The 72,089-nt window shown below is 32.3% G+C and overlaps 3 protein-coding genes and 1 long non-coding RNA gene across 6 annotated transcripts; 3 read left to right on the top strand and 1 right to left on the bottom strand.

Moving 5' to 3' along the window:
* Positions 1–9,274: 9,274 nt before the first annotated feature.
* Positions 9,275–19,159, top strand: LOC125051823. 2 transcript variants are annotated; one of them, XM_047652395.1, is made up of 5 exons: positions 9,275–9,430; positions 13,727–13,825; positions 13,905–14,151; positions 17,907–18,260; positions 19,022–19,159. In XM_047652395.1, exons 1-4 carry the CDS (start codon positions 9,305–9,307, stop codon positions 18,236–18,238), a joined length of 804 nt encoding a protein of 267 aa, XP_047508351.1. In that variant the 5' UTR covers positions 9,275–9,304; the 3' UTR covers positions 18,239–18,260; positions 19,022–19,159. The 2 variants fall into 2 exon arrangements, with proteins under 2 accessions (XP_047508351.1, XP_047508353.1); XM_047652397.1 differs by lacking the exons at positions 17,907–18,260; positions 19,022–19,159 and having other exon boundaries at positions 13,905–14,554.
* A 1,295-nt stretch (positions 19,160–20,454) lies between these two features.
* Positions 20,455–30,384, top strand: LOC125051718 (REPTOR-binding partner). 2 transcript variants are annotated; one of them, XM_047652239.1, is made up of 5 exons: positions 20,455–20,625; positions 23,416–23,514; positions 27,518–27,647; positions 28,584–28,705; positions 28,862–30,384. In XM_047652239.1, the coding sequence occupies exons 1-5, from the start codon at positions 20,575–20,577 to the stop codon at positions 28,967–28,969; spliced, it is 510 nt and encodes a 169-aa protein (XP_047508195.1). In that variant the 5' UTR covers positions 20,455–20,574; the 3' UTR covers positions 28,970–30,384. The 2 variants fall into 2 exon arrangements, with proteins under 2 accessions (XP_047508195.1, XP_047508196.1); XM_047652240.1 differs by lacking the exon at positions 23,416–23,514 and having other exon boundaries at positions 20,457–20,625.
* Positions 30,385–37,984: 7,600 nt separating this feature from the next.
* Positions 37,985–71,867, top strand: LOC125052026 (neuropeptides capa receptor-like). The gene is made up of 7 exons (XM_047652666.1): positions 37,985–38,559; positions 54,380–54,470; positions 58,872–59,071; positions 61,940–62,081; positions 63,699–63,799; positions 67,988–68,171; positions 70,560–71,867. The coding sequence occupies exons 1-7, from the start codon at positions 38,262–38,264 to the stop codon at positions 70,834–70,836; spliced, it is 1,293 nt and encodes a 430-aa protein (XP_047508622.1). The 5' UTR covers positions 37,985–38,261; the 3' UTR covers positions 70,837–71,867.
* On the bottom strand, positions 64,827–65,355 carry LOC125052028. The gene is made up of 2 exons (XR_007117392.1): positions 65,137–65,355; positions 64,827–65,056 (listed from the first exon to the last, which is right to left on the bottom strand). It is a non-coding gene; the product is annotated as an uncharacterized LOC125052028 (long non-coding RNA).
* Positions 71,868–72,089: the final 222 nt, after the last annotated feature.

Below are 72,089 nucleotides of genomic sequence, written 5' to 3'. Positions count from 1 at the left end.
AAGAAAAATTTGGTGCACAGCCGGGGATTGAACCTACGACCTCAGGTATGAGAGTCACACGCTGAAGCCACTAGGCCAACACTGCTAATGCTGATCCCTAACTACTTTATCTTATAATAAAGGTTGTGGTAATAGAATAACATACAGGAGTAAATAGTGAAAAGGTGAGAGACAATATATTACACATAAAATTGAATATATGACGCTGTTCATACATTAAATATTTAAGGAACTTGCTAACTAAACTAAATGCTCTCATGGCATTATTACGATTAAATATCTCAACCATATTCAACCAAGGTACCATGGGGCAATCATGAGCAAGATCTTCGAAGGATGTTTACTCCAAGAAAGTAGGATACGTCGCAATGCAAAGATAAACAATGGTCATTTTAGTTTGAACTTCCTCTCCAAAAATATTGCAATACCTCACAACTTATCTAATACAGGTTTTGAATATGTCTCCTATATTTAATAATTGATAAGCGAAAATATTAAACATACAACAAAATTGAGATAAAATCTCGGCCAATATAGTAATTTAATTATACCGTAAAAGTCACTTTGTATGATAACATTTTTAACTACCATTTCCAGCACTTAAGACAATGGTTTGGTCAAAGCACCAAGTCATTGTTTAGAAGCGCGGCATCCAAAATTAAAATAGCCATGATGATCGCCAACCTTCGCAAGGAGATGGCACATCTTAGCAAAGTTCACTAAGAATCAAAGTTCCCGATTTTCTGCGATAGTCGTCTAATAAAGTTTAGTTACCTATGGAATATTTTATTAACATATGAACATACATAAATCAGTACATATCTATGTAAGTATATGTAAGAGTGGCGGAGAGTTTATTGCCAGTTCTTCTCTTCCGTTCTGCGCCCTTGATTTGAGAACTGGCAGTAAATGTAAATTTAGAAGCATATATATATTTTTTGACGTTCATAAGTGTACATTGTATTCACACAAAGAGGCTGTTTCAAGATATAAAAACTTTTTTATGTGTAGTGGAACAGCCTGCTCGTGCCTTAATATTAAAAAAGCTTAATTGGGTTTTACTGTATTTATTAGATATGGAAATAAAAAATATTATTTCTTAATAACTATTACTTTACTCAATAGTGGACGAGACAGCGATCAGATTATGCAACTCGTGCGATGGAGACTAGAGTAACTTCCTTTAATGCAGATTTATTGAAAGGTCGGAGTTATACAACAACTTAGCTCTGAACTGTCTAGTGAGAGGTGTACCATTATAACAATAAGTAACTGTCTCATTAATTTTTTTTTCTCAATTTACTCTGCTGCCATTGAGTCCAGCCCTGCGATTCTGTAACTCACTTTTCGAACACACAGCGGTTTTCGCATCGGCGGTCGCTCTCAAATCAGTCGTGAAGCAGTCATTTTATGATTTGGCGTTCTGAAAAGGTGGGAGCTTGTAGTTTATTGTTTATTAGGAACTGTTTTCCATCTCTGATTCGTGTTACGCATCGCTCGAGATACATCGGTAATATTCTTGGGCCGGGGCGCAATTGCTTGTGAGACCCGTTCTTTTGTTTTTTTCCTCCTTCAAATATTTAATAATTTTTCGCAGAACCGTTCCAGGCAGTTACCTAATATTGGTCTTGCTTAGTTTAGTAATATATTTTTACAAAAAATGTCTTCAAACTTTGATTCCTCTTCTCTCAACGATCACCAGCAGCTGTACATTTTTGTAGAATTTTACAGTTTTTTTAATGTTATCTAAATCACCATATATAGGAAGTCATTATATAGGAAGAAATGATAAATTAACCTACGCGGAACCTTTGTCCAACTACATATATAAGTCATAACTACATACTTCAACCACACTGAATTAAAAAAGTTTTCCAAATCGGCCTATAAATTAGCGAGATTGAGATCATTCGAATTTAAAGGTAACAAAAAAACAACCACTAGCGCTGCAACCTTATAGATCTGTTTTGTCATGAATATGCTGTCTTTTCTATTAGGCAAGTTGATCAGCCTAACACATGCCTTCGATTCTAAGGCATCCCGGATTCCGGACGATGTTTTTCTTCACCCTACGAGTGGGTGTAAAATTCACACAAAGATTAAGACCATTGGTGCACAGCCGGAAATTGAATCTACGACCTCAGGCTACTAACTAAGCTAACTCTTCTCGGTGATGGTAATATATAATATTCAAAATTTCTTCAAAATTCAATGGAGAATCTGCAATCGAAAGATAGTAAACGCTAAAATTAATATCGTAAGATATGAATGCATGAACACAGTGAATGGTCGTAAACAGACGGCTACCAGGAAATACGTCATGGAAAAATATTCGTATTGGGGTTTTTATAACGCATTACTGCTTGTGAAATATACTATAAATACCCAGTAAGTACCGCCTTCGTGGTTCAATCGGTCAAGGGTTTGGTTTATTAACTACATTTAACTTGTGTTTCTCAGTTAAATTTCAAATACTTGTCACAGGTTTTTTTTTAATAATACTCTCTACTGCCATTGTGTCCAGGGACTTTTTTCCATCTCTTACAGTTTTACTATAAACATACATAAATAAAAATCACACTCATTCGTGTTACGAGTCTCGCGAGATACGCCCGACTACATCGGTAATATTATTATTCACAATATTCATCGGCGAGTAGAGGTGCAATTGCTTGCGAGACCCGTTCTTTCATTTTTGTATGTATCATTTTTTCGCAGAACCGACGCCCTGTGACAAGGCATAACCTATAATATTACATTTAGAAAAATAAGAAACATAAAGATATATATTTTATAGCAAATTAACAAGCAAGTGATTTTATCCCATATGAAAAAAGTTCTTGGGTGTGCCGCTACACCCACCGCGTTGTAATTTAGCTACTTTAACAAGAAACTATTAAATGCTTTACGACTTGGCCTGTGTACCTATTGTGTACCTCTATGCGGTTACAAAGAAACAGCATTTACACATTTTGCTAATTACTTAGATGTACTTAGATTAGAATAGTGTATGAATAAAATGATTTGTATTTATGATTGGAAATTATTTATAAATAAAATGTGACCATAATTAATAATAATATTTTTACGGGTTTAAGTAGGTAGAGGTAGGTATAATAGAAATAAATAATGGGTATATAATGTCAATAAATTTTGTCTAGTTGTTCTAGTTACGTAACTAATTAAAATATAAGTGGAATTTTTCATATTTTGGGAAACTGAAATTACTGCATACAATTCATATTGAACAGTATAGTGTTTTCATATATAAGACTTCAACGCGCGCCTAAAGTTTTTTTCACAGTTGTGAATAACATAATATTAATGAATAAGACAAGAATTTTTTCGTAATTTCGTATGTAGAAACTAACAGTGCGAAATGTATTTGAACTTGTACAGAATGTAAATGTATAATTGCAAAACACAGTTTTTAGCGTAACGATAAATATCATTTGTAATAAAAATATGCATGAATTAATATAAGTGTGAATAACCTTGTGCTGCTAAAACTGTCCGGGATAAAATTTAACCTTTGACTTGCTAATTACACTCGCATTCAATTTAAATAACTTGTCAAAGTTCTCCTGTCTAATGAAACATTTGCCAATAAGTATGAGCTAAGAGTTATTCGACATCTTCGTGGTTTCGTCATAAAGCCGACATAGATTTTAAAACCACAGATATTTTATTTTTGACAATTCTCTCAAAACATTTTATCTACAGATTAAATAAATTTAATATATTTGTTGTAACGTGTAGGTTAGCCATAACAGTTTATAGCGTAGAAGGTTGCAAAAACTTAGCAAACGTTAATCAATTATGTAATTTACTCTTATATACCACCAAAACCTTTCATTCACATACGTCATGCCAAGCGAGCGTAAGTTCAGTTTAAGAGTACTTAATATTACAACAGAGCTTTAGTATAGTATAAATTGTTTTTTCATTAACAAAGAATAAATTTAAAATAAATACTCCACTTCGCAAGCCAAATTAATAAACGAACTTCATGAGTTTTTGGTTCTAAGACGTGCCTTGCCGCACGCCTTTATGTACTGTAAGAATAGATTGTGCACTTATGATTTTTTTTTAATACTGAAGGAGGTTATATACCTATATATTATATATAGAGAATATCACAGAGAGAGTTATGACAGGGACAAAATATATAAAATCTGAGACTAAACCTCATATTAGGTTGGACCATTGAATTTTTAATAGTACCTACTTGAAATTGATTGGTAAAAAAAGTCATAACATGTTTTAAAGTTTTTGCGGTTCATGTCTGTTAATCTGATTGACATATCCGCCCATTTAGATTTTACAGATAGGATTTCACCCCATATTATATCATATATATTATCAGATTTTTTACAACATATGAAAGAAAAACATTGTAATTTGTCTTCGATTTTCACGGTTATATTTATAGAGCACTTCTGTTTTCGTAATATCGAGTATACAATAATAAATCGTCTTTTGAAATCTCAAATTGATATTAGTAATCATAACAATCAAATATACAGTATTTACAATTTTCTTAACCTACATAGTAATAATAATTAAAAATGAATAAAAAGAAAATTAAAACAAATTTAAAAAGTTTTGTCCCTGTGTACCTTTAACGCCGGCAGCTCATTTCGCAGTAGCGCATTTCCTCGCTATATTGCGATACTTATTGAGCGAAGAAAGCACAGATCTGGGGTCACCGGTACTATCTACCAGGCGCCAACAAAAATCTTTAATTAGCGCCTGTGCATTTGCACCCCACGGCCCAAGAGACTCTACTCCAAATGGAACAAAATCGAAGTTGGAGAAAAGACTTATATTTGAGCCATTTATTATTTTCAGCCTGCTCTGCGGCCGCCCCAGCTTTTTTGCTTTGGTTTGTAATTGATATTTATTTCCAGCACACACATATACAGTATTTGCATTCTTCTTAACCTATATAGCAATAATACTAAAATCCATTTATATAATCCTTCAAAAAGCTATATTAAATACGGCAATAATAACCCGCAAATTTCTCCAAGAAAATTACCCATTCAAAACTGTGTTCACGTGACTTAGGCCCGAGTGCGACAGTGTCCCAGGATTGATTTATTCAATCCTTATCTAAAATAAACAGTTACCAAACATAATAATATTTTAAAATTACTAAATAAAAACTTAAAACAAATTTTAAAAGTTTGATCCTTGTGGCAATGTACCTTTAACGCTGGCAGCATTTCATCACTGTAGAGTGAGTCTCAATTAGTATATGCGTAATTTTAAAGTCATAATCTCTTAGATGGTTTGCATCATACTTAAATAAAATCATTACTAAATATTTATTAATGTGGTATCATCAATAATATCCACGTTTTGGGTATTAGTGTATTAATTCGCGTAATGCAACGTTATGCTAATTGATTACATGTTACTCAAACAGAAAGTTTACACTCGTTTTTTCACTCGACTAGACACGGATTTTTTATCGTGTTCGCTAAAAATATTATTGAAAATCTCATACAAAAATTGAATACTTATAATAAGTGGTATAAATGGGAGGATTTGTGATATGCCTTCGAGATATTTCAATACTAATCCGTGAAATTGTATGTTGCACAGAGAGAGTGTATATTGTTTAATATATTATCAAGACACTAAAAATAGTTATGAAAGAACAATAGAGCAAAAACTAAACAATGATAGGTCAACGACCGACACCCGATGCTGCTGATTTTCTACGCATAATTATGTGCTATCTCTATGAATTAGTAGGTTTGACATAGGTGTTCATAATGTTCAGATCCTCATTTGCCGGTGAAACAATATCAGGGTGGCACATGAGGTTGGGAAACAGACGCTGCTGCTAAAATGTTTCTTCACATACATTCCTATTACTTAAATAATTATTTGTTTAAAGTCTGTTAATTTTATAAACAAATGGACTATGGGAAGAACACTCATTTAAAACATGTTAGTGATCTCCGAGTCTACCAAACATTGATAGTCGCCGACAATCAAGCCCAAATAATGCCAGGCTCCATGTGGCTAAATTAAGCAATAAAGGTGGCTTGCACACATTTTCTTTAATAATTCAAGAATTTTGCTCATTATAAATTCTGAGTATGTGTATTGCTGAGAGGAAACACGTGCTAAAGGATGTTTGTGTAACATCGCCTGACCTTACGTTAATACTTTAGTAAAACCCTAAGATTTCTTCACTTTTGAAATGCTCCACATAAGTGATACTGCAAGGTATATAATATAATGTAATCTAATATATAAAATTCTCGTGTCACGATGTTCGTTCCTATACTCCTCCGAAACGGCTCGACCGATTCTTATGAAATTTTTTATGCATATTCAGTAAGTCTGAGAATCGGACAATATCTATTTTCACCCCCCTTAATGTTAAGGGTGGTCCCACCCCAAAATTTTGATTTTTTAGACAAAACTTTCATTTTATTTTTTTATGATACAACATACAAAAATACGTACGTAAAAATAGGGGTTCTATTTTTATTATTGTAGCAAATGAAACGTTTGCCGGGTCAGCTAATATAATATAAGATTAAGGTATATAAAATAATATAATACAACACTATAGATATAATGCGTCAAAATAATATAAATATCTTTCTTTATTACATTATACGTATAATTTGTATTTACAATTTTCTTAACCTACAAAGTAATAAAAAATATTAAAAAGAAAATTAAAACAAATTTAAAAAGTTTGGTACCTGTGACAGTGTACCTTTAACGCTAGCTGCATTTCCTCGCTGTATTGCGATACTTATTCGTTGAGCCAGGAAAGCACCAGCTCTGGGGTCACCGGTACTATCTACCAGGAGCCAACCATTATCTTTAATAAGCGCCTGTGCACTTGAACCCACGAGTCTTTACTCCAAAGGGAACAAAATCGAAGTTGGAGGGAAGACTCTTTTTTATTTCTTTTTTTTTAATAGCTCTGGCACGATTTGTGCATTAGCCAGCGTCAAGTGGAAAGACTCTTATATTTGAATAATATTATTATTATGTTTTAATTGTTTATATCTTCATAGTATCAGAACACGAAACCGTTTAATAAAATAAAAGATATGAAAATCATACTTAAAGGGAAATAAAATTAGTGATATTATTATTTACCATTTTTATATCTACTCTAGATGTGTATCCATATCTAAAAAAAACTGAACCGATTTTGAGAAAACTTGGACGTGATACGTGATTAAAACAAAAATCTCGTTATTACTAGTTTCCGAGAATATTGTGATACATTTACGAAATTTGGCACACGTGCTTGGCTTTTATAGCTCCTTTTTTAAATGTTGAATAAATTAATTGAAGCACACTACGAAGGGCATTCATATTTAGTACTATATAACACGGATTGACAGAAAAATGCAATTTAATCGTATTGTCGACCACAATATGTCTCTAATATTGTTAGAATATATTCATATTATGCAGTCAAAAGTGTATCAAGGCGAGCAGCGTCCCAGTCTCCGATTACGAGTACTAATACCGATTCTAGACTAGTAATTATTCAATATTATATATTTAAAAATTGAGGTCTTAGTATCCGACTACCATTAGACGGTATTATCATTAACCTTTATAATAAAGGCATATTAAATGAAATTGCTGAGGCGTGTAAATTATAATATTCGACGATTGATGAAGATATAAGTTTAAAACGATTTAAAATAAATACAAAATAAATTTAGAAAAATAGCACATTATTAGTTAAATTTATTTATTTGACATCACGATCAATTTTTATTATTTGTCTCTGCTTAAAGAAATCATTTATCATTACGATCTAGTCTAGCTATAATAAGCAATTTAAAACTAACCTAATTTACTCAAAAGGCTACTAAACATAAGAAAGTATCCAATAACACTACTTACTGTCTCTATTAAGAGGAAATACACTCAGTTCTTGTGTACTATTTATATCGCCATTTAAATTATATAATTATTTTTAACGCCGATTAGAACGTGACATCAGAATTAGTTATAAATTAATTTCCGGCTCTCATATTAAATTTTTCAAGCAGGTTGTTTTCACCTACTGAACTGTATAATCAATCCAAGCTGTCTATTTGTAAATTACAATGTGACATTTCCTCCTAGTAGAGGAGATCTATCCGGTGCACTAGTTACCAAAATAACCTTTGTGGAAAATTCTATCTTCTTATCTTACTCTCGTAAGTAAAGTAGAGATGACTCCTTCTGTCAAATTGTTTCCGTTGTACTAAAAAGAGATAGACTTTAGTTAAAACGAAGATAATAAGACTGAATTAGTTTTTATAAATAAGGGGTTTTTGTACATATCGTACAATTGGAAGTTACTAGTATAATTATCAACTTTTCACTGTATTTCAATTAATATAAAAAAATATTGTTTAAAAACACATAATGATTTCTATAGTGTCTGCAGCATATAGAAGGAACGAGAAGAAGATAAATATTTACTTGTTTAAAGTTTCTAAAACAAAAAATATATAAAATACACCCTTACATAAACACCCTTGTTTCTGTCATCAGCAACACTGATTTTCAGTAGGGCCGATACTGTCATGTAGTGATAGATACAATCTTACAATACACACTAAACGTAAACAATTGAAGTAATGTTAAATAACATGTTCCACGTACTACTTAAAATTATCAAATAGCACAGTGCAGACAGAAATGGCGAGATTTGGATGTAGCGTTTGCCAAAACAGATATCTTAAAAGAATGATATGATAGAAATATGTATAAAGATGTTTGAAATAAAGGGTATTATTATTTGTACTTAAAATTATCAACTACGCTGAACATTCTGTTTTATATATGAAAATTAAAGCTTTATATACATTGGTTACGATTTTTTTAAATAAAACTAGTATTACAAGTACGCCAGGTTTTTTTTTCAACTATGTCACTTAATTTTTTTTAACAAATAAAGGCCGCGTATGCCGACAACATATAAATACAATGAATAATTAAAATAAGATATTATTTATATATTAAATAAATTTATTTAACCTTAACACAATGGGTTTATACGTATTATCACTGTTGATAGGATTAACTACTCAAAGTCACTTTACATAAACAAATGAATATTTTCCTTAGACTGATTCGCCTTTGAAGTCAGTCTCCTTAATCCCAAGTGCCCCAAAAACAGAGGCGGTGGTGTGTTGGAATGACCTTGCGTAGTCCGGGGTCTTCACCTTGCGGTCACCACCGCCCTACCGCCGCCCCACTGCTGAGCGTGGCTACGGCCGCTGAATCGGTGAGTGGCAGTCCCGTGTCCGCCGCCATGCTCGCCTGTCGTCTCCGCACCTGCTTATTCGCCGCGCTGCTCGTCGCGTTGCTCGCCGAAGCGGCAGCCGCCCCACGTTCGCGCCGACAGCTCGCGGATGACAACACGCTACAGCCAATTGATGTAAGTCCATCTTCAGATCCATTGATGCTTAAGAAAGGCCCAATTTTTAAATAGCTTTCATAATTTATATTCATCGTGACCTCGTCACCACATTAAGCCATGTAGTATTTATGTAAATCAAATGAGTACTGGTATTTCTAGTGATAGTTTAATTTCGTAATAACGACGTAACGCCGTGTCGCAATACGAAAAGTCAATGTTATATAGTGCCACAAGGTGTAGATGTGCATATCCCATTAGGACGGGTGATACATTTATATTTAGTTAAAATGAGGCATTTGTATTCTTCGCTCAGTTTAGTACCAAAAGTTGAATACTAATGAAGGATACTTATGCTGAATTATATGTAAATCAGAAGATGTGTGAAGTCATGTGAAACTAGGGAAGGGGAAGGATCATAAATCCCTTAAACCCCCTCTCCCCTCCCTCCAATATGGGTCTGTTTCATTAATCATTTTAAGACGTGATCAGCCTACTGTGTCTACAAACTCGAAACAATTATTGTTTTTGCGGTAATCGAATCTAGGACTCAGATTACGAGATTGTATCTGGTCATTGATTGATTAACTTAATCCATTGGTGCTCAGCCGGGTTCGAATGCACGATCTTAGGGTTGATAGCTGGTTACTATTAAGTAATACTTTATGGAATGATTCATGATACCTTGATTTCGTAAACATCTCTATATCGATGAATGTCACTCGTTGACATTAAACCGTAGTAGGTTCGATAAACCGACTTACATATAGCAATTTAAACCCGCACCAGCTACTTCACTGACACATTGACCACATGGTGATTGGTGACTCTGGCTTCACAAACATTAAGCATTCTTTTCCAAAATATATTATTGAATTGGCAGAGGTACCCTATATTATTTCACCGTCTCCATTATTCATTGATCAAGCACTTGGAATTCAAAATCAGTCGTTTCGATCCTCAGCTGATTACAAGCCACCGATCATATTCTTGCCTCATACTTCATTGAGGATTTATAGTACTCATATTATTAAAAAAAAAATCCTAGCACTGATTGTAGTTCTGAATGTTCGATGACTTTGCTGATGCTGTAGACAGGTTTGTCAAATATCCACTCTCCCAGTTTTAGAATAAATATTAAGAACTTATTTCCAAATACACCTAAAGATATAATATTATTCTAAATTATTCCGGCTGTTACTACAATAATTCTTATCTAAGACAATAATCACTGCATATTTCTTAATTGTCTTTTAAATTGACCAACTACACTTTATCTGATTTGTTATCTGTTTGTTTATCTTATTTTTATAGTTAACCTTCATAACTTTTACAAACCTAACTTTTACGGAATACTAAAGTATCAATAATCATTACCACAATGGAATATATTAACGAATGACTAATGGTAAGAAGAATATTAAAATATAGAAATGCAATCTAATTTCGTAGGGTCTCAGCCAAAATACATAATTTGCGGGAATGCATTTGGAAAGGTAGCTGTATTAACGGTTGTTTCACTATAAATTTAATTAAAGATGTTCACATCTTATTGTGAGAGAAATGAGAGCCAAACGTATTGCCCATTATCGACTTATAATAACAAAATAAAAACTATAAAACTGTGTTGAAAATATTAAAATAAAACATTGAACCGACTAGGAAGTGAAATGTAATGTTTTCACCGACAAGTTCCTACTCTATATTACGTTCAAGTTCATTATTGATTTTTAACATACGTAATTGGAAACATTAATTAGCCTTCAACTCCTAATATTATAAATGTACGTAGGAACTAAGCCACGTTTTAATATTTTAGTTCCAATGTTTCGCCTGCTTCATGCATCCCATGAACCAAGTTTGCTGTAAAACCTTGCGAAACTTTGGAATAAAAGCATCTTAAAGTTTATTGTATATAAATCCAATGTTTGCAAACTATAACAATCAAAACATAACCCAACAAAATATACTTTAATGATTTTTCGGTACATTTTCATAATTTTAATGCTTAGACCATGTTTTTTTCCGGGTCCCCTATAATTGGTCACAACACGACAAGCAATTAAATTGTTGTTAGCCAATAACCCTAGTATTGGCTAGAGTCAAATTCAATTATAACAAGGTTTTTTTTTTAATTTAAACGACTACAATGACCTCGGATATAAAATGCATTAACCATGCAAGCTTACGTACGTATAGTAGAGTTACTTCTAGGAGAACTATATTCGCAAGCTCCAGTTTCTATATCCAAGATCTATGCATGCGCTGTGTGACTTCTGACCTGTGCTCATGCACGCTTGGTGCATTACACAACTCTATAGACTGAGCATAGAGTTTCCCGCGTTCTTACGTAACAGACCCACAGATCAATGCAATTGAGCATCTATTCCACAGTTAACAATACACTCGATTGTATTAATTACTTATAGACTTTAACATACATGTGAAAATCTAATTTAATTAGGGCTTGTTGATTTTGTGTCGTGCGAATGTGCTATGGCTTCATGACGGTATAAAAATTTAATAGGCATTCATGGCATATACCCATACACAACGAATTCTGAACTAACATAAAATAATGACGTTAAGTATAATTCGGTAATTGGCATTGTGGTACTTCCGATAGCCAGACAAAAATTCATACAGGGTTGTATTTGAAGGCCAATAATTACCCACCCGTCTTCGTGATTACTATAACAACTGCGACCTTTAGCTGTCTCTCAATTAGATTGCCTACAGGCCTCGTACCTTCTAATGATGGTCGTGAATTATCTAGAGTCTATTCTCGTATAGATATTCAGATATTGTAACAAATTTAAACTGTTTTAACTTGTTATAATTATCTTTTTCTTTATATTATAAAGGCTGTGTTATACGCGTCAATCTCAGGAACGTCTGTAATTAAATACTTTTGTGTTGGATAGTCTATTTTTAAAGAAAGGCGAATACGAAACCGCACACCTAATCTTACAATTTAGTAATCCGGCGTGAATGTAAGAGAATTTCACAATTATTATACTAGTATTTAGTTCATAAATGAAGCAAAACAATATCTAGGATACGAGTTATTGTTCTCATTACCTACTTCTGGAACCAGTAATCTTACTACTTACTTATGTAATCCGACGTTCGACGTCTATACTTGCTTACTTTAGTCTATGAATATTACATTTGTAAAGAGACTAGTATCTACATTAATTCTTATTATTATATATAACAAACTAGCTGTCCCCTCGAACTTCGTTTCTTCTTAATGTGATTTCACTTAGCGGCTAAGTTAACGATAATGAACGAGCTAACGATAGGCTAAGTCTTAGCCTATAGTTTTAATACATACCAACATGGAACATTTTGCTATGCACCCCAGAGACTGTTCGGTATTCTGGAATGAAAACTTTTTAGGTTTTTCTGTGAATTTTTCTCTATATAAACCTCAGCGTCCGAGTCATAAGATTTTAATTAACCCCTTAGAGATACAACCCTTATCACTTAGGGGCTTGAAAGATAGTAGACTCAGCCTTACTGAATATGCATAAAAAAATTCATAAGAGGCGGTCAAGTCGTTTTGGAGGAGTATGGGAACGAACATTGTGACACGAGAATTTTATATATTAGATATTAAGCTCAAAGTTTTTACTACCCGTACAAACATAAAATAGTCGAGTTACTGTTAATAACTATTAGGAGATATCTTTTACACCTGGGACTACTAAATTCAAAATAGTTTAAATCTTTGAATTAATTAAAATTATTTTATGTATGAGTTATATCCCGCCGATGGTAGCAACAAAACATAAAATAATTGCGCGTAATATGAAGTGTTAATATTAACAATCATAGTTGATATTTTGAAGCCCAGATCTTATAGTTAAGTTTAACGTACGGTTTACCTAATCGAGTGTGTGTCATTTCGGTCGCAGCAACACGCATTAACATTTACGTTGACATTGACACGACAGCTGCGCTTGCACAACGCAACGCGCCCTCGCGCGTAGTCAGCCGCCGGCCAACGCCAGAATATATACAAGGGTTTTATTTTCCATAAATTTGTTAACTGATTCACTGTAATGCTAGCCCGTATTACCCACTTTAGATGTACTAAGTTTTGATTAATTCACGTTACACATAGCCTTCACATATTATATATTAAGTAGCTATTTATTTTTCACATTTTGTATGTGCACTTATCATTTAAGTAACACAGTATGTATTTTTAATTTCTGTCTATAAAATTTGACTACGATAAGACAGTGGTGGTGGTTAGTGTTAGTGGTGTGGTATAGTGTAGTGTAGTGTAGTGTGTATATGTGTGTGCAGGAGGAGAATGAGGAGCTGGAGCGAGAGAAGAGGAAGCTGGAGGGTGTCACACAGGCAAAATATACTGTCAAGAATGCAGTCCTCGGCTTTGTGTTTGGTGTAAGTATACTCTTATGACCGTCCTACACTATGGCTAACGTACGTATTCCATTGTCGCTAACCACCCCCTCTCTTGTAGAAACTGAACTCGTTCATCGACGCAAAGACGCGACTAGTGGAATCACTGGACAAGAAGAATATCGAGCTCAACAAACAATACGGTATCGAGCCGCCACAGAACGGACTAGCGTCACTAACAGGCGTGGTGTCGCAGGTCGTTGGGCCTAAGCTACAGTACCTGGCACCTAAGCTGCAGGCGGCTTCAGGTCTCTTGGGAGGGCTATCATCGGGCTCTAGTGGCTCCGGAAGCTCCGGCGGCGGCTCAGGTCTGGGCTCCATCCTTTCCCTGGTCACGTCACTATCAGGCTCTTCATCAGGCGGCGCTGCGACTGGTACTGTTGAAACAGTTGACTCCGACGAGGACGACTCTTGATCTTTCTTCCCCCATTTCCCATAACCCTTACCTTATCTCAGTACCGGGAGACTTTACTCATTTGAAAAAGTTTTAGGCTCTCTGCCAGTTCCTGAGCTATTGAAAAATTAATAAGTATTACAGCAACTCTGAACTTTAAAAGTTTTGAGCGTTTCCTAAAATAGACTGAGTCTCTCTTTCCTTCATCCGCCCAGTTTCCACGCCCTGTACAGTGTACAACAGATCTGTATTTATATTGTAAATAGTATTAGGTGAGTTTGGTGATATTATAATTAAATATGTTTATTTTTGTATAACTGTTTGTTTTTGTGCACCGCATGTTTATTACCACTAGATGTTTAACACATGCCAACATTAATGAAGTACTTGTCATGTATATTAACTGAAGTAACCGGCGGCTGGCGTTCGGCGATGTTCAGTAACATCTTACAACGAGGTGAAGTGAGAAAACTTAAAGGTATTTTTCCATGAACAATATTTTTTAGAAGATTTTAAACAAATTTTTACATTTGGAACATCTTTCGAGATCAATTTGTTTAGCAGTACGTGTTTGGGTTATCAATTTTGATCTTAAACTATTGACTGTTAAGGATGTCCCATTTCTGTTCTCTATAGTTATGGGCTGAATATATATGTATGTAAATTTATTTATTGTAGTAATGTAAATATCCTTGAAGGCTTTATGAGTCTGTATGGACGGTTTAGTAGCTGATAAGACTTAACCATCCATTTTGAGGAAGGTAAACCTAACGATAGGGTTCTTCTTTAATTTATTCACTTTCTATGACGTATATTAAAACCAATGACGTATATAAACCGTGGGCTGTAAAATGAGATATTTGTGATAACTTTAGGTAGAATATTTTGTGTTCGTCACCTCAGCATTATTTTGTTGACTGGCCGTGATTGTAAGTACGTGTAATTACTTGTAGTTAGAAATAATGTTTACTTCAATAGCTAACCCATGTATATTAAACCAGCAGGTTATGTCAATGTTAATATATAATTTAGGCGATAATTTTCAGAAACATTCTCTTTGGTTCTTTTTATTTATTTATGAAGAAGTTCTGTTATACGCTTTAATACCGGCGGTTGAGTTACAACATCAATCGTCAAGGCAGAATGCAAAATTGCATTCGCATCACCTCGATGTCCATCGTTCCACAATAGGCTATTTGACAGTAGGAAAAGTAAAGTGTTATTGAAAGTAATCCGTATAAAACATGACCTTCAAAAGCGTACATAACTTCAACTCTAATCAAATCTACAATTAATATATAGTTTCTATATTTACTCAAAATTAATCTGAAATGGTATTTAAAATCTTGTCAAATAGCCTACTAGTGTTTTTAAGGCACTTCAAGAACAGAGTGTAATTCTCATGGGGGTGGCGTTACTAAACATCAGACCTAAATCTCCAATCTATAAAAAAAGTTCGCAACAAATGTTACCACATACAACCTACTGACCCTCACTATACATAAAAGGAACGAAAACCATATAAAGCCTATAAAATATCTATTACAATAATTCTGAGTCACCATACAAGTTATTTACCAAATAAAACTTCAAATATTCGTTCACCTCCGATTGACACAGGTCACCTAGTTTTTCGTGAAAGTCAACATGAATATAACGTATATATGTTTTGTAACAAACTACACATATGTAATTCAAATTGTATTAATCTTATTAGTAACATAATTAACACTTTATGCTCGTAATGATTTACAAAGAGAAGGATTAAAATGAATGTATAGTTTAGGAATAATAGCCAAATTATCCATCTGGCAACATAGGAATTAATTTTTGGGCAAAATGTGTTTTAGAACTAAATAAGATTTCTCAGGTCGAATGTGAATTCTATTGAAGAGAGGTGCGTAGAGGTACTAAATAGCGCGTTATGATAAAAACTAAAAAAAGTATATTGGATGTACATTAAAATTATTTTTGTATATAAAAGTCCAAATAATATGATTTCAATAATTTGATGAGGTTAGATTTTGGAGTGTAAAAAAGCCTTTATAATTTATTTTTATAACCAACATTAAAAACTCAAATTGTTTTTAGTTCAAATTTGTCTATTAGGTATAAAAATGAACACACTATGTATTCAAAAGTTTTATTACAATAACACGAAGATACTGTAGGTTTTTTATTGAATATTGTTTGATTAAAACTCAAACAAAACCCGTCAAACTGTGTAAAATAGTGAGCTAAACCGAGTACTTTTTGTACCTCAAGTTTTTTAAGCTGTACAGCTAATAGAACATTAATTGCTAATGATAACCACTAACGCTTTAATATGCAATTCCTCCCCATTGATCCTGTCATTTAACTTTACCAGTGAGTCGATTGTGATGAAATTCCGTTCAATAATTGGGACAACACCAATTGTTTATTATTATTACCACTCGTTAGTTTTTTCTGTTCCTATATTATAACAGAGCAGTGTTGGCCTAGTGGCTTCAGCGTGCGACTCTATTCCCTGAGGTCGTAGGTTCGAACCCCGGCTGTGCACCAATAGACATTCTTTCATAACACACACACGTCGTTGACTTTTTGTCAACGGCGTGCGTCAGGCACAGGCTGATCACCTACTTGATTAGATTACCAAATGATCATGAAACAGATACATAAATCTGAGGCCCAGAATTAAAAAGGTTGTAGCGCCATTGATTATTTATTATTATATTAAAACAGTAGATGTAACCACGGGACACACCGCATTTATTAACGTTAATTCGGTCATATGTTGATGGTATATCGCCTTCTCGATAAATAGACTATCCAATCCAATATTCCAATTCGAACCGGTCGTTTCTCTTTAGTGATTTCCACACAGTTAACTAACTCTTCAGGTTTATAATATTAGTTTTGATAGTATAATATTCATAAAAATTTAGCATAGGTACATTACTAGTCAACAACAACTATTCAATATTTTTGTTACTTACTTTCTACATACCAACTGTTTAAAAACCTGAGCCGAATATATACACAATTTTTCTAAAATATAGAATTAACAATATGTTCCAGCACGATTTGAATCACGATTTTTGCATAATATCTTCAACACGTAATAAAAGTTGCAGCATATAAACTCTTGAGTCATCTCGTTATGTCAGTTGCGTTACTGCTTATATTTACAGAATATGTGAGAACAAATTCAAATTCAAAAATCATTTATTCACGTAGGTAACACAATGTACACTTGTGATTCGTCATTAAAGAAATAAATATTAATGCTTCTAATTTTACATTTACTGCCAGTTCTCAAATCAAGGGCGTAGAACGGAAGAGAAGAACTGGCAATAAACTCTCCGCCACTCTTTTTAATCGCCATGTTTTTATTTTTTTACACAACCTTTGTAACGAGCTGCAACCATTACACCATGTTCCACATGACATTTTAAGTAATTAATAATAATAACATAAATAAAAACAAAGACTTGTCCCCTATCAGCAGGAGGCATGGTGAAATAGGAGCACGCACTTACATTCTCTCAACAATAGTTGGGTATCGTGGATAATTTAATAAATTGTGTTAAAAGTATATTAATTTCAAAGTTACAAAAAGGTTGGAAGGTAAGTCATCTCGATATCATAACAAAAGTAAGGTTTTGTTTTAATACGATCATATTATAGGTTGGCGGTACGTCGCACCTCCCGCCCCCATCGAACACAGAAAAACTCACTACGGAGAGAACAGGGCTCACATCGAAGACACCAGAGCCCATTTTGAGGATGGGAGAGCCCATTTCGCGCATGGAAGAGGTCAGTTTGACTCAAGGACACCCCGCGTTGAGGCAGCGGACGTTCGTCACGAGGCCGGGTGGTGGCACAGCGGCAGTCAGACTACAGAGGCAGGCCACGAAGAGTTCCGGGGATATCCCAGTGTTCGACCGGAACAAGGTCAGCCTGGATCTACCGGGGAGCCTGTTTGGGCCTTCCGTCTCACTCCTCATCAACACCACTAAGACCATTGGGAGCGTAATACAGGTCGGTATACGAACACGTGTTGTATTTTGAAGTCAACAAATTTTATTCCTGACTATAGAATTGTTTAAAAATATTATTCTTTATTTTTGTTAAAAGTCAGTTTAAAATTACTTTGGAAAACCTTTGAAATGTTATATAGGTTAATATTTATCTTAATGAAATATACTTAAACATATTATATAATATACATACACATACCCTTTGCACTCGAATGGCGTTAATGCGACGGCACATTAAAGCGTCATTCTTTTAAAATAGTCATATAATAACGAACATTTGTTTAAGCCCTAAAGTATGGATAAGGGGCCTCACAGCCTAGCGGTCTTATTAAGTGGCAGCTAGGTGAGGGGTACCGGGTTCGATTCCCGGTTCGAGGGCAAGTTTTAATTTAATTTAAATTTGTTCTCGGCCTTTGGGAGGTTTGTGCGGTACGGGACGAGTGCCTAAACCGTACATGGAGGACATGGTCGAATTTCTAATGCAAAAAGCACGAATTATAAAAATCTTATACTAGACGCTGGCTAATGCACAAACCGTGCCAGAGCCATAAAAAAAAGTATGGATAAGGAAGGAAGAAGGTGAATCTGTGGAAGGTGCAACCAATTCGCATGGGTACTTGGTTTTTAAAGAAACTGTAAGATGCTTACCTACCTAATTTGGCCAAAATCGTCTCAAGTGCAAAGGATTAATAAAGTTTTACCAAACGGCAACAGAACCATGGCGTATATGTATTTGTATTAACACAGTTGTTTGTATTGCAGAACTCAGCGGTTCGCTATCAGACTTTTCTACGCCTGTTTCGACCGCTGTTTCGCGGGCCATTCGAAATCAAAGGCCTTGATCCTCCCGCACCCACCACTACCACAACTACCACCACAACTCTTCCCCCACAACGGGACAACGAGGTGCGTCGGTGACCTCTTCAAAATAAATAAAAACTCGTCTTTAGATCTTAAGTGTCACCGATTAGTGAAATAAGTCAGATCATTAGCTAATTGTTCATCATAATAATATGAAATTTACACAACAGTTATCTCATCATAGGTATATAATTATTTCCTCAAATATCATTACCTACTAGATTTTTAAATATATATTATACCAAATTTAGTGGATTTAGATAATGGATGAGGACATAGAGTGGATGTTATGTGGCTACTTTACTATGGGTGGTGTGTTGTTATGTTAATAAATAAATATTTAAGTTATATGTGTCTTTTTTTATACACCATACTTACATACTAAAGCTTTTACTTCACACTTAGAAGTATCCCTGTCTACCTACTTATATAACGAATTGAAATGGCTAACTGAATGACATTTACGAAAATGAAAGTAATAGCACCTTAATATTTATTTGAAAGTAATCCTGCATAATAAATCTTTAATATTGATAATGATATAGTTGATTTATAAAAAAAAACAAATTCCTAGAATACGCCTACTAAAATTAATATAGCAAATTCTACGTGCAATGTACGAGATGTTAGTAATAAAATGTGATAATTAAAAACGGTAATTATATATTACTTTGATAGTGTTTTATTTTAGTAATAATTTCCATTCTAAAAAACGTTCGATACAAATGAAAAATTCACATCAAACCTATAAGTAATTAAATTTAAATACGACTACTAAGCAATAATTTTAGAGGCACCTTAGTTGTATTCATTTACAGATAATGAGTAGGTACATTTTTATTAATTTAATTATCACGTGCTAGTACAGCATGTAAAAAATAACGGCGATTAAAAAAATCATGTACGATCTTTTAGACTGAAATTAAAAAGCACAGGAAATCACAAAATGTATTTTTAAGTTTTAGGTTTAGTGTTTAGATCAATTAACTGAAGTTGACTGTCGAAGCCAAAATTTAAGTACTTGGTAATAATGTGTGGCTTCAGGATGAATTTCATGTACTAAAGCATTATTTGATTCAAGGCTTAATATTTTACGTTTCAGCGTGAATGTACCACAGATTATTATCTGACACTATTGTGTCTGTAATAGTTATTCTGGTAGAACAATAAAAATGTAAATTTCTTTTATTTTAATTTTAGTCCTAATACCAATTAAAGTTGAAGTACCAAATAGTGATTAGATAACATTCATAAAATAAACCAAAGACGTTCTTAGTAAATAAACGTTAGTCTGTGGTCAAATGTCAAATCACAAATGTTAAATGACCTTGCGAAACATAAGTTTGTAAACAATACGTCCTAGAGAAAAATAATAAATTATTTTATTTTAGTCACTTCCTACTCTTGGCTTTCATTTATTTTGTTTGTAAAACGTAAATGAACAAATATTAAACATGAACATTGACTTTGAAACGATGGCTGTATTGGAAGAGGAGTCACAAAATGTAAGTCACCCATTTTAGATTTTGTTGATTTTAGTTTCTATTTTGGTTAAATTACGATAAACATGCTGTTAAGTACTTAGGTGTTTTGAGGTATTCTAATAATGTGTTATGTGATTGAAGCAAAGTTTACATTTGATAGAGAAATATTGTACATTTCAGATTATAGTGTAATAATTCTACAATTTAGTTGACACCAACAACTTATTATGTTAAGTAGCATTTTATTGCACAACAGTTTCGTCATTTTTGTATTTGTAAAATTGTAAAGGTTATCTTTTCTATCCAATAGTAAATAAATTATGGTCAACAAACCTTTTTTTCATTTATCTATAAATTGATTTTTAGTGCTACACTACTTGAGTTTTTCAATTACTTAATAATTTTCAAGATTATTCAAATTTGTAATATATAATAATTTATGTAGAATATAGATGATTCCTTCAAATTATGATTTTGGCAATAAACATAGATATATTGATGTTGCTTTAATTTATCTTTGTCATTAAGATTATCAAATAAGTGAGCACAGTAGATAAGCTTGCTATAAGATTTCCAAAGGAAATAAAACATTAGTATTTTGTTATTAAATCATAGACAAGAACTTGAATCAAATTACTCTAATAATTTTTTTAGTATTCTCTTACCTGATATAGAGTTCCACAATCTCACCATTAAGTAGTCATAGTCTATTACTAAATAATTATTGACATCTGGAAAGCGCTTTCTCAAGAAAATCCATGATTTGAAAAGGAGGAAAGTTCTGTTTTATAATTCATTTGTCTTTGAATTGGCCATTACCTATTAATGTAAAATACTTTGGATAGGAGCAATTATTTTATATGACATAGTTTTACAAGGTTTTCTGTACAATACCAGATAATACTTGAAACTCTGCTTATCACATATCATACACATTACACTGTACGGCTTAGCTTTGTAAAAATATGTTTTGTATCAACTTGATCAGCTGTTGAATCTGTTTTAATAATATGTATATTTATCTTAGTATTCTTCTATATTTATTTAATATTGCTATTAATCAGTTAAGCCATTTCATACAAAAAAAAAACAGTAAGTATTTCAATTGCACACTAGATGGCGTTTTGGACAATGATGTATTGAAAGAAAGATTTTAACCTTAACTATTAAATCCTTGCAATTTTAGCAGAGCAATTCCTAACACTAATTTACTTATTCAGAAAATTTACTACACAACACAAGGCAGTGGTTTTTGTATTACTAATGATTTCTTAATTATGTGACTAGTGACATTAATTTTGTGGATGTTCTATCTTTGTTTTATATTTATTTTCAAACTTATAAAATGGTTCAACAGGAACTGCATATTTTCAGGAATAAAAGCTATTAGCATATTTGTTATTGTCTATAGTTATCTGCTCCATTCATGTATCTGTTAAGCCATGCTGATGTTATTGAACATTTTTTTTTTACTTTTCATTAAAGAACATTACGATAACATTAATTTCTTTATGGTATAAAATAAAAAAAGTCATGATTAGTTTAGTGGTTCCAGAGATTAACCTAAACTAACTCACACTTGAAAAAACCTTATAAAAATATGGATAGATTGGAAATCTATCTTTACCCAACCATATTAAACAATTTTATTTAAATAAAGATAGCTGTAGTGTGTTATATTATAATGTTGTAATAATTAATAACATTTTATTGTGTAGTGCAAAATTGACGAATTAGTTGTATGGCGAGCTAAAATGATGTTACTGTTAAATTATTAAGATGTCTTAAATATTGAAATGTCTACGCTTTTAAATATTATATAAATACATATAAGTTATGTATGATTACTATAGGTTGTATTTGGCATAGATTTGTTATTTGTTACAGTAAATATAGACAAGATTTTTTTTTTGTTACTTCCAAAATTTCTTTCTATAAATTTAGCCTGGCGGCAGCACATGTTATGGGTACAAAGACTTGAAGTGATACAAATGTCATTATTATTTGTTGATTCTTTAAGTAACATAAAACTGGACTTAATTAAAAAAAATTGGACATACAGTGTAAACTCCATGTAATGTGCCTTGCCATGTGCAATGAAACACGCAACATAGCATTACACCCACAATCAATGACGACAATTAAATAATAAAAGGTACTTTTTAAGTTGCCGAAATTGGTTAAAACTGCGGAGCTATACGTACGTTTTTTTGTCGCTTTATTTTCCTAGCCCGTAATAAACTCGACTGTCGGCATAATATGTACCGAACTTTCTAAGAAATCCGTTCTTTGGTTTACAAATTGGGATTGCTTTTGCTTTATCACGAAGATGACTCAATATCGCAAGATATTAATAAAATAAGTAAAAAGTACAACATATTTGCTGGTGCAGCAAAAGCTTTAACGTAGCGTTCAAATAACAATTGTTTTTTTGTATATTTACTAACACTAGTCTGAAATCAACTTTTTCTTTTTCTAATACAGATTTTTCTTCTTTCCATTCAGCGACAACCCTTTGTAACATCAAAATATACACAGTCCCTTGAGTGTCGTTATATATTGAGTTTTTTATGTAGTTAATTATGATGTTAAATCACTACTACAAGTAATGCATCTTATAACTGTAACATGAAAACTGCTTCGTCGCTATGCAGTTACTGAGTGCAGCCAAACGATAAGGTCAGTCTAATACAAAGTGGGGAGAGTACAATACTCCGCAACTACGTTTTAATTTTGTATTTGAAGTCTTGAACCTTTTTACATTGTACTACGACGTCGTGTCTTGAAAAGTTGTTTGTTGTTTCAAAAAAGAAAACGAATGCGCGCTCGTTCCCACTGCGCAACGAGTTGTTCATTCAGTCATCAGTGTGTGTTCAGACTATCTCCCAGGCGGACACGCGGTGTCAGATCGTAAGTACAATTATAAATTTATAACGATTCTTGTGAGAAATACTATATAGAATTGGGTAAATAAGAAGCGGGTTATTGTAACTTCATTGTTAGCGGCGTAAATGGTGTCAAGATTATTTAGGGTGAAACATCAGTTACTACGCCGTAAATGATAGGTCGACATGTACGACGCAGTTTGGTTGCGAGTTTCGACCGACCGGTGTTTTGTTGCTAAGTGAGTTACTGCGTATTTAATGCAGCGGTAATTTAATGGAAATGCATTTTATTTTATATATATTTTAATTGTTATTGTGAATTATACTGTTTATCTGTTGTGATTATCTTTATCGGTTGTGACGTGAAATTTTATATTTGTTTACTGCGTAGCTATAATTTTTTCGAATGTTTTTGAATTGGCGGTTTTAGATTGTAATTATAGAGATAGATTGTAAAAATGTATCAGTTTGATAGTTTGATTTCTGAATGCGTAGAATGAATTTTTGATACTTAATAAGTAATTTCATATCTAGTAGGTTATTTACTTTGACACCACATTATTTTTACTATAAATTTTATGTACCTACTATTAAGATTGAAACAAGTTGCGCGCGCCGATGTTCTCCAGAAATAATAATGCATTACGCATTGATATGCAATCAGGGTGGGTCTTATGTTACCAAAGGGATAGTCAATATCCTTTGTATAAAAGTATAGTACTTATATAACTCGTCTTATGATTAACCTACTCATTCATACTCGCTGCAACGCAGATTGCAAAAAAGAAAACGAATTGCCTACACACTTTCATTCGCTTTTATACTTGACGTTATACTTTCACATAATAACAACAAATTTTAGAGTCGTAAAAAAGATTTGTAGTTTTAAAATTATATATAGATTACAAATATTATATATATATATATATATATATATATATATATATATATATATATATATATATATATATGTAGTTACAAATTCTCAGGTAAATAACCGAAAATGCGATATTCTTATCTTCAATATAACGTAATGCTAAAGAGTTGACATTTTGTGTACTTGATGCATTTTATCGTGCCAACGGCCTATTTTTGTAACAGTTTTTTACGTTTGTATAAAATGAAAATGTATCGTATTAAAACTACTATCGTATTAAACGATATATATATATATATATATATATATATATATGTATATATTCGATGCTTGTGTTAAAACATCTTGCGCAAAATCGTTGATATTTTTTTTAATGTGCGAATTCGGTGGATTACACTACGTGTTATCTTTTATTTGTAACTGGTTAGCCATTTGGTGTGTAGATAAAGCATTGGAAATATATATAACTCCTTAAACTATACTCCACAAATAGTAGAAGCCGTTAACGCTTGTGTCATGAATAAAAAAACGTGTGTGTACACGCATTAGAAGTTATACTTCTTTGTCACAAGATAAAAATCTTTTCAAAAAAAATATTCTGCGTTTGTAGATAAAACGACGCTAACAATAGAAAAAAAGGTATTTAATACTCTATTATCTTGTTTATTTAAATATCACAAAAAAAAATGTTGACTATAGCTAACTTCATGGTGTCGGTTTTTTGTGCGCGCGCATCGTAAAAATTTACTCTCATCATTTTTCCCTGACGCGCCAAAAGAAGGATTACTTCATAAATATTGTCTTTGAATTAAAACTAAAATTGTAAAAACTATTTGTGTGAAGCGTTCAATAGATAGAACCTGATATGAGTAATAATCATCAATAATGGTACATGAAAATATATTTGCAAAGTGTACCTACGTAATGCTTTGTCAAGTTACAGATGCTATTCGAGTACTTCCTAGATTTACTACAAATGTGTTTTAGTGGAGTTGTTATATATAGTAATACGTGTTGCGTCGCTCTTATAAGTTCATTGTTCGGGGCCTTCTCATTTCTCGATATCAAGGATTGCTATGTAAAGGATATATTACGACTTGCACATGTGCGATAAATTATGTTCATCAAGCACATTAAATGTTTTGACGTGCTTTGCTTGGATATTTTTGATGTTGTATTTTGTTATTGTTGTGTGGCTAAATTTTTTAATTTTATTAACTTGAATCTAGTTTAAAATAAATGGATTACTTTTTATAAAACTAATACTTGCCGCCCGTTGTCTTATTGTGTACATCTTTTATTTTAAATTCAGAAAATGTTTCATTATATAATTTCAATTTTTAGATTAACATATATACATACATTATTTAGAGTAATTACAAGTTCAATTGATTAAGCTAATTAAACTGTATATTTCCTTAGCTAGTTAAGTTATGTTTTCTAATTATGAAGAAAACCACAAAGCTTTGTTTACTTTAGTTGATACAATGTTTTCCTTTTGAGTCACACTGGTTAAAGCTCATAATATTTATGTCGGAACAATGACAGCTGACACTAACACCATTGCTCCTACATTAATAATAAAGATTATGCTATTACTATTTGATGGTCTGTTAATTTGTAGATCTATTAATATTGGCAAATCAAATAAACCATAGAACAGTTTTGAACTAATTCTTTTTGATGTTATTAAATTATAATGACAATGGCAGCTAATACCAAGGCCATTGCTCCAACATATATAATATTGTTTATATAGTTTCAAATAATCGTAAAGTTACAACGACATTTAATGATATTTTTTACATTTAGTATGTAGACATTCTATAAATGTAATATAAAAAAAACAAACGACAATACGTATATAAAGATTAATTTTATTGTGATGAAAAAAACGTATGATAAATGAAACTCCAATGTTTTACTGAAATAATTATAGGTTTGTTCTAAACTTAGTTTTTAAACAACAAATCTTAAAAACTAATAATTAACTAACTAAACTAAACTTAAACAACTAAATATACGTAAAAACGTAAGTAAGGTAATTCATAATTAATCAATTACCTGAAATATTTATAGAAAAAACATTGAGTTTGTTATTTCATAAAAGTCCTTCAGAACAAAAATTTTTGTAAATTGAATTCCTAATTAAAATCTGAAAATATTCTAACAAATGTCCATGTAAAAATTTAAGTGACAACCCAAAACTCGCTTCTTTTTTCACAGACTAACAATCGCTCAATTTTATTATTAAATAAAACGTCAGTTTTGAGAACAGATAATTAACAAACTAATTGAAATATGTATAACATAACATATTCCTCCTCCGCGATTTGACTCCCTTTATTTGTGCAAATAAAAAAAATACAAAACGCAGTATGTGATAGGCCTTAGGGTAATGAAAATTATACCGAAATCTAATATAATTTATGATTTAAATAATGGAATAGAAATTTCTTCTTGTAATATAAAGTAGACCATTTCACCTAGAAACTCAAACTCAAACTATCTTTATTCAAGTGGGTAACCAAGTACACTTTTGAATCGTCAAGTTAAATTAATCGTAAATTTACATTTACTACCAGTTCGCAAGTCAAGGGCGTAGAGCGGGTAAGAAGAACTGGCAAGAAACTTTCCGCCACTCTTTTTAATCGCCAAGTATTGTCATACAAATTGTTTGAACTGGAGCAATTCAATCTCAAGGATTAGGATCATTTAAGTAGTCCTCAAATTTATAAAAAGCTTTGTTGATTAATTTTCGTTTAACGAGGGCTTTGAATTTATTTAGTGATAATTCTCTAATTTCGCTTGGGAGTTTGTTGTAAAAACGAATACAATTTCCATATAAGGAGTGGTTTATCTTTTGGAGCCTGGTTGGTCGTACACTCAAATTAGTTCTATTTCGCGTATTATACTGGTGAAAGTCACCATTTGTTTTAAAATCGTTTATATTTTTTTGGACATACAACAAGGCTTCAAGAATATATTGACCAGATAGTGTCATAATATTTAATTCCTTAAACTTATTCCGTACCGACTCCCTCGGAGATACACAACAAATACCCCGAACAGCCCGCTTCTGCAGCACAATAGAGATAATGGTTTGATGGTTTTTAATGAAATGGCTTAAATATTAATTTAATATTTTCAGGAGTTGAGTGGTACTTACGGCTCAACGGGTGGGTCGGCGCCAGAAGGGGGTGAGAGACGCGAGGGGGGCAAGCGCGGCCGTAGACCCGGCAGAAAGGCGCAGGACAAGCAGGATATGAAGGCCAAACTTGGTAAGACGGATCTTGCTCGCCTCGATACTATAACTTAATAATTACAAGCCAGTGGCTAAAAGCCTTTATGGAGCTTCAGATTGCATTTGTTTTTCATATTTTTTTTTATTATAGGCAAGTAGGTAACACATTTTTTTTTTTTTTTTTTCACACCACACCAATTGACCGAGTCCCATGCTAAGCTGGTGAAGCTTGTGTTATGGGTACTAGGCAACGGATATACATACATATTATAGATAGATAGACATATAAATACATATTTAAACACCCAAGACCTAAACAACACAAAATGCTCATCACATCGATGTTCGTCTCAGCCGGGGATCGAACCCGGGACCCATGGATTCGCAGTCAGAGGTACTAACCACTAGACTAATGAGTCGTCAAATAATACATATAGTAGGATCATCACTGGTACAAGAGCCTGACTCTTGACCTGATTGATGAGGGCTCACGATGTCTTTTGTCGTCAAGGGAAAATTGCGTAGGAGTCGGAACTTGAACGCATGGCAACGCTCCTTGTAGAGACTTGGTTATTAACCAACTAGGTCAATACAGACCTGATAATGTCATCTCTCAGATCAAATGAATTTTCAAACAAAATTAAATTAAATTTCAAACGTTGGTCCTGAATTTTTAACATTCTACCAGAGTTTATAGAACACATTCCTGTCAGTTTCGCTGCTAGTTCGGAGGCTGCAAATTGGCAGCTTTGTAACTAGAATCCGAAGCAGAAATAGCTAAGCAGTCTTACTTAAATGCAAATCTAGTTGATTTGACAACGGGTTCACGTTGAAAGTCTTTAGAATGAGCAAAAAAGTATATATTTCACTTTAAAATATTATGTAAATACCAGTCTTCCTCCCAGCTTAAAAAAGTATCAGTGAAATAGAAGAAATGACCTACCTCTCTTACATGTTATTATGACAATTTTAGAACGCAGTCGTCAGTCGGCCCGCGAGTGTCGTGCTCGCAAGAAGCTGCGATACCAATATCTGGAGGAACTGGTTGCCGATAGGGAGAGGTCTGTTCTTGCACTCCGAAAGGAACTTGAAAAGGTATTATTAACTTTCCTATAAACGAATATTAACTAGATAGCGCCGAAACTAGAGAGAAAAAACACTTCATTGAGTTATAGAAATTACTATTTTGACTGTTATAAACATAAGCTATATGGTATTTACACCGAAACATTTATATTTCATATATTCCAGTTCTACACATGGAATCTCGAGTTAGACCAAGGCCGAATGCCAGAAGGCATAGAAGCGGTCCTTCAAGAGATAGGGGTACTTAAGCAAGAAGAAAAGCCTAGTTTTTAAGTCAAAATAAAAAAAAGAAAAAAATATATTTTTAGAATTTTCTAACGGTTTTTGGCGAGTTAAATTTGGCTTTGTTTAAATTTTATAGACTTTTATAATGACAAAATTGTATCATAATGTAGCTCTTAACTTGTATAATAAATGTAAATATGATTAAAAAGGAGTTTCGCCGAATTTAATTTTAAATAAAAGTAGAAAATAGAGTACAACTCATTGTTAAATATTTAAGTGTAAAATGTATTTTCTAAGAGAAAGTGTACCTCTGTGTATTTTTAGATTTAGATAAATAACGGCGATGAATGAAATGTTGGAAATTAAAAAAAAAGCTCACTTTACTCAAAAGAAGAAAAGTAAAGCCGAAAATAAAATCTAATAAAAAAAAGGATATTGTCATCTTCAAAAGTTTATTTTGTAAAATATTTCTCATTCGTCGTTCGCTTCATATATTTTAGTAAATGTAAATAATATATCACATACTCGTCAACTAAGTGATATAGGAAGGTTAAAAACCCAAGTTAATGCTTTTGGGGTGATAAAAAAACGATAACATAATTTTCTGTTATCTATGAACGGGATTTCAGTTAGCAGTTTCGACCGTATTACAAAGAGTTCACTATAGCGTAACGGTCTTTTTGGCCATTTATTACCTGTTTTCCTAAGAGAGATTGGAGAGAATTGGTGAATTTGATGATTTTTTAGACGTCAAAAGCATTATTCGGTTATTTTTGTTAATGTCTAGATTAACATAATATATTTAATTAGTGAACTTAGTTCAGTAGTGTTTTGTTATATATATTTTAACAAGCTCTTGCGCTGATGCGCGAGATGGCGTTGTACGGAATTCGGGGCCAAATTATCTATGCATGGGGGAAATGATTCGATAAGTTTAACGAAAAAGAGATTCCATTAGAAATATCCGTGTAAAGTAGAAATGCTTCCGACTGCCCCTTAGGAGGAAATATCGTAACAACTTTGAATGTACATGGTAATTTAGCTTTAGTTTTTTTTTGTGTTAATTGTTACATTTAAGTTACGCTTTTACTAACCCGATATGTCAGATTAAAACGCCGACATTATTATATTATTAACTTGGTCTTATAAACAGTTTATGGGATTAATATTGGAATATTTATAAACATAGCCGTTTATAAGACACACCGATTTTGATCCTATATTTTTTTAAGTACTTCCTATGTTCAATTATTAGTTTTAAGTTTTATTATTCAGTAAAGTTTTATTTTATTAGAATTTGAGTAAACGCCATTATTAACGTATATATTGAGAGAAAAATAATGTTTGGTTTACGCGAGTAAAAGACAAAATAAAGTTCAATGGATATAAACGCGAAATTATTGCATTATGTAAGAAATATGTTTATAGTTTAAATCCGGAAATTATTTTCCCGCATTCTATGGCAATAGAGTTATTATTGAAAACAAAAGTTTGCGTTAAATTTATGAAAAATTATTATTTGCATTAAATTATACTGTTCTAATGGTTTAAATGGTTCTAATTTTTAAACCGGTTTTGTGATAAAATATATAAAATAACCCCGCAGTTTTATACATTACATAAGATTTAGTACCACATTTATAAGAAATTACCGCAATTAATGAGTATATTTATGATTTATCAATTATAAAACTGTCATGATGTTTCGCGATTTTAAACTCGCGTGTTTAATTTGTTAAAAGTAGTATATTTTCTTTAATGTGTGATGCATACAAAAGTTTATTGGTCAGTTTATTCGTTATTTGGTATCGTATCGTGGTTTTGCTATTATTTTTTGTAATTATATTTTTTTTCACTAACTTTTGTATTTAACTAACATTAAGCTTTAATTAACCAGGTGTATGTTTCGGAAATATTATCTATATTATTAACTTATATATACATTATTAAGGTTTTTTTTGCTATACGTCATAATTTTAGTGTCGACAATCCGCCTTGTCGGTGTGGATATATTCAATAACATTTAATTATAAATCTATAATTTGTATTTTTAAGCTTTTAGCTGATAGTTATGTATAATTTACACATAAAATATGTACAACGGATATATGTAATACGTTTCAAAAGGACTAAACGAATGAATGACTCGCAAAATAAATATTATTTCACAATCATTCATAAATGTTACATATCATAAGCGTTCATACACTATATTTAATTTTCTATTAGACATTTTATTACATTTATTATCAAGATTAGATTATGCTTACTTTAGAATTACAACTTTTAAAGTTAAAAGAGTAAATAAAATCTACCAAGGAAATCGACTATTGCTCTTCCTTAGAATTTTCTTCGATTTTCCGTTCCGCTGAAAGTTTATTGATCGTTTCAATAATTTTACAGTCGTTAAACTATACATTTGACTCAAACTATAAAAGGTGACTCCAGGGCCGGTACCGTGTAACTTACAAAAGCGATAACAATACTAAGCTTTTGTTACGATGTAGCTCTCTTAGGATTAGTTTCAGAGATGAGACTTAGCGCTAAGTATGACTCACATATGTCAAACGTATTGGCTTAGTCGTAGCTTTGATGTCGCAACCTTAGGAACGCGTGAGATAAAAAGTTACAGTACCGGCACGGGGCCGAAATAATGAATGTTTTAAAACGTCTTATTTTTTAATTACTACTACAACCTAGACAATCCACCTCAAATAGTTAAGGTAACAAATATCTATAGGTTTGATTATCTAAGTATGTATGCTTTTTCGTGCATACATAAGCAAAATGTTAAACTTCTTAGTTTTTAAAATTGGTTAAAACGGAGTTTTTTGTTACTATGAACTTTAAATAGTTAATGTCACTATAAATGAATTTAAAACATTGTTTAACTATTTGACGTTTATAGTATGTTTTAGAATAGTATCGATAGAAGTAACACACTAATTATTTCTATATGCCACATTATAGTAATATTATATTTTGTTATAAACTATATACTTATTTCTAGTTAATTTTATGCGTATCTACTAACAATGAGGGTTTCAAATATTACGTAAGCATTTTATTGTTCTTTGATTTTCTGATTTGGTGATTACGTCAACAGTAATTATTTATGTACTATTATTTTTGAGAGCTTTGCTTAGTTTTAATGACAAGAATTGGGGGAGGGGGATAAAATGCAGTAAACTTGCTTACGTAACGTACTTGAACGTAAAATGCTTACGTAATACTTGAACGGCCCCTGAGAAAATTTTATAAAATTACAGGTTTTATTAATTTTGTTCTAAAAACGAATTCGTTTTATTGTCAATGTTTTTTGTATAACGTATAATAATGTGTGTAAATTGTATAACATTCTTACTCTTTCTTAATTTGTTTTTTTTTTTCACAGCACTTAATATAATAAAGCCTGGGTTTAATTAATGTTTTGTGACTTGGTGTGAAAATAATTCATAATTATTTGAGACAAATTTTATTATTGATAAAGGGTAGAATTTAATATTTGTTTTTTATCAAACTAAGCTTTGTAGTACAAATCCTAAGTTTGCTTATACATATATAGATTATATTAACATGCTTAAACAGCCACTGACTTAGTTTTATATGCTTTAGTTAGTAAAAGTTTCTGTTAACAACACCTAGCATAAAGGAATCTTAAAGTCCGTCAGCATAAAACGTATTGAAAATTGAATTTGTGTGGACCGCGAAGTCTCACGTTCGCTTTTGAATAGTATTCCTAAAATAAACTATGTATGAAAGCTGCGTTATTATACCGAGCAAGCTTTATATACAGTGATGATTCTCTTTACTCGACGAAACTTCAAGTTTGTGCTGATGGTACTTTTCTATTATAAGTAACGTTTGGAACGCCCACTTGCCGGCCAATTGCAATTAATTCACACATTTTCGCTTATTTAGCTTGATCATATATAAAATGTGTGTGTTTTAACTTAGATATACGAAATAACATATGTCGCTAAAGCTAATTTCTCATCGAGGTACTAATGTCTGGTTAATTAAACAAATAAACAAGTACACATTGAATGCTGGGAAATCAGTTTTTTTTAAGTATGTAATTTATTGATAGTCAGAAGTTAGACAGCGCTGTGACATGTCAAAGTATTGGATTTTGACAAATGGGAGTCATTGTTCGCTCTAAGTCTCGTTTTTGAATCTGACCCGTAATAAGTTGTGCGCGTTATATAAAAGCATTATATACCTATAATACACATAGATTACACATCTATCTAATAAATATCATACTTGTTTAAAAATGTTCTCTGTATTTTTATTACCAGTCTAAAGGTTGTAATAAATAAATTATATTATTATAAATTATATATATATATATATATATTAGGGTGGGTCACTCTAGTTAGGAAAAAAATAAAAGTTGATGAATCAAATTCTAATAGTAATATTATGTTGTAGTGTACTATAAACAGTAGTTTTAGCTAAAAAACTGATAATGAAACATACATCTTCAGCCCGCGCATGAGCTTCAAAATTATTAGTTTTTGAGAAAAACATGTATTGCCAAATGGGATAGTTCTTTACTAGAAATTACTTAAAATACTATTGAAACATTACAAATATTTAGTGAAAGACATATATATTAACGTTTAAAACAAAAAACTTAAAGAAATAAACATATAAAGGTTATAAAAAATTATTTATTTTTGTACAAAATTCCCGCCTACTATCGAATTTCGCCATAACTTTCCTTGAAGCGAGTTTTGCATGAATCATGCCCTCCCTTGTTTTTTTTATCACATGCCGACATTGCAGCTTCTGTCAATATCTTTACACTTCGTTCAACCGCTAGTGTATGGCAAGGTAGCCTAATAAACATCCTTTCGTCACCTTTTTCTCTATTATCTGAAAAAGTTCATCATTTGTTTGATTTCTTAGAATAGGTGGATCAAAGTTGGTTTCTAGCCAGTTTATTCGATCAATGTAACATTTAGCATCAAAATTAAGCTAAGGCACTTCAAAAGTGCGTGGTAGTTTTCCCGTTGTCGATGAACTACTTTTAGAATAATTCTTCTAGCTGCAAGTTCTCTTACACGCTTTTCTGCATCTGTTAACATCGCTAATAGTAGATATTCAGGGTGGGCAAAATATGCGTTTCGTTGTATAATAGGATCCATGACTGCTTTTAATGCACTTCATTAAAATCGCGAACATTCAATCAATATCCAGAGGTGCCGTGATCCGTCTTTGTATGATGAGTGTGTCTTTATTTGGAACCACACGGGGGCATATAGTTTTATAATGTATTGAGCCAAAATTAGAAATAAATAAAGTTGATGGCGTTGGTGTAGAAATTTAAAGCCGCAAGATCCTTTTCACATCTATCCAGCAACTTACCAATAGGACCATTGTACGTAGATGGTCCAGAAGTTTTACCATCCATATAATGAAACAAATGCCTCAAGGGCAGTTCATTTAAATGCAGCAAGCAAATTATCCATTGCAAAGGTCTCTGAAGTCTTTTTTTCAAATAGCCTTATGACACTACTAAATTTACCTGTATTTGTCACTGTTCCATCGCATCCAATAGCCAGCCAGGTCAACAGTATTTTTGGCAAAAAGAAAAGCGTTTATTCATTATTATACCTCAATGGCCTTTGAGCTGAATGACTGTTGTATGTGAGGCTACAGGGATTGATGCCTTTTGCTATACTGCTTCAACTTTCTGAGTTACAATTTCTGCAATTTCGGAAAACGCAGGCTCTTTTTTACTGCTATTTTTAATTTTCTGTAGTCTACATTTCATGACATCCTGGTATATTGATAACACGATTTATTTTATATCTTCTACAGTTCCAAATATATAGAGGGCACTTGTAAGACTTGTCTATAATTTGACATGACAGAAAAATTTAATTTTCAAGTCTCAAACCAAAAATTCATAATTTACAATTTCGAAACATTTCACTAGAAACTAGCCACATTGATACATTAATTCTCTGAATGTACTTACCTCAAAAAAATCCTCTTTTCATAAACAACACAGTTTATTTAAGAAAAGTAATGTGTATTTCAATGGATACTAATTAAAACATTAAACTATACCCAACGTCAAACGTGTAACTTAAGGTGTAAAAGTACCCACTTTAGCTATTTTTTTCAAAACTTCAAGGGCGTTGCGCGGGCTGTTCCACTCAAAATAATTAAATAATATTTTAAAGGGTTCATAACAATACCTAACTTCAACATATTTTCGCTATTAGAAATCGATTACTTAAAAAAAAAAATTTTGACCCACCCTAATATATATATAAATTTGTGTTTTTCTCACCAGTTTGATTTAAGCTTTTATTAAATAAATATCCGTTTAAGAAATTCTAATTTCTTTTATCGCTAAAATACATATTTACTTTTTCTCAACAGTTGCATCTTTTCCTTTAAATTTTTTTCCGGAGCAACTTTGTAACCCTTATTGTACGCTAAAATTGCCTTCTTAGATAGGTCGAAAAATAGCTGATTATTTAACCCGTCATGAATGGAGCTTGCTTGGCGAACAACAACATCGCTAGAAGTACTCAGAAAATTTCTAATCTAACGAGTACGCTCTTAAATCTCAGTGATTTTAAAATCGTTACTGAATCAGGATATAAATACTAAATGTTTGGGGGGAGTTCTCTTGTTGAATTGACGCGTAGATTAACTGCTTTTAGAGGGTATTATTTGCTTGTCTACTGCTATATATTCTTCTGGGAGCTGACAGAAGATTCTGTTTAATTCGATTCTGGCTGGCCTTTAGGTACAAATGTTGAATTGGTTTATGTACTTTGGTGATTGTTTGATGTACAAAGCTTTCAATCAAGGAATGCCTTGTCGGCAATTGCCTTACTGATATATAAAGCGTGCATGTTCTATTGCGGGACGTTTCAAATGAATATCTTATAGTTTCTTGTTTAATGTAATCCAATATTTGAACAATGAAGAAATAATTGAAACAATGAATCGGAGTTTCCAAATATATATTTTCAACAGGTTCTTTATTACCATTGAAAGCTATTTTCGTCTTATATTGTTTATCTGAAACATCGCTCTCTCGATCGACGTTTTTAAGCTCAGGCGTTTCTACTAGACGAAGATGCAAATTTAGAATTCATAAAAGTCACGCCTGTTTTCCATAGAGGTAGGCATAGACCGCCACTTGCTATGGCTCTTGGATAACTCGCTTTCTCGAACCTCGTAATAACAATTGGTCTTGTTCATGTAAATACCTAATAATTCTGCTCAGTAAAGCTAAACAGTAACAGTTGTAAATATAAAAATTAAAAAAAAAATCTTGTCATTACCCCATAAACGTCCTCTTATAATCAAATATATCTTTTGAAAATTAGTACTGTATAAATTGCGACCTTTTTTTTCTGAATTTCAGAAACAATATTATACAGTTGTTTTGATATTCTAAAGTTTTATCGTATAAAATAAAATAAAAATATGTTTATTCATTTGACAACAAGGCATTATAATGTGTAAAATTATTGGGGAACCCTTTTAATTAAAGAAATAGCTGTGCCAGCTCTTCTATAACAAACTTAATAGTAAAATACCATAAAAATATATAATTTTATTACATTTTTTTTATTATTTGGTTTTTTAACACGCCTGTGTGCATGAGTGTTTGGGTGCATGTTAGTGAATGAGTGAGTGTGTGTACGGAGTCTCATAACTGGTACAAGGACTATTTTATGTTATACCTACCGCAAAGTTAGGCAAGCTGCCATTTCGACTGAAAGGCGAGAGAAAATTCGGAAGTTGTTTTAATTGGGTAATATTTCTTCCCTCAGACGTTATGTAAATGTAAAGTTAGAAGCATTTCATATACATTTCTTTTTTTGACGATCATAAATGTGTTACCTATATGATTAAATGAATTTTGAATTATGTACGTACTGGTAAGTAGGTACTAGTTTGTGGGTTTTCTGTAGATTTTTTTATAACGTGGCGACTCAACTCACTTCACTTCCAGAAACAATAATTGTTTCACATTTAAATAAAATTCAGTTTAAACCTATTATAAAAATATAAGTAATATATACAATATTACTTAATAATTGAATCGCGCATCTGTTACGAACCCTTCTGTAGCTCAATTTTCAAGTGAAACTGTAAACGGCTCGTCCGAGATTAAGGGTCACACAATGTATGGCTTTATCCATACCAACACATAAATTATTTGGAAGATGAATTGTGCTATTTGACACATGATGTACTTTATGTGAGGAATAGTGCTATGTGACGCTCGTGAAACGCAACAATAGTGTTTATCCTACCAATAAGCAATGAATAGCTAATTTGGAACATATCCGTACATTGTGAAACAGACCCTTAGCGTTAGGTATAACTTCCGTAGGTCAAAACTTATTTTGGATTTGACATACGGGCATGACAGGCTTCCTCAGGATCTTTACCTTCGTCACAAATAGCAGTAGGATTTTTTTACTTAAAAGGGTTCCCAAATCATACATATTGTAATGCAAATGTACTTATAATGAATAATCACATTTTTTATAAGATCCATCCCTGGCTGACGTAACAATGAATTAATGGATAATTTACATATTTTTATTTTCATATACGAGTGTATTAATTGAATAATTGACATCATTATTCTTGACATATTATTTGTTACCTACATTTATTTATTATAATTTGTGGCAACTATACATGACTTTATCTAAGCCCTAACATCTAATTATTGCCTTAGGTGGCTGGCAATTAAGTTGAATAGTTCATCAATTCTGCTATCCAATTACGATTAAATTAATTGCATATGATCTTAATAATTCTTACTTTAAAAGGTATAATCTTAAAGAACACTAAGATTTTATCTATTATCTTTATACTGCTATTATAAAAATCCAAAATTAAAAAAAAACACATTTTTCATTTAGCGCGTCAAACGCGTTAATCGGATATGATTTGAATGAACAGCTCTGCCGGCAACTATCAACACACGCTTGCAATACTACAGTACGATTTTTTATCATATATTAAAGGCAGATTGCGTGTTAATAGGTACTTAATCAAACTCAGAGCTAACAATTCGTTATAATCCTAGATTATCATGAGTTTAAGTTTTTTTGATTGCTTGCTTAGTCTGTCAGGGAAGATATTAATGTTTCAGGTGAATATAGAAATCACAGGACTCTTCACTATGGCGTTTCAGACTTTAGTTTCAGACAACAGTCCGCGCGGGAAAAGCGTCCAAAGAAGACGTGTGGCTCACGCTTTTACGTCCGATAAAATGAATTCTACGTAAAGTAGAATCATCAATAAATAACATATATCAATATTAAATGTATAAAATCCAGTGATGGACGTCCACTTTCTTCGTCAAAATGAAACAGTGGAAGACTTTTATAATCGCTGCAATAATTTGTCGAACTTCGACTGCAGCGAAGAAGAATTGTTATGGTGGATTATGGGGTCGCGGCGGCTGCCATTAAAAGAAATTATTCCTATCAGTATAGTGCTTGTAGTTATATTTTTAACTGGTGTGATCGGCAATGTTTGTTTATGCGTGGTAATTATACGCAACCCCGGGTTACACACTGCCACAAATTACTATCTATTCAGTTTGGCTGTGAGCGATCTTCTTTTGCTATCTTTTGGTAAGTTTTGAAATAATTTTATATCAAAGATTAATATTTATAAAGATATAATTTGGTAACATAAACTAAGTAACTAATCAAGTTTTTTTTAATACTAGTAGTAGTTATAAATGCGACTATTAGAAAAATACTGTTTCGGGGAAAACACCTAAAAACAATAATACAATTGTCAGCTTAATTGACTTTCTTTTGAAAAGAAGTCAATGAAAAAAATCCAAAATATACTCGATCTATTAAATGCCTCTGTGCCTCTAAGTACTTAAACTAAATGGACAAAGACATAAAAGAAGAGTGGAGAGCCAATAAGGTTCCAAATAAATATTCACGAAATTTTAATTTTTTAGGAAGGTAAACTATTTGCTCGTTACAATTTGTTACTAATTATAGAGATTTTTAGCAGACGCCATTATTATCGAGCAGAAAAAATTCCGAGCTGATATCATGCTTCACTAGAAATTAAAAAAAAAGCTAGCTTAAATTGCCAGGCTTATGCTTATGCAATGAGTTTTCTAAATGAAAAAAATATTATAAGTACCTTGGTTTCGTATGTTATCACTGTTACTTTGATTACACTTTTCAGTATAGCGATACAACGCAGTATTGTACCAATTTTATGTCTCATTATTTTCACTTTTACGAACCATTAATAGATTCTTATATACTGAGTTACAGTTTTCCAATGGTATGTCAAAAATGGCACTTAAACACGACACTGATTGACGACTGCGTGACACTTTAATTAAATTGATATAAGAACAACGACGAAGAAATATACATTTATGATCATTTTTACTGAAGTGAAACTTCTTTGCGCATGAGGGTAATATTTTTACGGATGAAACGTCACGAAAATTGCAGCGTTTTTATCGAACAAAAGCGAGAAAGCGATTGAGACCGATTGACAGAGCTACACGCTATTCGCTTAGTAGTTACATATTAGTACTTTAGATGGCAATTCTGTCGCATAATTTCTTGTGCAGTAAACGCAGATTTTCATTAGCACGTATACAGTGTGTAAACAGTGTGAATATAGATATACAAATACAGGGAGTGATCATATACTGGTACATGATCATCTATTGGGCCTTTTACCTTAGTAACTATTAATTTACAAAGAAGTTTCACTTCAGCCCTGCGATTCTGTAACTCACTTCACGAACTCACACAGCGGTTTTCGCATCGGCGGTCTCTCTCAAATCTGTCGTGAAGCAGTCATTTTATGATTTGGCATTCTGAAAAGGTGGGAGCTTGTACTTTATTGTTTATCAGAATGCCAAATCATAAAATGACTGCTTCACGACTGATTTGAGAGAGACCGCCGATGCGAAAACCGCTGTGTGAGTTCGTGAAGTGAGTTACAGAATCGCAGGGCTGACATGTGTACTTTGTACGCACGCACTTTTTCATATTTGTTATTAGTTTCCAAACATGTCACTAATTAAAGCAATTTTTGCTTTTTTAAAGATATTTGTTAAGTTTAAATAAATCAGCCATGGCCCTCGAAATATTTTCCAGAGCTTCATATTTGAACGAAAATTTGATAATATTTTAATACCATTACAGGTAAATTACTTAAAATAATTTTACCAGGCTCAGAGATACTTTACAAACCCAATTAATCACGCCGAGTATCAGCTTATAAAGGGAACATTAAAACGGTCCATTTATGAAGTCTAAAATATCAAAATATATAAAGGTTCTCGAGGGACATTTATTAAACATAAAAACGCGTGTTATTAATCGTTTTTATGATAAATTATATGGCGTCTACTTTATTTTTGTGTACTGCTCGCTTCACACACAATTTAAAAGTAATTCTTCTCTTCGTTTAAAAAAAAGTGTTGAGCTTTCAAAAAATAGACATGTGTCTGCCCCCTATAAGAGATATAACTGAAGCATTTATCTTCATATACTTTATCAAATAATTATATTAATTAGCATACACAAGCGCTTAAACTTCTAAAATGTAGTATTGTCACGCCGAATTAAAATTATATACTGGGATGCAATATTAGTGCTGTCTAACGGCCAAAACCAATATGCAATATCAATCCAATTTTAGCTGTCATAGACTAACAATTCAATCCATTTCTAAAGAAAAGCATGCCAATATTCAATACTTGGACTGAGATACCAATGTAATTATTCAACCAATCGTTCAGAGGGCGGATAAGAGATTGAAGATTGCCCTCTGTATGAAAATGAATGTTTACTCATGGCAACAACCTATCTGTCCATTTTGACAGTTTCTTTGATTGGCCAAATCAATCTCGAATTGCTATCGGTGAAACTGGTATGATTTGGGTTTGGGATTGCGACCTAACTTGGGAAAATTTCATTGGGAACTTCATTGGGAAAATTTATTCATCTTCGTCATCTTCCAGTTCTAGTGATAGTGATTTGGAAGTTTAACGGCCAAAATTAACAATGTATCCTCAATCTATGATTATAACCAATCTTGGACTGATTCATATCTAAAGACCGATCTCCAATCTGCATGCCAATAAACATTTCTGCTATCCGATTGTTTATTTGACAAAAGATTGACAGCAATCTTTTGCGTGATCCTTGCCTCTCGATCGCGTTTCGTTCAATGCAATATGTTGTGATCAAGCATACCAAAAGTTTGCTGTTTTTGGAACGAAATAAAATAAGTAAGACTTAGGGTCTGTTTCACAATGTATGGATAAAGTAGCAAATAGATATGCAACGTTTTGTTTGTTTTTTGTTACGAACAAATAAAGTTACAAAATTCTATAGAAAAACATAGAACCTTAACCTTTTTGTTGGTCATTTAATATTACTTGTAACGAAACGGGCTGTCATGTCATATTGAGTATTTTAGTACATATTATTACAAATATACAATTTCTCTGAGTAGTTTGTGTATGTTGTTTTTGTGATTCGAGGTTGGTTCTTTAACTTAAAAAAATGTCTACGCAAAAACGTGAAAGAAGCGTCAATTTCAGCCGGGAAGAAGTTGACCTTCTAACTTCGCTTGTTGCTGACCATAAAAATATATTAGAAAATAAAAAGAGTGACTCAGTCACCTGGCAGGAGAAAGAGCAGTGCTGGAAGACGCTGGAGGCGCTGTTTAATAGCACAAGTGGGGTAAACTTTCGCAGTGCTAAAGCTTAAAGAGGGCTACAAGAAAAAAGATGAAACATATCGTACAGGAGGTGGCCCTAGTGCTGCTACTCCTCTTACCCCCTATCGAGGAAAAAGTCAAAGACATGATATTGTTGTCTGTCGAAGGAAATGAAAGTCAATTATCCGATTGGGATAGTAATTCTGAAGCTGGAAGAAGACATCGTACTTCTGTGCGAAGACATAATAAGAAGATAATAATTAATTATATCCAGAGCCTGAATGACGCCGAATTCACATTTAGATTTAGGTTAACAAAAGAAGCTTTGGAGACACTTTTACACAAAGTGATGTCTATCATATATGACTTCTTGCAGGTTTCATCTTTTCATCAACTTTTGTAACTTTTTTTAAATATTAGCTACAACCAAAAATATTTGTTACTATAGATACTACCTACTAACTCCACTTCAAAACCTCAAGACTCCAGCAGAACATCTTTATAACGAATCTCAAATACGAAGCAGAAATGTGGTGGAAAGGACATAATATGGTGTTTGGAAAAATCGGTTCCCCAAAATCGGTTTGTTAAAAAAGGTTTTGCTTCAAGTATCTCGTGTACAAGCCGTGATAGTGGCATGTGCAGTGTTGCACAATATTGCTATTGATATGCGAGATGAACATTTTGAACTACTGCAACAAGTAGATGAACCAGCTGATGATATTGATCAAAGCGCAATTGACAACGTGGGAAATGCAAGTGTGCGAAGTAATCTTATAAGTGATTATTTTGCTTTATTACTATAATATTTTATAAATTACAACATTTTTGAGATAAATTAAATAAAAGTTCAATGCTTTTATTTAAATAAAAATACAAATTTTTAATACAATACATCCTCGCTCCAGGCACAAAATCTATTATTTTTCTAATTTATTTAACAATATATTTTTTCTATGGCCCATAATTCTCTTTTATGCTCTCTTTCTTCCTCTTCAAATGCCCATTGCTTTCTCTTATTTAGTAGCTCTTCCTTTCAATTGACTTTCAATTCCTTCGACAGACAACAATATCATGTCTTTGACTTTTTCCTCGACAGGGAGTAAGAGGAGTAGCAGCACTAGGGCCACCTCCTGTACGATATGTTTCATCTTTTTTCTTGTAGCCCTCTTTAAGCTTTAGCACTGCGAAAGTTTACTCCACTTGTGCTATTAAACAGCGCCTCCAGCGTCTTCCAGCACTGCTCTTTCTCCTGCCAGGTGACTGAGTCACTCTTTTTATTTTCTAATATATTTTTATGGTCAGCAACAAGCGAGTTAGAAGGTCAACTTCTTCCCGGCTGAAATTGACGCTTCTTTCACGTTTTTGCGTAGACATTTTTTTAAGTTAAAGAACCAACCTCGAATCACAAAAACAACATACACAAACTACTCAGAGAAAATGTATATTTGTAATAATATGTACTAAAATACTCAATATGACATGACAGCCCGTTTCGTTACAAGTAATATTAAATGACCAACAAAAAGGTTAAGGTTCTATGTTTTTCTATAGAATTTTGTAACTTTATTTGTTCGTAACAAAAAACAAACAAAACGTTGCATAGCTATTTGCTACTTTATCCATACATTGTGAAACAGACCCTAAGTCTTACTTATTTTATTTCGTTCCAAAAACAGCAAACTTTTGGTATGCTTGAACACAACATATTGCATTGAACGAAACGCGGTCGAGAGGGAAGGATCACGCAAAAGATTGCTGTCAATCTTTTGTCAAAGAAACAATCGGATAGCAGAAATGTTTATTGGCATGCAGATTGGAGATCGGTCTTTAGATATGAATCAGTCCAAGATTGGTTATAATCATAGATTGAGGATACATTATTAATTTTGGCCGTAAAGCGATTAAAACTTACTTCAATGACTTTAACTTTTTCAGTGATTGATGACGCTTATCACGCACAATATAAATTAAAATTGTATGTCCACGATACGTAGGAACTTAATGATAAGATTTAGGGTATGATTCGTATGTCTAAAACGTATTGTACTGTCTCGAATCTTGGGGTAAATCTAAAGAAGGATAAAGCTTCAATAGCTCAAGGCATATGTCAGACGAAATGACTATAACAATGGTAACTAAAATATTATAATTTTGTAGATTATTCTATGTTTCTGTAACAGGTAAGGTCAGAGAAGAAAGTCTCTATTTATTCACTATAGTAAATAATGCCAGACATTATCTTTTCCACACATTTTTTACATCCCACGAACTTCGCAACTGTTGTCTCACTATGTGTATTGAGCCGCACTAAAAATGAATGCCTTTTCTCTGAAAACGTCGGGTACAATTTGACCTCATTTGTTTCTTAAGGTTTGCGGTGTGTCTAAGGGTGCGTCCACACCTGGCGAATGTGCAGCCGTTTGCGCGCGTGCAGTCACGGCAATGGTTTTGTGTGCCTCTTTAGCGCAACTCATGCAAGGCTCGTATAAGGCGTGCGCGATCTGCGCGCACTCAATTCTCGTCCTTACGTTTACTGGCGTGGGCCGAAGGAAGACGCGAGCTGCTAGCGCGCCGCTCGCGCACTGATCGCGTACGGCGCTTTGGTTGCGAGCGTACTGCGCGCGGGCACGAAAAAAAATGCACGCGCGCAGCTCTCAAACTGCTCGCGAGCTGCACATTCGCGGCATATTCGCCAGATGTGGATGCACCCTAAGGAAGTTTTAATTTAAGATGTAAATAAAAAACTACGATTTATTTGCCACCCTTATTTTTTCATGACTAAACTAATAAATTACAATATGGTCGGATGAAGCAATATTTTATTTTTTGAACGATAACAACTTTTCAAACAAGTTTATAGCTGTCGACAACTGTAAAGTAATTTAGTTTTATTAGGTAAGAGTCTGTTGAGGCACTCCAAGAATCTTTTCGCCAAGTCTTCTTGAACGTTTGTTGATAAACTTGAGTTCCAATTGTCGACTGTTCTATTTCTAATAACAAGTTTTGTTTTTCAGTGTTCTGAAGGCGAAATATAAGATGACATTACATTATTTGCTTAAATAAATATTAATACTAGTAAATAATAAAACAATAAAAGCAAAATTGTATAATAAATAAAATACATATATATCATATAGGTATAAAACTTTTAAGTCTTGTAAAAAATAAAAAAATACCATACAACGCATAATGCCATTTAAGTGGAAATTATTGAACGGAAATTTCAAATTATCCCATATAATATTATATAGAGACTAATCATCATTATTTAAAGTTACCATTAAAATTCAAAAAACGCTTAACAGCAACGAAATCGAATATAATTTGGTTTAAATTACAGTTTTTTAACAGATATAGGTATAGCCTAATAAGTAATTTAATTTCTAACCTAATTTACTAATAAGGATATTTAATATAAAGTGTATATAATAATAACATAAAGGGAATACACTCTGTTCTTGTATTCTATTTTTTTTTCACTTATATGGTAAATAGGTTAATTTTATTTTTCGGCTACCTTCGCTCGGCTATTCTTAGAATATCGATAGGACCGATGACTACCGTTCTACGAAAGAACATTAATCACACCTTCGCAATGTAGGCTTATGCCTTACAGTCCTACTTTCCTTTACATTAAGAATTAACGTAAAGGACGTATTGTATGTATTGACGTTGTCTATGTATTATGATGACTTACTTGACTTAAGGTCCTATGAACCCCAGGTGGAGCAGAGGGTACTTTACTTTACTTTACTTTTTGCCATGAGGATTCCAGTCGAGGGCTTGCTTGACAATGTGACTTTCCCTCTGGAGCGTATGGCCCACCCACCTGCACTTTCGGCATTTTATACTCCTGTCACACAGCTCCCATACCTGATGATTAGAGATTCTCTCGGACCAGAATCTTCCAAGGATTTGAGGAAGGCAGCGGTTCACGAACACCTTTCGCAACCATACAGCAACACGGTCTTTATGTTGGATCGAAAGATTTTGAGTTACCGTTACAAACTAATCTTCGGGCAGTCTGAGAGGCAGCGGTATTACTTAACCTGATGTTAGTTATGATCTATATGGATCAACAAAACACTTGGATGCTGCCAGAAGCTTGCCTTGTCCGCTGCTAGCGGTTGCATGAAAACAATGCCAACTGCAGCAATGGAGATTGCCCTGCAAATTGTACCCCTAGGACTACACATACAGCAGGAGGCAACACTAGCTGCCATCAGGCTTATTGAACTGGATCTATGGGGTAAAAAGCACACACACAGCGATTCTCAACAGGGCGATAGAGTATCAACCTCTTATAGCCGCACCATGTGATAGGATCGTTAATTCGTTAATCAACACATACTCAACAGGAAACACCATGTGCAAATGAGAGAAGAGGAACGTGACCCTGCATGAGCTACGCATATATACCGATGGCTCAAAAACAGGGCGTGGCTCCGGTGCTGGCATATTTTCTCTTGATCTCAACATACACCTATCTCAAGGCACACACAGCTCGATTTTTGAATGTGAATGTGTCGCTCTAACCGAAGCAGCCAGAGCCGTGTAGCGGTTAGGAATTAATAACCATAGTTATTATTCAATAAAAAAACAAATAATACACGTTAAAAAAAAATGGACGTTAGAGACAGTATTTAATGAGCCCAAAAAAACTTAATTAACGAAGCACCGTTCACTGTCGCGTATCGTTAAAACTTAAAAGAAGCACACGACGCGGACGGTTTAATTAACACTCCTTTGCTTACAAGAGAACAATGAACCAAACGGCCATATATCAAAAAGCTGAGTAAAGTATTAAAAAAAAGAGGCTAAAATAAACTGCAAAACAATAATAAATGTTTATTTGTATTACGAATTTTAATAAAATATACATTCTCGAACATAGTTATTATACTTGTAGATATATAATAATGTGTCCCAGACATATGCCCGCTATGAAAAGGCCACATACAAAGCTTATAGTCCCTACCCATCTCTCGATAATTCTAAAAATAGCACTATCATCAATACCCGAATTGTCATCTATCAGGATTTACTGAGATAGCAATGCCGACGCTGGGTAATTTAAACACAATATATATAAGAATTAAACGTCTAACAGACATTTTATTCGTCAGAACGAATAAAAATAAACGAAGAAAACCATTTTTTTTAAATATCGGACATATTAAGGACTAAACACTATCTCGTAATAGTAGGTAATAATAGTTGTTTTGATACTTGTACTATCATAATTTTATCATAGCGAATTCAAGATCTTTAAAATTTATAAAATATCTCATTTATTTATTCATGCTACTTATGTATAATATGTATTGACAATTTTCTTAACCTACAAAGTAATAATAAAAATAATTAAAAAGAAAATTAAAACAAAAAGTTTGGCACCTGTGGCAGTGTACCTTTAACGCTAGCAGCATTTCCTCCCTGTATTGCGAGGGAGCGAGCTTATTCGTTGAGCCAGGAAAGCACCAGCTCTGTGGTCACCGGTACTATCTACCAGGCGCCAACAGAAATCTTTAATAAGCGCCTGTGCACCCCCACAGTCCAAGAGTTTACTGCAAACGGAATAAAATAAAGTCTATAAAATTAAGAATTGGGTAATTGGAATTAAATACACAAAAGGTAACTGTACTTTTGTGTTTTTGTATTATGTTAGCTTTGTCCCGCGGTGTACTTGCGTAGGTGTGTGCTAAACTTGTGACCACATTAAAATACATTACAATGTAGTATCAAACATAATCATTACAAAAATGTAATGAAACATCAGGAATGTTATATATAATCATAAATTCCGCTCCGTGAGTCCTCAAAAGAACTTTCATGAATATTTAAGCACGGAAAATCACAGGGTTAAGCTGGAGAGATATTTAATTACTGTAACAACTCGAATGAAAAATAAACTGTGTTTTCATTAGAACGTTCTGTTGAATATTCTGTAGAGTGAAACTTATTGTAACATATTAAAGTAAAGAATTTATGTGTTATTTAAATTTAACCTGCGTTGTGGTTACGAAAAAATTCAGTTATGAAAAATTTGATCGACTCGTATAGATGCCATATGGCTGGTAATATTTGAAAATTAAATCACCGTTTAAATTGTTCAATATGTATAATAAAATTATGAATATTTTCAAAAAGTAAAAGGTCCGTATGAAAACTTTGATAAGCCGAGGTAACATAACAATACAATCACTGTATCGCGTATGCTGCGGAAACTATTCAGTAGATCAATGATGTATTACAGTTTTTGAGAAGTCATCAATATATAAGAAAGTCAGTGACATATTTAACTACTACATGTTTAATAAATAAATATCAAGCCAAGCTAAGGTAGGATTGAACGCCTAGTAATTTATATTAAAATATTGGATCTCTGGATAATTTATTATTTTAATATAATTATAGTATTCTTTCTAATTCTAAGATATATACAGAGAGGTACAAAAGTGAATATAATTTTTTAAAACCATGTCAAGTAAAAGCACCTTCATTCGCCCAAACTAATCAAATTTTGTGGTAAAAATTATGAAAATAGCTAAAATTTATTTTTAACTTACTAAGTAAAGCTGCTTACTTCTCAAGATTCTCACTTCACATTATCGGAAAGTTGTCAACGTTATTATTTCACTTGGTTTTCTGTCTTACTATAAATTCTGGTTCAAACTAACAGATATTAAGTGAAAAATTTATATTTATTTAACTAAAAGAAAACACACACCAGTGAGTCGATTTGAGAAACTCCTTTACATAACAACATTATATAATAATTTTACTCCCAATGTATTAATTACGTATTATATAATGTTCGTATTTAAGTTAGTATATTTATAATTTTTCAAATGAGTAATATAGGGACGACACGAATTTTTTGACCGAATTCAGAATGTTAAAACACGGAAAGTTGCATACCTCGGCCACGTTTTGCGTCGACATCTATACGGCTGGCTTGCAGCTCATAATTATATGCAAAATTCAAGGCGAGAAATTGACTGGCAGAAGAAAGAAATTTTTCATTCGACTAGCATACCCACCGTGTGCTGAATGTTCAATTTCGATTCTGTCATAATACACCTCAACAAAAAGAATACGAAACAAAGAGTATCACAAAGTCCAGATTTATATTAAGAGGTTAATTAAAAAACACCTCGATAATAAAAACTGCCACCTAGTCACCTAACGATTATGTTTTGAAATGACAAAATCATATATTTTTTTAACATAATCATCGCAAAGGGTTTTCCTAAGTGCTAATGCGGAAAATGAAAATATGCAAATCACTGTTTGATCATGAATAATGTGGGTTAGGTTCCGGGATGAGTTAAATTACTCACAATATACGGATCAAGTTTGGTATTAACTTTTCGGTATAGTTCGATCCTACAATATATTAAACAGATAAAAGCTTATTTAATTTAATGTGTTCTATGATTAAAATTGATAAATACAATAGCTATAATAGCTAATATATTGTTTCACATATTATATGTAATAATAATAATATAGCCCGTTTTATTTCCAATCATGGCAAATTATAATATACCGCTTAGATTATTTTATATATACTTTTTTTAAATTGTTATCCTATATCCTGGCTACCCTCAGTACCATCGATCGGAACCCCTTCACGGGTAAAGGCCTCCTCCAGCTTTTTACAACTGACTCTGTTTATAGATCTTTTTCTCGATTCGTTTCCTGCTAACGCTTCTATTTTTTGTTGCATTTTATATGTAGGAAACGGGAAAACAGTATGACATAAATGTCTTGATAGAAATATATTATTATAGAATTATTACTAGTGGACCCGACAGACGTTGTCCTGCATGATATTTCAAGCGATTAGTAAAGCAAAGTATGAAAGTACCGATTGCAGCGCCATTTGGCGGGCTGATTTGTGAATCTAAACCATTCCCAGATCCCCTTGAACACACACAAAAAATTTCATCAAAATCGGTCCAGTCGTTTGAGAGAAGTTCAGTGACATACACACTCACAGAAGAATTATATATATAAAGATAACACTCAGAGATAATGGCCCCCATACTGAATTTTTTCAATCGCTTCTAACTTAAACCACATCTCGTTATAGTATACTAGTATTGAATACCCTACTACCCGTCCGCTTTGCTCCTATAATAACTAACTAAAAAGTAGAAATAGGGGCTCACTAAAAAAGTTTTGTTGTTAAAAGCAACAATCTGAATTCCGGTCATTTCTGATTAAATTAACTTAGACATATTATTTTTCATTGGTATATCTTTCAAAATCACCTTTAGTAAATACAAAACAAGCAGAATTAAAAAGTTAATCTGTTATTCTTTTGTGGATTTCATTGCGTTATAACAAGGCAAATTAGATTTATTTAATTCAGGTCGTACTGATGAATTCCAGCAATTTATACTGGAATTCAAATTTCATTGTTAGTAATTCGGCGTTATTATGATAGAAGTGGGACAGAAATATTTACAGTTTGCTGCCAAAACATGTTCTAACTAGAATATTTTGATGCAATATGTATTTATAGGTATTGAGAGCAAATTATGAATTATATATATACAAAAAGGTCCTGTAATAAGAAACCAATAATGTCGTCCGTTTTTTACTCGTTATTTCTGTAATGTGCCTAAGAATGTCGAGTCGATTTTCGTAATTGTTTTAGAAAAGGAAGGATGGAACAGAAGGATTTACATGAAATGGGACAAATATAATTTATAAATCATAATGTGCCATATTTTATTTCTTTTGGGTTTTTGCTGACCTTATTATTTTTCAAATCTCAAGTGAGTAGATTATTATAGGCATGAAAATCGCACGGTTTTTATAAAACTTTAACAATAATTAATAGGTAATAGTTATTACGTACTACAAACCAAAAGCGTAACATTACATTTTCTTACTAATGGAAACTACATGCGATAGTTTGTATTAAAATCACGATTTAAACTTTTGTCATTAAAAGTATTAAGGTATTTAAATTTAGCCAACACTTATTTATTCCCATCGGGAATTGGCGACACAAATCTGACCGTTATACCAAAAATATTATAGAATGTACATTTACAGAAAGTATCTAAATTGACTTTAATTATAAAAATAAAACTTATTCATGACAGAAAAATGGTTGTGGTCAAATTTTTTTTTACAAAAAATTTTCAGTCTGGTTTCATATTTATTCATTTTTATGAATATAGTATAGTTTATATCTCACTCTTACAGTGTAGGTGAAAACATCGTTAAGAATCCAGCATGATTACGACCCAAAAATTACGGCGTGTGTCAAGGCCGATTTACATTATCTTAGTGTTTAGGAGAGTGCTTTAGTACAACTTGAAAGGCAAGTTCTTTAGCGTAGCGTTTACTAAAGCAAGTAGCGTTTACATGTTTCAACTAAAGTACTATCCTAAAGCACTCTCCTAAACACTAAGATAATGTAAATCGGCCTTCAGGCATAGAAGGCTGAATACTTATTAAGAAAAAATTGATTAACCAACAGATAATGTTAAACAATAATCGAACATGGCAGTCTCATGATTTTTTTTTTTTTTTTTAAGACAATTCACACCAATTGACCTAGTCCCATGCTAAGCTGGTGAAGCTTGTGTTATGGGTACTAGGCAATGGATATACATAAATATTATAGATAGATAGACATATAAATACATATTTAAACACCCAAGACTAAGCACAACACCAAATGCTCATCACATCGATGTTCGTCTCAGCCGGGGATCGAACCCGGGACCCATGGATTCGCAGTCAGGGGTACTAACCACTAGACCAATGAGTCGTCGAATGAGATACAGAAATCTGAGGCGACCAAGAAGTGTAGCGGCACGATTTTTTCCTACTACCTTTACATTTTGCAGTAACGTTCGTAATAAAATATATAGTTATTGTTAACTATATGTATAGAGCAAATAAACAAAACAGTTATGAACAAAATGTAATTTACGAGACGACCGATAGATATCACTCGACTCGAGCCGCTGCCAATGTTTGCACTATGTTTATCATAAATAGTAAACATATGTTGTCAATTAAATCTGCTACTTTTGTATTAAAATACTCATATGTCCATAAAAATAGGTGATAAAACAAAATCTATAATATCGTAAACGTATAAAAAAGTAAACATTAAGGAGCTCATAAAAATGTCGTAGATAAAATTAAATAGCACCCAAGAATGAGTGATTTATTTATAATGATAGCCTATAAGTACAGCTATTGTCGAGCCAACAGACCTTTATTAATTGACTGAAAAATCTAGAGATTGTATTCAAAGGTTTCAACATTCAATTTGAAATTTATTTATGTTTATTGAATAGAAATGTACTGTATAGAATTAAATGTGGTCTATGAGTTTGATTTATTTCGCGTCACATTGTCACTGTCCGTTGACAGTTGCCTATTTAAATTATTTATCGGGTAGCACATTAAAAAGAAAATACAGTATCAATTATTATTGTCAACCCGTACTGCCTTGCGATTCTGTAACTCACTTTTCTAACTCTCACAGTGGTTTTCGCAGCGGCAGTCGCGCTCAAATCAGTCGTGAAGCAGTAATTTTATGATTTAGTATTCTGATAAACAATAAACTACAAGCTCCCTCCGCTTGTCAAGACGTAATGTGAAATTGCTTAACAGAATACCATGAGATTCCAAAAATGACGTGAGTGACGAAGGGAGCGTTGTTAGTGCGAGGTGAACTCGCGGATTAACAGAATCGCACGGCTGAAGGCTAGTAATATTATTATTCGTATCATGCTTAGATTAATTTAAACTCAAACACAAAATAACTTTGTAAACAAGTACACTTATAAACGTCAACAGAAAAGATGTTAAATTAATTCTAAATTTACATTTCCTACCAGTTTGCAAGTCAAGGGCGTTGAGCGGGCAAGAAGAACTGGCAAGAAAGTTCAAGCTGGCTGGTTCAAAGGCTGACAGTTCAAGATTTATTTATTGATTAACACATTTATGACGAACTTATATTGAGGACAGTTGGTGAGCTTCACTCTGATAGATGGGCCTATCTATCTAGATGGCTCCGGGATCTGAAATACTTTTCAGGCACATTCAGTATTAGTAATTCCGGAAGCCCTCCCATATAGTAGATCGCCCATTGCTCTCTCGGTAGTTCAAGTGATCCATACCAGGTGTACCTATAATCCTAAAGGCGCTTTAAAATAACGCTGAAAGTCGCTGATGTTCTAATAGCTTGGCGCTAACACTGCGTAAAGTCAGAATCACGAACTCGTGGCAAATATCACTTATTTTTAATATGATCTAAAAGTAAAAGAAGTGCGATTATAAGTAAATCCTACTAATATTATAAACGCGAAAGTTTGTAAGTATGGATGGATGTTTGTTACTATTTCACGTAAAACTACTGTATGGATTGTAATGAAACAATTATTAACTTCACAATTACAGCTTTTACATCAAAATAACACATAGGCTACAATTTATAAAGATATTATACTTATTGTCCAAAATATCAAGTAAGAAGGAATAAATCTACCATCTGCGAGCTATTCTGGCGTGCGTTGCCAAAAAACTGGAGTTACACATATTTAATGTATGATGGAAATGTTTGTCTTAAATAGTCAATATCTTCAGTAGTTTTTTCTACGCCACGCTAATATGACCTACTCGAAATACTGATCCTGTGCAGACGAAGTCGTAGTGACAGTCATAGAACGGTGCCTTATTATAGTATAGTGGTCACATAAAAACGTATAGTTCAATATTATGCTAATCAAATTCGCATTGCATTTTCTCAATATCACGTTGTCAAAGGACAAGCCCTTCGACAAATTAGGTTTGGCTTGTGGCATTTGATAAGACGGATTATATTTGACTGGAATTTATAATAAATCGAATGGAAACTACGCTTCGAGATCTTTGATTTATGGGTTCAAAACACAAGTTTTTTGTTTGTATGAGGTTATGTAATCGATTTGACAATAGACAGAGTGTCAATAGAAATGAAATCAATCGGAAACGCTTTGGCAAACTAATTTTTAAGTATTGTTCATTTATACAAATCTAAAACTTTAGATTTCCGAGCCTTAGAGGGAGGGAAAAAGGAGGATATGTTAGGAATTTAATTGTCATTAAAATATTAAAATTGTCGAAAATTAATACAAATAATATTTTTTTTTTTAAATTTATGTCTTCAATAATAAAAACAAGTGGCATTTTAATTAACAATTCGTCATATGAGATTTCAATAAATTTATTTTGCATAAATTATATAATACTAATATTTCGAAATTTTAAAAATGGAATTTCTATATGGTAATTCGCCCTTCTCACTCTCTCTCAATCGGTCTCAAATTTTAGAACTCTTTGGTAACCTTATGTAGTATATTGTATTCATTTGTCATTTGTTTTTTATGAATTGGCGGCAAATCTAAAACTCTTGGTACACGTGAAAATTAACCTAACGCGAGAAAATGTTCGACAAGTAAGTTAAACAAAAAATTCCTTTGGGTTAAATTTGTGTTTTAGCTTTTAGCCAAAATATAACTTTTAAACTTTTTGACCTGATAAATATCATAAATCGAAATCCATTTTGGTTTACTATTTACTAGGAATGCGGAATAAAAAATAACAAAATTATACAGAACTTTGCTTGCTCAAAACTATCAAAACAATTGAGACAAACATTACATAATTCAGAACCAAAATTACTTAAGTAAATACTCTTTGTTATAGGTCTACCAAACGATCTTACAGTCTACTGGCATCAGTATCCATATAGCCTGGGGATTGTTTTCTGCAAGCTACGAGCATTGATTTCAGAAGCGTAAGTGAACCTTTTTTTATTATATTAAGCTAAGCTTTTTTCAACTTAGGGACCCTTAATTGGGATGCGGGCAAAGCTGGTGTAGTTGCTAATGCATTTAAACAAGTGTTCACGGGACTTATACGCTTAACACTCGATTTAATATGCCATTCCATTGTATCACACAACATTTGGATAGCCAGTTTGCCCTTTCTTGAAGAATTAACACGACGAAACTTGATTTGGATCTTTGTAAATATATAGTTGCATATGATCTATGATAGCTGATGACATTTTGTAATGATTTTTGGCGTAAAATAAAATAAATTCGTCCATAATCCAAAGTTTTGCGGTGAGTTTTATTTTATACTCAATATACATATATCTTTGCTTTGCATGCTTTTCTATACATCTTGCATCATTAGATGAAATATATTATATTATTTAGTTGATATGATTTGTAAACAATGATGAGTACATCATTAATTTCATCCGCGATTAGCCTAGAAGCTCAATTTATGTTGATCGATTTTCTTAGGTTACATGGAACGAAAATTAGCCGTTAAAAATGTATTAGATTTCAAGTTCCAACACACAAAGGAGTATGTTCGCGTCACAAATCTGAATCTCATCCTTAATATATGATAAAGGTCGTCTCACAAATCATGTATCGAGCCAATGTCCTTTAACGTGATGCCCTTAGATCTTTGTACACCTGACAAGATTTTGTCTTTTGTTTTGTGATCTTTAAAACTGATTACCAAAGGCTTACGGCGAAGAGCTCTTTAAGACCAGAACTCGATCTGCAAATTCTATTTCTTTAGATAATTTCACTCCGGCGTACTTAGCTATTACTGTAATGAGTTTTTGAGGATTTTCGAAAGCGTCTCAGGTAAACCGATTAGATGTTTGAAAGTGAGGCTTACTGCTATCGTTCTTTAAATAAGGGATTGACCTTTGCTAAGCGAAGGTATTTTTCAGCAAGATCTGCTTAAAAGGTTTCAAAATAATCCTGGAAAAGTGTCTTGTTTTCGTTTTTCAGGATCTTCTAACTATAACGGTGACGTTACGGCTTGTAGGTGTTTTAATTTAGTTCAAAATGGAACTGAGGATTCCTGGAACTTTAAACTAAAGATAAACTAAGACTTAAGTTATCAATCACAACAGATCCACGGGCGGGCGTGATCTAAGCAGAGGTTGGGTGTTGGAGACTGGAGTTGCGAATTGTGTATTACAATTATTTCCCACATTTTGTGCTTATTGTAGCGCATTTCCTCTGAAATTTAGTTTGATCGTAGACACATTCACTCGTACGTTTGAACATACACAACACTGTATGCATAATTAGGTTACTGATGTGGGTGTTACAGTTGTTTTTTAATACTTTTGGAATGCAAATACACTTTACAAGGAATATTAAATCATGTGCACTTTTTCTTTTACGTATCCTTTTTTTACTACTCTTTCACTGTTTACATATTATATTTTAATTGATTTGCTTTGTTCCATTAGTTTTGTTTAATTAACTATATGTATGTAATAAGTATATATAATCTTTTTCTAACATTTGTTGCTTGAAAGATATAGCTCGAAAGCGCCGCCAGTCCTTTTTATTGAATTATTTTAATTGTACTGTATTTCTGTATTAATAAATAAAAAAATAAAACAACAGCTATTATGTTGTAGCTGCTGATGTAGCCTCTCTAAAAGTGAATTTTTAAATTTAATGAATTGTTAAATTTAATTGTTGATTTTATCTCTTTATAATTCTATAATGAATCCTGATCCATCTTTCATTTTCATTTAAAACTAGTAGGAACTTTATAAAAAAAATATAGATTATAAACTAGATTTAAAAGGACGCCAACATCAAAATTACATAAGCCGATCAGCGCTGCTATGGCTTACACATCATTCAGTGTGGCCTGAATGGATTAAAAGCCCCGGTAAATTAATTAACGATAATATAATGCAGGCCATAACTGAGAAACAAACTAATCAATGCAGACTAATTTGAGTACAGCGGGAATGAATTCATTTAAAAAAAAAATACTCGATAAGTATTGACTATGAGTTCAAATGCCCATAAATTGAAGATTAATAACATTAATAGTAATCGCTCTGATGTTGTATATAATTATAATTTCAATCTTCAATAGGTATATTAAACTGTTTGTTCCTACTGATTTATCAACGCAAACAGGTGTTTGTATCTTGACACTTTGACAGTTAATATAGTATCTTACGGCGAAATCCTTAAGGATTTATGGAAATAACACTTCTAAACTGTGAAATAGGGAATGTAAAGTATGTGAGTCGCAGTCTGTAATAATAATAAAAATCATATATTTACCATTTTTGTCTGGATGAATATCGACGGTATGAGTATTTTTAAACATTTTGCACTCCTTACAATATGACTGTTTGAAAATATAAGTTTCTGATATAAAACAAATCTTGGAGTGGAAATATTTAAGGAATTTCTCGGAATGTAAACATATTCGAACATTGCAAGGGTAGATAAATCCACAACCCGCACTTTCTTGCTATACGATGGCCACCTAATCATTACACGCAGCGGTTTGCGCGCCCCACTATAACTACGGCATTCATTAGACAGTCTTACTAGGTAGATTCGTTTGGGAGAGCTGCAACGAACCTTTGCCAATCACCTTTAGTTACCTGAAAAGCGTTTGAGTGGATGTGAATCCATTTTTATAAGCCTAGCTGTGACCGACACTTTCTATTGTTATTTTATATTTCATTTATTTCACTTTTCATACACAAAAATACAATACCAACTAGTGTGAACACATCCCAACGAATTGTAGCAAACTTGTCAAACTTATCTGAAAGAGCGACTAAAATTGCCAAGTTTGAATGTGTAATATTCTGCGCAAACAATGTCAATTTACACTTGACTTTAATATTACCTTCTACCCTTGGCAAAGACACGACAAGACGTTTGTTGACTGAAAAAATCTCTTATTTAAGATAATTTCTAATAAAAATCTCTGAATGTTGAGTTAATAAAATGTAAGTAAAAAGTACTTTCATGTATCCTACGAATACCTAACATTAAAAGCTACGGTAATTTAAGAATAATTTTGATATAAGAGCTTTTTCGTCTTATTTATCTTGAAGGAACTTCTATGTTGTCGTCGAAAATTGTGACAATTAACCCATATTATTATAAAAAGTGTTAATTGTCTGAATTAATCTTTAAAAAAATATTAAGTGTTGATAAATATTAAATTGATAACTGAAGGGAAAAAACTACTTTAAACATACTATGTAGGCGGCTAATTTAATTTAAAAAGGGACATTAGATTACGCATAAACAATCATTAATAAATACTTTATAATACATTTTGTGACGAGTTTTTATAAAAATAATGAATCTTTGGTGTATAAATTTATTAATAATTCTAATAATAAATAAAAGATAAATAACTAATGTTTAATTAAGATTCAAGCGTCATGTGAACTTCCCACGAATAAAATATACGGATTTTCAAGAAAAACTTTGTTATTAGCACTTTTTAGGTTGTATGAAACTACTTTTAGCGGTAGAACCTCCCTCTTTTATCTTTTGTCTATTATTATTACGTGTTTTGTGATGATGATTGTAATGTAAATAGTGAGGTTTTATTATTAATTTGTACAAAACTTATAGCAAGTTGAATGTTTAGCCATACTCCTTAAATTATTTCTTACCGTAGATTACGAAAACATGTCTAATATATCGTGCAAATCCCGAATAGTCAACAATTAATTTAAAAACCATAGAGAGATATATATTTTATTTTATAGATATAAGATCAACGAAATGGACGAGTCTGAGTAGACTGTTAAATAAATTAAATATGAAATATCATACAAAATAATTTAGATTTACGCTTAAATATGGCAGGAGAGTTCCATGTAACTGATTGTTCTACTTATAAGCAAAATTGTAACCAGTGCTTTTGTTTCGCAAGCAATGTATCGTAAAATATTTTTTTATAATTTGCATGTATGTAGTAGGCATTTTTTGAATTTTTTTCAATCAATATTTTTAATCAGGGTAGTATTATTTATGTATCACTATAACTTTATTTTTTACTAAAGATGTATATATAATTTAGTGTCACATAAATAATTAATTGATTAAAACGAACCTAACGTTTGCATATTCTATGGGCTTCATACTTTCGATTGGTATATAATTTATCTAATATTCATACCGGTGAAATGTTTAAAAAAATATTTTTTTTATTTATTAATTAAAATACTCTGGACTGAAATTTGCTATGCAACCCATATGGATTATATTTATTGACATATTAAATTAATATAAAATACGTTTCATTAAATAAGCATCTCGGTGAAGGTCGTTGTATATCGGGATCTTAGACCATTATCTTGGATGTCTTTTTTCAGAGCAACATACGTCTCTGTACTGACTATATCTGCGTTCACCCTGGAGCGGTATTTGGCAATATGTCATCCCCTACATTTGTATGCCATGGCTGGGTTGACGAGAGCTTCACGGATTATTCTGGCTATTTGGGTCGTGGCCTTTGTCTGTGCTTCTCCCTTCGCTGTGTATTCAGACATCAGTTACAGGGATTATCCACCTAGTAAGTAGAGTATGAAATATCTAAACGTAATATAAAAAAGTATTTTAGAAATTATTTGGAGTTTTGTTTGAAATGTACACTTGAAGTAGTGTGTTTACACTTTTTACACTCACCTTTGGATATTACTAAGGCCGTACATTAATTGTAATGTCACTTTTAAGTGAGGTTTTTCTCCGCGTAATGTCAGCATTTGATTGTATTGTTATTATTTTTACGTTCGTACAGCTTTCATACTTATTTCTACTTTCTTTCTTCCAGGAAAATTCTTACTTATGATCTATTTATCATTTATTTTGTAAGAAATGTGTAACCTAAAAGCTCGGTTAAGCTTGGTTAAGTTTAGGTACAGACGATTTTCACCTTTAGATATAACTAAGCCCCTACATTAATTCTAATGTCATTCTTTATTATAACAATATATTTAAAAAATAAACTTTTACTATTAAAAACATTTTAAGTAGTGTAGAAAAGTGTCTAATGGAAATATTTCTCGCTATCATTGAGACTGTACACCTTTAAAGGCCCATTTAGATGGAGAGAGTTTCTCGTCTCGAATGTACGATTATCGAAAGAATATTAAAAAGTTTCGTCGTCTAAACATTCACACCTCTTCCACTTTGGTGAGAATTGCCTCGCAATGGAATGTTTATTAAAAATAATATTTTAGGAAAGTAAAACCAAAATATCTTTACTGCATTAGTAGATGTTGTGTCATAAATGTTACATGTATTTTAAGGTTTCAGGATATCTGAATGAGTTCTCCTGTTATATCCCTCCTATAAATTGGAAAATTTTTCATAATGCTCGGTGCATTGTAAATAATGACAAGTTTTATAACTATAACATAGAACTATTTATACCAATGTCTAGAAATTACATTTTTACAATGTTAGCAATCTGATAACAGGTACATTGCCTAACGATTTAAAAGTTATTCTTCAAAGAGTGTGTTATTTATTACAGTTTTGTTTATAAACCGAACAAATAGCTTAACTTATACTAAATATACGTTATATAATATACTAAATGTTACCACAGATTTTTATTAACAAAATTACTATTAGATCGGAAAATTTCTTTAAGGTAATATAAAACATGTCACGTTTTCCATCTCTTTTACGCTTATTACAAACGATCTGCCAAATAAGCTGTGTAATATCGATCAGACTTAAATAGCCGAGTTGTCTATTACATTATCTGTAATTTTTACAAAAACATTATAACTATCTACATATAATATAAGTCTTTCATGCAAATTTGATTTTGTTTCCTTTGAAATAGAGACTCTAGGGCCGTGTTCAAGTGCATATGCGCTAATTAAAGTTTTAAGTTGGCGCCTGGTAGATAGTACCGGTGACCCCAGAGCTGGTGCTTTCCTCGCTCAAAGATAAGTATCGCAATACAGCGAGGAAATGCTGCCAGCATTAAGGGTACACTGCCACAGCGGGGGAATTTGTTTTAGTTTTCTATTAATCATAATAAAGCCACTTTCCATACTATAAAAATTACAATTCAGGTGGTTAGTAGTTAGATATTATACTTAGTCTACGTTAGTTATTGTTATTTCCATTACATCGTGTTCTGCTGGCCCCTTTTACGGTAAAGGCTCCTCCTGAAAAAGTTTACTATTTATCCATTATTAATTTATTTATTTATTTATAACTGCTCAACAGTATTGCTACAGCTACTCACTAAACAATATACAATTTAAATTGCACACAAAAGCCAAAAACGGAATACACATTCAAACATAAACAATGCACAGTTTCACCTATATATATAAAAATGAAACAAAGTATATATGTATTTATAATAAATTCTAAGTTCTAAGATTCATTGATTATTATAATATATATTTAATATAAAGGAAGAATAACAAAGCCATTATTAATAAAAGATACCAGAGTTTTTTTTAATTATTTTTTAAACATTTTTTAGTTACATTAAATATATCTATTTGCTGGTAATTTGTGTTATAATCTGAAGGTATACGATACATGACTGAGTCACGTAAATAGTTTGTATTAATATTATTATTACCATAAGTTCGCAGGATAGATACCTAATAGATGCCTAACTACGCTATATGTAAGGATAGAATCATCTATCTATCTAAATAAATTTAGTCGCGATATCAGATTTAATGTCGGTTATTGGAAGACCATTTTAAGTTAGTATTATATGTATTAGATCTTAAATCTTGAGGCACGTTTGATACGTTTATCACTGATACATATTTGTTTAAGATTTAGCTCAAAATGCCTTTGAGGAATACCACGAGAGATACCTACGACAAAAATGTAAAGCTTTATTTATTTAAGTAAATACTATAAAGGAAAATTTACAACAAAATTCTTAATTTAAGTGAGAATAAACATTCTTTGTATTTTCTTTTACTTCATATTTAATTATAAATATAACAATTTTAAAGATTCTCTTACCTAATAGGTTGGGGAAAAAGTTTCTTCGCATTTTTCAAGAAAATTCACAACATTTTTTAATATAGTTTATTTACATTTAACGAAAGTATGTAGGTACCATTTTGTTCGATAACTTTTTGCCATCTTGTAGGTAGGGATATGATCCCATTGCTATAGAATTTTTGTGGCTACTGATCAAAATACCGCGACAATTGGTTTTGGCAGTCCTCTCGTGATGTTTACCTGACACTGCCTACATATACGTATAGTATAGCCAAAGAGATTATATTACAAGTTCATACATATTATAATGCAAAAATACTTTTTCCCCAACCTAATATTATAAAGTGGAAGACATAACAAATTTTACTTCACAAAAAGCATTTTCCGTAAATACAAATGAAATTGCTTGTTTGAACCAAAGTAATCCTTATATCTTATTTAACAGACTCCGGCAACATTTCATTGGATTCTGCCTTCTGTGTTCTAATGGCATCCTCCCCACTGTTGGAATTGAGCAGTATATTTTTCTTCTTCCTACCGGCCATCTTTATTCTCAGCTTATACGTGACTATGGGTTGTCATATCAGGTACTTATAGAACATATTCTAATCTTAAGGTAAGATTCAGACTTCAGCCTTGCGATTCTGTAACTCACTTTTCGAATTCGCACAGCGGTTTTCGCAGCGGCGATCGCTCTCTAATCAGTCGTGAAGCAGTCATTTTACGATTTGGCATTCTGATGAGGAGGAAGCTTGTAGTTTATTGTTTATCAGAATGCCAACTGATTTGAGAGCGACCGCCGCTGCGAAAACCGCTGTGCGAGTTCGAAAAGTGAGTTACAGAATCGCAAGGCTGACTAAGGGGGTGTCCATAAATTACGTAAGGTGTTTTTTTATAATCTTCTGTCTCTTCTTCCCCCCTGGTGAGATGTCGTGAGAGTTTATTCAACCCCCTCCCCCGTACTCCAATCTCACGTGAGATTGGGGTACGGGGTACCCAAAATGTGGGTTTCTTACGTAAACGCGTAAGAACGCTATCTCTCTGAGCTCGAAGAACTCAAAATAACACACACACACAGTAAAGTCGCAGAGATGGTCTTTAGGGTCAACCGTTTTCCAAATTTTTTTTTTTCAATCAGAAAAAAAATTGCGTGATATTTGCCGAGACCCCCCCTCTCTCCAACGTAAGATTAAATGAGATTGGACTCGACCCCCTCCCCCCTTAAACACCTCACGTAATTTATGGACGCCCCCTAACGTATATGAAGTCCAAAAGGTTTTTGGCGTACGTAAATAACATCGCTAATCCTGGACTCGAGAGGCAATTTTGATATCACTAAAAAGGAATATTTGATATTTGGAGATTAATCATCTCAAGGGTTATGTTATACTTGTTTCTACCAAATTTTAAATTATAGTTAATAATTTATCACAGCTTTGTGTCACACAGTGTGATTGACTGAGATTTATGAATATAGATTTGAATCCGAAATAAATTTGTAGACATTAAATTTGCATTTTTATTTGATTCTTGTGTAGCTTCTAGTAAAATTGTATTAAATAAGAGCCTCTTGAAACATAATTTTTTGTTCGAGTAGAAACATTGTACGTAACACATTATTTTAATGTTATTACTTTATTGCAAGATTCAGGCTTTCGAATAATTATTTTGTTAATTTTTGCAGAATATTTGTATAAGTACCATTTTGCAGTGTGTATGTAGACAGATAAATAATAAGTAAAAATATCTTTATTATGAACGTTAAATAGAAACAAATGAAGAAGATAAAGGCGGTTTTCAAAAACCAGAACATTGTGATGTATTACTTACTAGCTGATGCCCGCGACTTCGTCTAGTTTATATTAGCGTGGCGTAGAAAGAAACTTCTAAAGATATTGGCTATTTAAAACAAACATTTCCATCATACATTGCATATGTGTTTTGGCAGCGCACGCCAGAATGGCTCGCAGATGGTAGATTTTTTTCCTACTTAATTGATATTTTGGGCATATATATTTATAAATTGTAGCATATGTGTTATTTCATTTCATTACAATCCATTCAGTACTTTTTACGTGTAAGAGGAACAAACATCCATCCATACTTAAAAACTTCGCGTTTTAGGATTTATTTTATGGTTGTTTGCAAACTTTGGAATGTTACATAAAATATTTTACAGTCAATAACCCAAATATTACTTCTAGATCAACACGCATCAATAAGAAAACGAAAGATATTCTCCAAGGCCAAATCCACGGAGAGACCCGTCAAGCGAAGTCAAGAAAAGCTATTATCAGAATGTTAGGTAAGTTCAACGCAATTCTTTTCAAAACGTTTTATTCTTAACTTCTAAGATAATATTATATGAATGGCCTACGTAAACGATAATATATAACACTTTAAATGAGTCAAGGCCGCTGAAGAGAATTTATGTAATTTTGTATCCATAATTGGAATGGAATCTAAACTAGACAAATCTTTAATCAATATAAGAATACAAATATTAATACAATATAATATCTGTATATCTAGGTTATAATAAACGTATAAATATACAGATAAAAACGTATATATAAACGGTCTTACTAATAAAGATTTATGCACATTGTATAAGCCTGTTATAAGAAAAATGTTACTAATAATTCCTGAATTGACAAGTTTGATGTATACGGCTGTTATAACAAGTGTCTGGTTTGTATGAAGACTTGTACAATGCTTATTCAACGCAGAGGCCTAGTTTAACGGGTGTGTAAGACAAAAATTGCGTAATTTTATCTGATTTCGCGTTCGTCAGCATTTTTTGACTGTTTAGTTCAAGGAAAGATTTAAGTTAGTAGGTATTTGTGTTTGTTGAAAATAGATATTATAGATCAAATGGAAGATTTAGATAATATTGATATGCAGCTAATACATACGATTTGCCGCCTCCAAGGAAAGTCTAAACATACCAAACTCGGTGCAATCCGTTATTACTTTCGCATGGCGATTTCAAAACAAAATACCGCTTTTCAAAGAAGTATGTTATGAAAGAACCAAGGCCAACCTAGACGCCCCCAAGCAATCTGGCTGGACGAGCTGCTAGAGCTGCTTTTATTGAAACATATTTTTAAGGCTGTTTTATTTACATAGGTGTGGATAGTTAATGACTTGAAATAAATAAAGTTATATTTCATTTAAAACAGGGGTTTTTTTTTTATAAGTATATAATTATTCGTATAATTGCTGCTGTAACAATTTGAGCCCGAGAAGATGCTCCTGTCTAGCCCTTTTGTGAGCTTCGGCAAGTTGCTTCTGTTTGAGCTCATGTGTTTCAGCCATCTGCCTTAGTTTTGTTTCGTGCTCTTCCTGCAAACACTGGAACACTACCGTGTTGCGGAGTTTGGCACTTTCCACTATTTGAGATGATCTTAAAAATTTAAGTATGATCGTTGAGGGGTTTTGAATGAAATAGTCCTTTCTCTATCACATTGATACTATCCTCTTCTAACTTTTGTACTGCAGAACGCGGCTTTTTATGTAAAATTCTAGTCCTCTTTGTCTGAGGTTTTGGAGTTTCTATTAGCTGCAAATAATAAAATGTTATTAGTATATTAAGTAAATGTGGATATAATTGTGTTGGTTGATAAAATAAATACAACTTACATTAGAATTATGAGTTGTATCAGAATTATTAAATCAAACGTCAATCAAACACGGTGGGTTGCCAGGGTAACAGTAAATAAGGGTCGTTTTGTTATTCAACCAATACACATCGATTATTGGTCAAAGAGGTGTTTATGCCCTGTACAAGCTCTATTCACTGAATTACTATCACCTTGTTATAACGCATGTATAGTGATTTTTTATTAGTAAGACCGATAGTTTTTAGTGACATAGTGATTAACTTGGATGATCTGGAGTTTTTGAGTTGTTGACAATAATTGTCTAGGGTTCGTAGGTAAATGACCGATACACAATCGATATGTGTAATGTCACGGCAATGACATTTACTAATGACTGTCAACATACATTTCACTAAGATTCTAAACAATATTATTTTACAACAACAAATTATATAAACAATACAGAGAGTAATTTTTGATTGAATTTCCCGGGAACTATAGACAAGAGCCGAATAAATTTGAATACTGAGCCACAAATGCCATGAGATTAATACGTATTTAGAAAAACATTTAATACAATTTTAACATGATGCTTTTAAGCACCATCAGGCTTCTAGCAGTAGTAGCATTTCTACCATCGCTAGTAATTTTCTTGGAATAACAACATTTTAACACTACACATTTTACTTCATTAGTGACTACGGTTTTTCAATTTTTAAACAGTGGGAATATGAATACTAATTTTCTCGAAGTTAATTAATTGTCTACGAGTATTAACAGTGTGCTACAGGTGAAGATTACTATCTTCATTTAAACACACTTGTGTGGGTGTAATCTATAATAACACATTCAAAAGCCTTAAATGATTTATACATATTGTACTAACAAAGTAATTATTTTGACTTGTGTCATAGCCTATATGAGATGTCTCTATAATATCACAAAACGGTTTTCACAGATTCATGTCATACATATTTTATGCTTCAATAATTCAATGTCAAATGCTTTAGTCTAAATATTCGTGTGGAAATAAGCCCCTTTGGTTTATCGATATAAAGGAGTCCTGAACTCTTTTACCTATGTTATATAGCTTGATTACGACCCATATAATGGTATATTCCGACCGGCATTAACTGCTAATGAAGGAAGAGTAAAAAGGTTCTATAGGAGTGGAAAAATCCTCGAAATTCTTTTCAACATGCGGGGTTTTGTATAGTATAAGAATTGGATATACCATATATTAATTGTTCCTTTTATGAAATGGTTGGCTAGTTATGCTGGTTTAGATTGGATAATTATAGGGTTGATATAAGTTATGCTTTCCGGGAGTTCACTGTTTTAAAGCATTCAAGCCTATAATATGTCTTCAAATACTGACATTAAATGATTTCACTGTTTATCGCTAAGCAATAATTAGCAATGAAATATTGATCTTGCAATAATATTAATGAAATCATTTTAATCGCAAATAAATCGTTAACTATAAAAATATTATCATATTACTTAATGCATATACAAATACGTTTAGAATATTTAAGATCTAAGTTTAAAAATTCTTATAAATTACCCTTAGTTATAATTTCTCGCATTAGCTTTGAACTTTACTGCCGTGCCTAAAAGTTAAATTATGAAATATGGTAATGAAAGAGACATATAGTCTAACTTCAACAATTACTTAAGATGAAGGATTTGTTTCATTATTCATATCTATTAGCCTAAACGAATAATGTAGTGCCATATCTCTAGTAACTTTAAATTAACCTATTTTATCGGTGCAGGCTCCGTTTGTGTTTATAAATCACTATTCTGTTATACATAGAGTATATAATCCAAGGTTTGTCTAGACCGTTGTTTGTTTAGAAATTGAATCTCTCCAGACGGCTCAGGTAAAATAAAGTTATAACCAGCTAATTCTGGGTTGTGGAATTGAAAAAAAACACGAACAAGAAATTAAAAAACAATTACAATTAAAAAAAATACTAATAATAGTCCTCTAGCTTTATACAAATAAACAATAAATCGATTTATGATGTAACTTTATACCTACAACATATGATTGGGGTACAATTAATACGTTATAGTGAATGCGGTTAATTAACGTTTTATAATGTATACGCGGCGTTAGTTATATGTATTTTCATATGTGAAAATTAGACTCACGAAAAAACATGAGTTATTCAAGATTTTCAAGATTATTCAAGAGATTTATAAAGCATAAAATAAAATGTCTATTTACCACAGTGTTCAACATTAAGTTCTTCACATTTTTGATAAGCAACGAAAATTCTAAGATTTTTTTTCCTATCCCAACTTGAGATATGAAAATCACCTACTCACCAACCAAGGTATTGAATAAAGATGAAACGATTTTCACATATTTTCTGTCATATGACTTATCTAATCTGAAACTTTACCGGAGGCAGGATAAATGAACCGAAAATATCGTTCTAGATCGTTAAGTTGTCTTCATAATATATTTAAACATTTTTAATGTGTTTTGCTTTGAATTAGTAGTTCAATATAATAAGTACAGTATTTGCTATGATCTAGATAAAATCAGCAATTTTTGACGTGACGTCTTATAATTCGATGGAGCCGGCTGCACGCACGAAAAAACATGCGGCGTTACCTCGCTCTGAGGCGTTACCTCGCTCTGAGGCGTTCCATTTAAGGCTTGAAGTGCAAGCGAGAGCGCGAAGCGACAGAGAGGCACAATCGGACTCCGCGCTCTTCAGCGTTCGACATCTGTCTCTGTCCTACTTGAGTGAGCGATTCGTGACGTTGTCACGTTCAACTATCGTCAGTAAACCGACTTTACAGACAACCGATTTTAGAAGCTAAAGCTCATCAGTACTTTAAATTAAGGAATTTCATAACCTATGTCTTTTCAGTGGCAGTGGTTATTGCGTTCTTCGTATGTTGGTGTCCATTCCACATACAACGCCTCTTCTATATCTACGGTTACAACTTAGCTCAGTTCCACGTAATCAATGAACATCTGTTCAACGTCGCAGGCGCTTTGTACTACGTGTCCGCCACTGTCAACCCGATACTCTATAATGTTATGAGTGCAAGGTAAGTGTGCTTTTGCTAATAATGTTTGAAACTGTTAAGGGCCTATAGTCATTTTTACGTCTGCACAAACATAATAGTTATATCATCTAACGATATAAGGAAAGACTAGGAAGCACAACACAGAAGTACCTGTATTCCCAATTAGTGTAATATTACTGGATTAATTTGAAAAACATCTGAAAACTAAATAGGACTTTTTGATTTTTGTAATAATACTTATGAGTTGATGTTGATCAGATTTTAATTCCTATATTGCTTTATTGAAAAAAAATTTAATGCTAAAATTTAAATTCTAAAGTATGTAGTTATGTAGCCGAATCTTTTTATTAAGAATATTTTTTATAACTATCTAACAACATCGCGAGCCTCAACAGGAACATAATATGTTTTATCATAGTGAATACCCAGATCACGTTAGCAGAGGATTTTTGTTTTACTTGCTTCATCTACACGCTGGACATCTTCTATTTTAGTTTGGCTCAGGTCCTTGATTGTTGTGGCTATATTTATTGATATTTTTTCTAGCAGGCTTACTTAGCTCTGGAAGGAATTAAAAAAAATAAAACAAATAAAAAAGCCTTTTTATTTCTTGCAAAAGAACAAAGTTAACTTAATACTATTATATATACATTTTTAGTAAAATACATTACACTATTTTTTTTTTCTATTTTATAGCAGAAATACTCTTATTTAATAAAAGTCTAGTTTATATAAAATATTTAATAATGCATGTGCTTCACAATAAACAGTCGCTTCGAGAAACCTCTAAGTTTGCGAACAGTTCAGTAAGTCACTTATATTCCATTAAACAATAGATACTTATTACTTAGTTTCAAACTGCTAGTTGGTTGTAGTGATATGAATATTAGTTTGTATGGTAGAGTAGTTTGTAATTTTATTTACTTTCGAGGTACAAATAGGTTTTATTTATTTGGAAAACCTACAGTTAATAATATCGAAAATGTCATTATGACATCATTGCTAATAGATATGTATAGATACGGATACAAATTAAACGAAGTTTGTATCACCAAGGCATTTTCACTATTTTGCGCAGAGGCGCGCTGTTTCTTTACTCTATGGCAAATTTCTACTTCTATGTTTTTAAAGTCTGTGTCGTTAGAATACATTTTAGGGTTCGTAATTCAACTGTTGTACTGTACTGTGGTGGTTTTGGGTAATTAAACGTTGAGGTGATTATAATTTAGTCGGATTATAATGTGTATAATTTTTGTAATTCAACTCCATAATTTAATTACGCTCTGGAGTAGCTTGTTAGGCTAATTACGACTTTCTTTTTTACAATATAATTTGTACAGAATCAGACATAATATATAACTGAGAAAATCGTTATGAAAGTACTTTTCCTGAAATAAATGAAGCGAGAATTGCAAGAGAGAGTGGAAGGTAGGTGGGAAATCGTAGCTTTGTTTTATATGTTACAACTTTCATATAATATGTAAATTGCGTTTGTGACATCATTCATTTTATTTCTCATATGCCAAATCTATGCGTAGTATGATATTGTAAATGTTAAGTATTAAATAACGTAGTATTGTCTTTGATTGACATAACCTTTACACATATAAAGAAAAAACTTTTTGACCGGATTGAAGTTATGTATTATTTTTTTGTTATGTTATGTTTATAAATTTACAACTATTTAATATAATTTTAAATTTATCCGACGTTTCGCGTGTTTTACAGCGTGCGTGGTCACGGTGACTGAAGACAAAAGGTGTTGGATGTCAAAAAATATCACAGCTGTAGAAAAGAAAGTTTTTTTATTAAATAACGTATGATAATTTCTACTTGCAGCGCAATAGTAGTGCTCTGTTACTGGGGAGCAGTATTTCTACTGCTGCAAATTTGTATAAACCTTTGAATTGAATAGTTACTAAATAAACGAGTATTTGATAAATTGGTTCTCTTAAGCTGGGATTTTATAGGTTTTCTCTACAGACGTGATGTGGAGTTAACGGCGGATTAACGAATTTATTTCACATTTAATTTGATACTTTGTGCTTGTTAAATAAAGTAGTTTTCTCTTCGTTTCCACATAAGTTTCATTTTACGGTTGCTCATTCACGTGATTTTAGAGGTGGTAAAAGTTTTATTGAGATTTGAGAGTCAATTTTCTTTTTATATGATATATCTTTTATTAGAGTATTTTTTTATGAAGTTAAGGAAAAAATAGTTTACTACATTATTACGCCTAGGCTAATAAAGACATTAACTAATTGAAATAAGACTTATTATAGGTAACATTATATTCCAATACTTAAACAGAGAAACCCTAATTTAAATATTTGATTAGCTTCTGTTTTCTTTTTCTTTTCTCTGTGCAATTAAAACCACGGCCCGAAAATAATTCATAATTTGTTACAGGTACCGTCTGGCATTCAAGGAGACACTTTTTTGTCGTAAGATGTCTCGAAGAGGTCCGGGTTTCGATCAATCTAGACGAGAGACTACAATCTCTAGTCTGACAAAGGGAAAATCAAGCTTTAATCGAGACACCCGTCTCGGTAAGATAGATTTCGTGAAGAATGACCATGGGCCTTTCTGTATTGAAACAAAAATCGACGAAGAAGTAATAATTTGTTATTCCAATGATAATAAACCGATGCCAAATAGCGATCTTGATGTTATAGATCATAATTAAATCTGATTCTCAAAGGTGAAACATAAAGATTTTTTTATGTGTTGTGTAAAAAGCAAACAAGATAGTACATCATTTATGATCTCTTAGAGGTACCTAATTTTTGAAAAATAAAATTACAGTGAAATGGAAATACAACCTTAAAATATACATTTTGAACGTAGTTCATATCAATCTAAATAGTTATAAGTAAGTTATAACTATGTTTTATCAATTGTATAAGTATTAATGTGGATGTTCAAATAATATCATTGATGTTTAATAGTAATACAATCTCTATGTGATTTGTAACTAGAAAATATATAATGTCGAGATTGTTGGCTGGGCATGGTTATTTTTGTCGTGCATTTCATGGTCATACCATTTGTCCAGCAAATCTTTGACGTTTAATCTGATGGAATTTTAAATTTAAGAACCCCCTTATTCATAATAACTGGATAAATATAATTGTTTAAATTAAAGTACTCTATGGTCTCTTTTTGTCAAATTGTTTACGCTGTGCTGATAAGATACAGATGCGTACTATATTTAAAACGTGTACGTAACGTACTATATATACTAACGTACTATAGTTAAAAATGTTAGCATGAATAGGGGGCGGTAAGTCGTTTTGGTGTTTAGGAGGTAATTTTTAAAAACTAATAAACAGAACTATGTAAGGGATGGCATAATCGATAAATGCCAGATCATAACAATTCTTAATAGAGTTTCTAATTTTCTCCTTATCACCATCCTTCACTTGCTACAGATAATACAAGAGTTCCTATGGCCTATTCCCGTGCAGAAGTTTGAATAGCACCTGAGGTCGCTAGATCCTAGCTCATTTTTATACTCATTATATACAGTGTTTAAACATACATGTTTTAATAATAAATAAAACGTTATATATTAAGGTATATTATCCATTAGATATTCGTATTCGTAAGGTGTAATTGTTCTCAGTATACTTGACTCAATTGCTCGTTATTACTTCAAAGAAAATTTGTAAATTGTTTTTTATTCTGTCATCAAAGTTTAATATTAAATTCAGATGTTTATTAAAGAGAATGATTTTACTTAATTACTTGATTAATAATAAATTATTTGTCGTAACTTGAGTTTTATTTTGGTTTGTTTAACTCGTATCCACAATTTTGACTTTTGTTTAAGTGATAGAAACGCGAAATTCCTTACATATATAACCTTTGTGATGATAAGGGTCTGTTTCACAATGTACGGATAAGTTCTACATAAGTTCAAAATAAGCTATTTATTAC

This window comes from Pieris napi, chromosome 8 (genome assembly GCF_905475465.1).
Source record: "Pieris napi chromosome 8, ilPieNapi1.2, whole genome shotgun sequence".
Classification (NCBI taxonomy): Eukaryota; Metazoa; Arthropoda; class Insecta; order Lepidoptera; family Pieridae; genus Pieris; species Pieris napi.
This window is presented reverse-complemented; position numbering and strand designations above follow the sequence as displayed.

Bases quoted from the DNA above. Each gene is read 5' to 3' on its own strand.
- LOC125051823 (XM_047652395.1), top strand. From the start codon at position 9,305: ATGCTCGCCTGTCGTCTCCGCACCTGCTTATTCGCCGCGCTGCTCGTC. The intron at 13,826-13,904 runs GTAAGTATACTC...CCTCTCTTGTAG, and splicing joins TCCTCGGCTTTGTGTTTGGT to AAACTGAACTCGTTCATCGA. The intron at 14,152-17,906 runs GTCTGGGCTCCA...ATCATATTATAG, and splicing joins AAGCTCCGGCGGCGGCTCAG to GTTGGCGGTACGTCGCACCT.
- LOC125051718 (XM_047652239.1), top strand. From the start codon at position 20,575: ATGAACATTGACTTTGAAACGATGGCTGTATTGGAAGAGGAGTCACAA. The intron at 23,515-27,517 runs GTAAGTACAATT...TAATATTTTCAG, and splicing joins CGGACACGCGGTGTCAGATC to GAGTTGAGTGGTACTTACGG. The intron at 27,648-28,583 runs GTAAGACGGATC...TGACAATTTTAG, and splicing joins GGATATGAAGGCCAAACTTG to AACGCAGTCGTCAGTCGGCC.
- LOC125052026 (XM_047652666.1), top strand. From the start codon at position 38,262: ATGGACGTCCACTTTCTTCGTCAAAATGAAACAGTGGAAGACTTTTAT. The intron at 38,560-54,379 runs GTAAGTTTTGAA...TCTTTGTTATAG, and splicing joins TCTTCTTTTGCTATCTTTTG to GTCTACCAAACGATCTTACA. The intron at 63,800-67,987 runs GTAAGTTCAACG...ATGTCTTTTCAG, and splicing joins AGCTATTATCAGAATGTTAG to TGGCAGTGGTTATTGCGTTC.